This window comes from Carassius gibelio, chromosome B20, assembly GCF_023724105.1.
Source record: "Carassius gibelio isolate Cgi1373 ecotype wild population from Czech Republic chromosome B20, carGib1.2-hapl.c, whole genome shotgun sequence".
Taxonomy (NCBI): domain Eukaryota; kingdom Metazoa; phylum Chordata; class Actinopteri; order Cypriniformes; family Cyprinidae; genus Carassius; species Carassius gibelio.
This window is the reverse complement of record NC_068415.1, coordinates 16,365,010-16,434,754: the sequence shown is the minus strand read 5'-3', so window position 1 is coordinate 16,434,754 and position 69,745 is coordinate 16,365,010. Positions and strand designations below refer to the sequence as shown.

At 36.7% G+C, this 69,745-nt stretch overlaps 4 protein-coding genes across 6 annotated transcripts; 2 read left to right on the top strand and 2 right to left on the bottom strand.

Moving 5' to 3' along the window:
* The first annotated feature begins 24,996 nt into the window (after positions 1-24,996).
* On the top strand, positions 24,997-32,713 carry si:ch211-142k18.1 (uncharacterized). The gene is made up of 3 exons (XM_052585789.1): positions 24,997-25,174; positions 28,845-29,510; positions 31,880-32,713. The coding sequence occupies exons 2-3, from the start codon at positions 28,999-29,001 to the stop codon at positions 32,025-32,027; spliced, it is 660 nt and encodes a 219-aa protein (XP_052441749.1). The 5' UTR covers positions 24,997-25,174; positions 28,845-28,998; the 3' UTR covers positions 32,028-32,713.
* Positions 32,714-33,374: 661 nt separating this feature from the next.
* On the top strand, positions 33,375-45,694 carry chrna2b (cholinergic receptor, nicotinic, alpha 2b (neuronal)). 2 transcript variants are annotated; one of them, XM_052586267.1, is made up of 6 exons: positions 33,375-33,899; positions 38,912-39,063; positions 39,800-39,844; positions 40,047-40,156; positions 42,065-43,208; positions 44,179-45,694. In XM_052586267.1, exons 1-6 carry the CDS (start codon positions 33,815-33,817, stop codon positions 44,302-44,304), a joined length of 1,662 nt encoding a protein of 553 aa, XP_052442227.1. In that variant the 5' UTR covers positions 33,375-33,814; the 3' UTR covers positions 44,305-45,694. The 2 variants fall into 2 exon arrangements, with proteins under 2 accessions (XP_052442227.1, XP_052442226.1); XM_052586266.1 differs by having other exon boundaries at positions 33,375-33,908.
* On the bottom strand, positions 45,576-68,579 carry ptk2bb (protein tyrosine kinase 2 beta, b). The gene is made up of 31 exons (XM_052586265.1): positions 68,433-68,579; positions 65,886-66,118; positions 65,187-65,365; positions 64,999-65,086; positions 64,836-64,915; positions 64,514-64,576; positions 64,380-64,434; positions 54,872-55,012; positions 54,713-54,787; positions 54,504-54,605; positions 54,273-54,405; positions 53,933-53,972; positions 53,730-53,758; positions 53,569-53,616; positions 53,386-53,480; positions 53,127-53,208; positions 52,013-52,113; positions 51,434-51,549; positions 50,553-50,653; positions 50,266-50,355; positions 48,929-49,133; positions 48,589-48,697; positions 48,432-48,491; positions 47,745-47,867; positions 47,413-47,562; positions 47,292-47,324; positions 47,137-47,161; positions 46,953-46,999; positions 46,705-46,839; positions 46,537-46,617; positions 45,576-46,358 (listed from the first exon to the last, which is right to left on the bottom strand). The coding sequence occupies exons 2-31, from the start codon at positions 66,075-66,077 to the stop codon at positions 46,122-46,124; spliced, it is 3,015 nt and encodes a 1,004-aa protein (XP_052442225.1). The 5' UTR covers positions 66,078-66,118; positions 68,433-68,579; the 3' UTR covers positions 45,576-46,121.
* Positions 55,668-63,317, bottom strand: LOC127983886 (uncharacterized). 2 transcript variants are annotated; one of them, XR_008160510.1, is made up of 2 exons: positions 55,822-63,317; positions 55,668-55,733 (listed from the first exon to the last, which is right to left on the bottom strand). XR_008160510.1 is itself a non-coding variant. In XM_052586264.1 (2 exons), the coding sequence occupies exon 2, from the start codon at positions 62,278-62,280 to the stop codon at positions 56,188-56,190; it is 6,093 nt and encodes a 2,030-aa protein (XP_052442224.1). In that variant the 5' UTR covers positions 62,281-62,963; positions 63,052-63,317; the 3' UTR covers positions 55,668-56,187. The 2 variants fall into 2 exon arrangements, 1 of the variants encoding a protein (XP_052442224.1); XM_052586264.1 differs by having other exon boundaries at positions 55,668-62,963; positions 63,052-63,317.
* Positions 68,580-69,745: the final 1,166 nt, after the last annotated feature.

The following is a 69,745-nucleotide window of genomic DNA, read 5'->3' as shown; positions in this document are numbered from 1 at the left end:
AATGAACATTTTACTGTCACTTAAACTTGTGAACGTTACAGTATTTAAAGAATATAATTCAGTGTTCTTGGACAGTCACACCACATGACATTTTACAACCTGAAGTGATAACCCTGTCCTTCATGCACAACCACGATCGTCTGCTGGGGTCCTAAACCATACCATTTCATATTTTCTGCATCTTGGTTTCACCCCATAAAGTTTCAATTAAATACTGTGGAAAAACATGCATCATAAAAGAGTCATAAAAGAGCTGTACAGTATTTAAGTCATTGTATGTATTAATTGCATATTTCACATATGAATTAAAAAATAATGCACAGGACAACAAAAATTGGTAACACTTTATAATAACTGCACACTATTAATCATTAATTAAGCATTAGTAAACAGATAATTCATAATTTATAAAGCATTAATAGACAGTAATAATCAGTTTATAAATACAGATATAAATGCTTTATTCTTGATTTAAAAGCATATCTATAATGTGTAATTTCATACTTTATTCATGATCAATTTATCATTTCTCAATGAAGTATAGCATTATTTACAAACCAGTTATTTAGGAGTTGCCAGTAATTCATAAGATCACAAGAAATGTAGTAAATTAAGGTAGTTATAAAGCATTTAGTAGTGGTCAGTTAACTATTTATGTGAGCTCATCTAAAGTGAGGACTAGTTATGCCTTGTAAAGCATTTATAAAGGATATTTAAAGGCTCAGTTATCTTCTAAACAAAAAACAGAAACAAACAGCCTTTAAATCTCATTTGTAAAAGCTTTACAAGGCATAAATAGTCCTCACTTTAGATGAGCTCACAAAAATAGTTAACTAACAACTACATATGTTTTATATCTACCTGAATTAACCCTGAATTACAGTAAAAATACATGTTAATAAACCATTTATTAACACTATAAGTAACTATTACTATATGTCTGAAAATAAAGATGTATGAATGCACATTTAAATAGTTTATTAATCATTTACTTACAATTTCTAAGTGAGCTTATGAACCACTGACAACTCCTTAATACTGGTGTGTAAATAATGCTATACTTTAATCTAGAAATGATAAATTGATCATTAATAAAGTATGAAAAAACAATTATTAAATACATTATAGATATTTAAATCAGGTATAAAGCATTTATATCTGTATTTATAAACTGCTTATAAATGTCTGTTAATGCTTTATAAATGATGAATTAACTGTTTCCTAATGCTTAACTAATGATTGATAGCATGCAGTTATTATAAAGTGTTACCCAAAAATTAAAGACTCATGCCACTGATCCAAGTGCACCACAGGATATAGGAAGAGGAACAAATGCTTGAAGTCTTAATTTCTTCATTTCAATCTTGCATTTGAAGTGCATGATTAAAATAAAAAGCCACATCCTTCCTCTGATTGTATTTGACAGATCTAAAGAAGCTGCTTCTTAGGTTAATACGTTCTTTGCCTTTGGCAAGGTTACAGCTGCTCTTATTCAGTTAGATCTGGTGTGAATCCAGTGAAAAGCCAGTTAGGAATATGGATGGAACTATAAAGCAATCCATTGACGGGTGTCAACATCCCTCAAGCCTGTTTACAGGGCCATCCAGGTCTTTGATTGTTAGTAATGCCACAATGACTGAAAAGACAGCTTTAAACATTAAAAAAAGGAAACAGAAAACAAGAAAACTCAAAAACAAGCAGATGTTCAGAGGACACGAGGTTAAATGCCTTCAACTTGACAATACTGTTCTGGACAATGATTTGGGTCATACATCACTCTGGATGTGTATGCAGTATAAAATCTGTCCCCAGAACAGATGTCGTCTTTCTTCTTATCATTGGTTATTGCCTAGCAGAAACACTAATCAAGTTCATCGTTGTGCTAATTACACACTGCCACAAATGACTTTCACTTGATAAAAAGGTCACCAGTGGTTCTGCTAGAGCTCGCCACACATTTCCTAATGGATAATCGATTTTTCCACATCGTCCTAATCAAGCTTGGATTATTATATTAACATATAATGTCAGTGGAAAAGGTTCGGATGAGTAAAAGTTCTTAATTTAATAATACAGATTCAATTTAGATAGCATATATAGGTGTTTTATTTCTTTAGACCCCATTTTACATGAAACATAGTTTCTGGAAAGACACCATAGTTACTACAATTATTATTTCTAAGACTACCATGCAGTGTCTAAAAAGTATGCCATTTTTGTAGAATCAGTGTTACCGGGGTCCATTTTTGTAAGGATTTACAAAAAACAATGCTAAACTAATACAGTATATATTTTTATATTGTTTTTCAGTTCAAACTGTATATTGAACTTAAAATATAATGCAACATAATATTCAATTTTGTCAAACATTCAAATTCACACAATTTTTTGTCATATTTTAAGCTCCATAAAACTATTTAATATTGTATCAGCCCCAAATCACATTAGAGACTTTGTGCATGTTCAAATGGTTAATTTGATTTTAGATATAGATTTTTTTTATATAATAAATAACAACTGTTAATGCTTTAATAAAATGGTCAATTCTAGTTAATTATACAATTAACTGTATAATTAACTGGTAATTCAATAAGTAACAGTTACATAAGTATTATTGCATGACCCAGGAAAATATTAAATGTCTTATTGCAACACAATTCATCAATATTTTAAATAAATATTATCCTGGCCTGACAAAGTTAGAGTTTTTAGTAAAACTCCACCATATCCAAAGGTTTTTATAGAGCAAGAAATTGATTTATAACTGTGTGATTGCTGTGACGATTCTCAATCATAAACTCTGGACAAAAAAGAAAAAAAGCTTTACAGAATACTTTTCCTTCTATAGTGTGAAAACAGTAACTAAGAAACTCATGATGAAATAGTTATAAAATACTGTGTGAACAAAAATGAGAATAAATGTCTTACAAAATAATTTTAAGTAGCAGAGGGGAAAAGAACATGCCAAACAGTGTAAGGATTAGTGTCTATGAATGAACCCACATGAACTCCATTTTCTCCTGTCATCTGCGTATCTGACAGCTCACATTTCACCTTGCCAAAGTGTCCTCAGCAGGGAAATGTTTCTAGCTTCCATTCAATGCAGAGTGGATTCAATCCACGCCAGCATCTGTCTCGTTGACTGCTGCGATGTGCCCTGAGATGAAACGCATGCTAATCAATACTGCTGCATCCCGCATCTACTTAAAAATCTCAATTACCTCTAATTGTAATCACAGCAGTTTCGATGTCAGGACCCTGTCAAAACAGAGGACGCACGAGCCGCCGCAGGACCAGGCAGCTGACAGGAAACAGTTTCCACTGGGGTGCTTCTAATCATGTGCCTTGCCAGAAAAGAAAAGGCAAGAAAATCCACAGACATGGGTATTAAGTTGTAAAAAAAAAAAAAAAAAAAAAATTGCAGAACACTCCCTTTTACTTTGATACACAAGACATTGCAGGGAAATTGACACTGATAACCATAAATCTGGAACAGCACCTGAAAGCTGTGGCATGCGGCCTCGACCTGACAAACAGCCCTTGGAGCTCTTCTTATTTTCTTTTACCTTAAGTCAAAGGATTTATGAGATGATTTACGACCACTCAATCTCACCTTTACTTCTTTAGCGAATGATTCCTTTCTCCTCTGCCAGCCAATTTCACCCAAAAGTCTTCCTGCAGTCATATGTAATGAATAGCTTGAGCTGAGAAGAGAGGCGGCTACGGTCATTTTCTAAATATAAATCCAAGACACGCTTTTTAATGTAGATAATATAGACTAAAGTGTCAGTTAGGATTCTGCAGCATGCGTGTCTTCAGTCACAGTTTATACTCGGATCTCCTGAGGAACAACTGTTTCATTAACTTAAGTAAACAAAACTTGGATGGAAACCAAACAGTCTAACCAAGTTAAATCTTAATACCACACATTCAGATGTGGAGACCAGCAGAACAAAACGTGTACGTGATATTTTATAGTGGTCGACCGATGTTGGTTTTTTGAAAGCCGATATCTTGGCCGATATAAAGCCGATATAATTTTATTTATTTTAATTAATATTTACGAAAGTTGAAATCATTTGAAAATGGATAAAAAATTAATTTGTTAAATAAACATACTTGTACTTTAGATGACAAAATATTTTTCACAAATAAATAAATATTTAATAAAAAATATAAATATAATGAAAAAGGAAGTAAACATTGTAACCAACAGTGCACTTAGTATTTTGGGAAGTTTGTGAGCATTGGAAACAATTTTTAAATAAAGCCAAGGTAACACTCATTTAACATACAGCACACAGTGGAAAATGGCATGAATGTGGCAGTGGTCAAATGCATAAAGCGCAGCATAATTTGAAATCATGAGTTTAAAGTTTGTCGATTGTGTGTCTAAATGAAGCTAAACTCTCCTCCTATCCACATTCAATTCACACGTGACAGACCGACCCTCACACAGACAACATGCGATCATGCAGGATACAAATGCACACTTCACAAGGTCTCAGCTAGATTCGACATAGTTTGCGAGGTTCATTAGACATTTAAAGATTTGTTTAAATTATATAAATGCATATACTCCAAATTCGTGCTCTGCAATGTAACCCATCCACTGGCGCGTGTAAACATGAACAGAGTATTATTAAATTTTGAAAAGTCATCAGTTCTCTTTGAACTCCTCTTGCCCAAACAAAATTCGTCGATGAGTGCTTGCATGTGTTCGCTGGTTTTGGATTGTTGTTTAAAGGGGGGGTGAAATGCTCGTTTTCACTCAATATCCTGTTAATCTTGAGTACCTATAGAGTAGTACTGCATCCTTCATAACTCAAAAAGTCTTAAGTTTTACTATATTCATAAGAGAAAGATAGTCTGTACCGATTTTTCCGGGGAAAACACGACCGACTGGAGGCGTGACGTGTGGGCGGAGCTAAAGAATCACGAGCGCAAGTAGGCTTTTGCGTTGAGAGCGTTTGGAAGCTGTGACACCGTGAGGAAAAAAAACAACCAAAACAAACCATGGCTAACAGTCAGATTCAGCATTTATTTATGATCCAGAATCAGATCCCAAGGCTGAAACTGAACGAGAGCAGCAGCAGCAACGGCTCGAACCCGGGTCTCCGATGGGAGGCGGACGCACTAACAAGCAGGCAGAGATATTTGAAGCAGTTTTACTCACCGCCTGCGGTTCCAACACACGATCGTGACCCTCTTTTGTTGGGATTGCATCATCATTAAGAAATAAACGATACGCAAATCCGTCGTCAAACTGGGCCATGTTTGTAAAACAAGCATCTTCGAAATGCAGGGAACAAACACAAACACTTACACAACTCCGTTGATGCTCTGTAAAAATAAACTCCATCCACTGGTCCCTTAATGCTGTTTTTTTTTTTTTTGGTAATCTGTGCAGGGTTGTCTTGCCCTGGCAACCAAAAATACCCTTCTTTTGTGACATTTCGCGACGCTCTCGCTCTGATCAGTGAAGTCTGTTGTGCTCTCAGTGCTCTGCTATACGGGAGCGCGCGCTCTTCCGGGAGACGTGCCCGTAGGACCCATATAAGGAAATTCCGCTCCATCTAACGTCACACAGAGCCATACTCGGAAAAAAAACTTTCCGAAACTTGTGACAAACCGGAAGGAGTATTTTTGGAACAGAAATACTCCTTCAAACATACAACTTAATTTTTGAAACTTTTTCCATGTTTAGCATGGGAATCCAACTCTTCTAACAGTGTAAAAAACTCAGTATGCATGAAATAGCATTTCACCCCCCCCTTTAAACTTTATTAGTAAATTTGCGCCCCAAATGTTGTACTGTCTCATTGCCAGGCTCTTAAACTGTAGCTACTTGAAAATAATTTGCCATGAAAGAAGCTGGCTTATTATCCATTTGATCAAATTTAGTTCTCTACTGCAATAGACATGTGACTTTGCAAGGGTAAGTAGGCGATATTTAATTTTAAGTGCTTTATTTAATGCACTTAAATGCTAATAGTACAATTATAATGGAAGGAATTTACGAAGTTCTTTATTATTTGCGATGGTCAAGTGACTAAAATTAGAAAGCCCTCATTAATATATCTCTTCAAAGAAGCTCTTATAATATGTTGACTCACACATACAACAAAGTAATCAACCCAGATTTCATGGCACCAAAATTATTATGGATGTACAGCGCACAGAGTCAAGGTTAATGAACACTCCTGGGGATCCGTGGGGAAACAATGACTTGTTCACATACTGTGTGAACAATCTGAACTGAGCTATCCTCAGTCCTAAGTAAAGCAACTTCTGCATCATTCGTATAAACATATATGATTGTATGTAGTCAGTCATTTCACTGAGATAAACACATTCTGAACAGTGTTGTGAGTAAAATAATTGCAGAGTTATGAATGATTGCAAGTTCACAAGTGAGAAAGCAGAGTAAGCCACGGCTGCAAATATGAGATATGAGACTAATATGAAGGACAATGGCAGGGCCAAGGTTATCTTATTCATAATTAAATGTAATCTGTTTTCCTATTATTATTATTTTCATTCCGTGAACATCGCACAAGCCGCTAACTAATAAGAAGTGTGCATTTCTCACATTTCTTTTTTTTTTTTTTTTTTTTTTGCTAGAGGCACAGATTTGGTGTCACGTTATATGCTGTCCCCAGCACAGACCCTTTTTATATTCTATTATTTATATTCACTCTCCATTTCTGGTACATAATGACTTTTTTTTTTCAACTGGTTTAGCATTGAATAAATAAACCACATGGCATGCATGGCATTAGTCTGCATATCATGGGCATGAACTCCATTATTGAACATGGTTATCAATATCAGCTCTGGTCATTCTCTAGAAGTTGCTTTCTGGTCATATGTCAATTTCATTTCTTCATTTGTGAATTATGTAGGCCTAGGGGTCTGCATTGCATATGCATATTTCATTTGAGCAGCAATAAAGCCAGCTGGAGAGTTTCTAACCTGAGGTGTGTGGGTGATGACTTTGTATTGATGTTTGTGTAAAATAGACACTATAAATGATGCATTGCAATGTTAATGAAATTGGTTTTGCAGTCATGGTTAGCTGTGTGTCTCACAGCAATGTGTCTCTGATCCTTTGTTCAATATACACAGGAAAGTTTTTCAGCATATCTCACTTACCTATCAATATGGCACTATCGATACAAAACAAGGCTCATGGAGACGCTGTTTGATCATGGTCTTAAATACTAAAATAGATGCAGAAGAGAAAGCTGCTTTTATTTAAAAAAAAAAAAAAAAAGATGGAAGTTTTGACTCAAGTATCAGATGACTGTAACATACTCCCGTCAAAGAAATGATTTGTGAAACATGTGCCCATTGAGATTCAGTCACATTTTGAATTTGATGCTGTGATGTGAATGACCTTATTAGATAGCCCTCTATCTACTTATAAAAAGAGGATTAATTTATTAATCTAAAAAAACTCAATTTCTATAGTGAAAAGCTCTATACTTGGTTTTTATTTACTCAGCTCTGAAATATTCACTAATTTGAAGAATGATGATAATTGAATGAAATCTGAATATTTATTTGACAGCTTTTAAAAAAAAAATATATATATTTGTGTAATAGAAAAATCCTGTATCCTTGTCCCATCCATGTTTCTATGTTTCTTTACATGGTATGGTAATGTAATAAAGCACACATAACAATAATTTTCTGCAGTTCAAAGCATTTCCACTCAGGTAATGCATATTTTAAGTTGTCCGTTGTCACTAGCCAATCCAGTTGTAATTGCCCAATAACATGGGCGCTAATCGTATAGTTGCTTTAAAATGTGATTTGGCTAGAGAGTGTGAAAAAGTGTGGCATTGGAAGAGGCACACTTGATGGAAAATCCATCGCTCAACGAAGGTAATGAGGTGCCGAGGGTGATGAGGGCAGAGGTACACAGTGTAGATAGCCAAAGCATACTGCCCTGAGCACAGGCTCATGTCCCCTTTGATCTTTCTCTTTGATCATGGCACTTTTTAGAACCCACAAAAGCCAAAATGACCAAACATGACCAGTGTAATATTCTAACATTACACCATACAGACAACTAGGACAGGATGCTTTGATCTCTGCAAATCTACACTATCAGTAACACAAGTTTTACCTTGTGGAAGCAAAAAGGAGTGTCATTTCTGATATTATTATTCTCTCAGTACATGCAAACATGCATTAAAAAAGAAACGAAACTGTCAAGATCTCAAGAGACCCGTTTTTGCAGCCATATGGAGTTTCATTGTTCTCGCGACTTTTTATGATGAGAGATTCAACTTCAAAAGCATAGCAGACCTAAAATGCCTTGTATAAGCAGTGTGGCATTTTAATTTCATTATTCAAATTAATTCATGTCCAGAGGTTAAGATTTAATTTTAGAAGAATCTGGGAGTTCTGAGCAAAGCCTAATGGCTTAAAAAGACAGTGTGTGCCTGAAATTAAGATTTGCATCAATAAATATTCAAAAACATAAAATAAAACGTTATAAAATATAAAGTTACAAAGGCAATGATGGTTCCATGAAGAACTTTTAACAAACCTGGAACCTTTTCAACCCGTTTCACAAAAGATTATTTTTACTAGGGGAAAAATAATGTCACTGCGAACCCAAAATGGTTCTTTTGTTGCATCGCTATGGAAAACCACTTTTACAAGCTTAATATTTAATCTTTCAAAATATTTGCCGAAGAAAACACACAAAACAATAACGATAAAGACACAGAGGAACAAAATTGTTGGAATAACGTTATACATTTTTTTTTTCGAGCTAATGAATAATATGACAGAATCCTCCTGACAAAAGGGACAAGCATTAAAATGGCAGTTGACAAAATGTTTTTGCTTTTGTTCATGTATTTAATAAACAAAAATTATATTGGTATATGTTGGTGTGGACACAATTATTTTTATAGTTATGGTTCTTGGTGTAAAAGGGACTTTTAAGCATTTCCTATTAATTAACCTTGGCTCACAGAGAAAGAACTATAAAGAAACCTTGTGAACAAATGTCCATTCTCCCATCAATCCGATTCTGATGAAAAGACATTTGTCTCCTGTTGACTCCTGCTGTCCTATATTTGTCATCGCTCACTGAGCTCTTGAGTGAATTCCATTGCAGCACGAACCTGTCAGCAATCAAACCACCTCAAATCCTGACAACATGATTCCTCGCACCCCCTGCATCCTTTTAACACAGGGACAATTCTTCACTCTGTCACCCATCCGAGTCACCTAAATCTGGACTTAATTAGATCCTAATAGAGCCATTTCTCACATTATGTGGGAGAGCTTTCCCTAGGTAGAGCCTAATTAAGCGGACAGAAAAGTCATTGTTTTTAGAGGAAAGCCTATAAAAGCTAACTGCTTTAATGTAGTGTAGTCAATTTTAATTTAATATTTTCAACCCTATTGGAAAAAAAACAAAACTTACATTTCCACAGTAGTGTGTTATATGTATACATGTGAGTGACTTAAGAAACAATTGAATCCCCAGTGTAAGCAAACACAAAGAACATGCAATAAAAAATAATGCCTAAAAACAATGACTTTTGGACTTAAGCTGCATGGTTTTAAGTTGAGTTTCTTTTACTCTCTTTAACAGTAAAGGATGGATCTCATTTACAAAAGATTTATGATTTTCTTGACACACTCATTAGATTTCGTTGACTGATTCTGACACAAAGTGAGATAGAGTACTCTATAAAACCGTGTATCGGACTGACGCTCAAAAGATGAACAGTAAAAATTACTGCAAAACTCTCAAACTGCCCTTGAAATGTGATAATTGAAAATGGAGGTACCAGAAAGCATTGAATATTGTGGCTCTCACTGTTGGAAGAGGAGAGAATAATTTTAATTGCAGTTGTAAAAGTCATGTCACATGCAATCAGGGAGCTGATGGGTCAATATAAATCATCCTGGATTCCTCATTAATTTTCCCACGCAGGCACAGTAAAACATCTTCATTCTATCACTTTCTGTGATGAGGATGGATTAAAGGCATGCTTGGATGTGTGAAATCAATGGCACTTTAACAGCATGTAGCATGAAGCAATCAGCCAGTTTGCAACACAAATGACACAACATCTGCAGTACATCTGTAAAGCAGCCTCTCTGTGTCTTCACATTGTGTGTGCTGTTTGCTTGTGTCAATAAATCGATTTCAAAATTAAACTCAATTTCAGGTCAGGATTAATATATTCGAATGGTGAAATTCACAAGGTCCTTGATCCAGAATTAATCGACCTGTCAATCAATGAAGGCTGTTAACCAGTGGTCATGATGCACACTGTAAAGATTTTTACATTTAAGGAACTATTTTTACCTGAATTAAACCATAAAATGTACCTTTTCTGGTTTACATAATTTATTCAGCTATATTTATAGCTATATACATTGAACAAAATTATAAACAAAATTTTTGTTTTTGCCCCCATTTTTCATGAGCTGAACTCAAAGATCTAAAACTGTTTCTATGTACATAAGAGGCCTATTTCTCTCAAATATTGTTTTACAAATCTGTCTAAATCTGTGTTAGTGAGCACTTCTCCTTTGCCGAGATAATCCATCCACCTCACAGGTGTGCCATATCAAGATGCTGATTAGACAGCATGCTTATTGTACAGGTGTGCCTTAGGCTGGCCACAATAAAAGTCCATTCTAAAAAGTTTTACTATATCGGGGTGTCCGAAAACCAGTCAGTATCTGGTGTGACCACCATTTTCCTCACGCAGTGCAACACAACTTTACATAGAGTTGATCAGGTTGTTGATTGTGGCCTGTGGAATGTTGGTCCACTCCTATTCAATGGCTGTGCGAAGTTGCTGGATATTGGCAGGAACTGGAACACGCTGTTTTATATGCTGATCCAGAGTATCTCAAACATGCTCAATGGGTGACATGTCTGGTGAATATGCTGACCATGCAAGAACTGGGATGTTTTCAGCTTTAAGGAATTGTGTACAGATCCTTGCAACATGGGGCAGTGCATTGGGTGGTGCAATGGGCCTCAGTATATTGTCAAGGTATCGCTGTGCATTTAAAATGCCATCAAAAAAAGCACCTGTGTTCATTGTCCATAACATACACCTGCTCATACCATAACCCCACCACCACCATGGGCCACTCGATCCACAATGTTTACATCAGAAAACTGCTCACCAAGCGACATACATGCTGTCTGCCATCTGCCCTACACAGTGAAAACTTCAGGATTCATCCATGAAGAGAACACCTCTGCAAATGTAAGCATTTGTCCACTCAAGTCGGTTACGATCAGGGCCGGCGCGTGCCTATAGGCGAACTAGGCAGACGCCTAGGGTGGCAGCTCAGCCAGGGCGGCAAGAGAGAGAGAGAAGGAGAGAGAGAGAGAGAGAGCGAGAGAGAGAAGGCGAGAGAAAGAGAGAGAGAGAGAGAGAGAGAATTATGAATTTATTTGTTTGTTTCACATAGGTTACAATTATGGCACTTCAACAGATTTTTTAGTAGCTATAAAAAAAAAAAAAAACAACTTTATATTTCGAATAAAAATTCCCGCCCGGCAGCGCCCTAGTAGGTCTATATATGCATGCAAAATACTTTCATGTATATTCAAAAATTTCAAAACTAATAAAACTATCTGGTCATGAGTAATCGCCTCTGTGGAAGAGCGCTTTTCGCTGCTTAGAGACCATAGCGCCCATGGTATTTGGATTTTTATATGACATCGCATCTCTCAAAGAAAAGGAGAATACAATAGTTCTTCAGGATTGCTTAGGACTGGAAAAGGCCCTGACTCATGGAGACTCGCGGGATGTTGATGGGCATGAATTGTATGAAGAGCTGACTGCTTTGGGCAGACACCTGGTTGTTGGATCTAAACCACTGAATGCGCTTATATTCATCTGTGAAAAAGGGATGGAAAACAATTTTCCAAATGTTTTGTAGCATTGAGAGTGCTTCTCACTCTCCCCGTCACTGTGAGATCTGGAGAATGCAGTTTCTCAAAGCTTAAACTGATAAAAAATTATCTCCGAAGTACAAGTTAAACTCGAGGACGCAATCAAAGCGTTTGCCGATGCGAAAGCCCGACGCGCACGCTTCTGAAATTTAGGTGTGTGAATGTGTGTATCAGAAACCTCCAGTTTTGTGAGCTAAAGAGTTGTGTGCATATGTTTAGTTTTATTCTGTACACTATCTATTAGCATAAAACAGAAATTATACGCAGCTGTTGCATTGTGTCCCTTTTCACCTTTTTGCAGAATGAAAAAAAAAACTCTGAAAACATGCTTGCCCATTTTATTTTAGTGTAATTTCATAGATAAAAAAAAAGTTTTTTACATGCATCTTAAGGATCCCCAATTGTGAATGTGAGGTGGGGGCGGCACGATTGTGCTCTGCCTAGAGCGGCATTTGAGCTTTTGGTTACGTTTTTGGTTTGAGCCCTGGTTACGATGACAAACTTCAGTCAGGTCGAGACCCCGATGAGGACAATGAGCATGCAGATGAGCTTCCCTGAGACGGTTTCTTACAGTTTGTCCAGAAATTCTTTGGTTATCCAAACAGATTGTTGCAACTGCTGTCCGAGTGGCTGGTCTCAGACGATCTTGGAGGTGAAGATGCTGGATGTGGAGGTCCTAGGCTGATGTGGTTACACGTGGTCTGTGATTGTGAGGCCGGTTGGATGTACAGCCAAATTCTCTGAAAAACCTTTAGAGACGGCTTATGGTAGAAAAAAAATGAACATTCAATTCATGGAAAACAGCTCTGGTGGACATTCCTGCAGTCACCATGCCAATTGCACGCTCTCTTTAAAACTTGCGACATCAGTGGCATTGTGCTGTGTGATAAAACTGCACATTTTAGAGTGGGCTTTTATTGTGGCCAGCCTAAGGCACACCTGTGCAATAATCATGTTGTCTAATCAGCATCTTGATATGGCACACCTGTGAGGTGAATGGATTATCTCAGCAAAAGAGAAGTGCTCACTAACTCATATTTAGACAGAGTTGTAAACAATATTTGAAAGAAATGGGCTTTTTGTGTACATAGAAAAAGTCTTAGACCTTTGAGTTGAGCTCATGAAAAATGGGGGTAAAAACAAAAGTGTTGTGTTTATAATAATAATAAAATAAAAATTCCTCCGTGGGACTCGAGACCGGTGAGTGTAGCAGGTGTCACTCATTTCCCAATCACTCTTCCAGCCTCGCTCCGTTCCCACGGCTCCCAGCCCCACCCTACTCGTCACAATTATATATATAGACGAACACACACACAAAAAAAATAGTGTTTTGGCTTATACCCTAAACGTGGCTATTTCAACAAACTATAAAATCTGTGGGGTATTTTGAAATAAAACTTAACATACACCCTCTGGGGAATTCAGAAAACAATAAAAAAATATTGTATCAATGCATGCTATGGCACCTTTAACTTGTGTTCTGAAAATGAACAATTGCCTTACGGGATTAGAAAGACATGAGGGTGAGTAATTAATGACAGAATTTTCCTTTTTGGGTGAACTATCACTTTCATTCACATGTTAGCACATATTTTACATTTGTCACAAATAAGACAGCATGTTTGCCAGTTTGCATAAGTGATAGCTCTCTGTCAGGGCTGGATGCCAAACAGCAGTGGTCTAACGCTCATGAGCATCAGCCTGCCTACCCCATTAATCTTGGACTCCATTGTCTGGCAATAAAAAGGTGTGTCTGAACATAAAAGATCCCTTCTATCTATCAGTCTTAGTGCCACTCAATAAACGGCCACAGATTTAAACAATGTACAGCCTCGTGATAAAGCCTTGTTTGTAGAATGTCTTTCCAATCGGCAAGCCCAGATAACCATCTAAAGCTTTTTAGACCTGTGAGCTCTGTAAGGTTACCACAGCACACAATAAGATGGTGATAAATTTTAAACTTATCCTCTGTGACACATTTGTCTGATGTTAAGAGAGGTTTCTGGTGAAAATGGAACAAACAATCTGTTGATCCTATATACCGGAGGATATACAAGGAAAATCAATATAAAACTAAATGAGATCTACTGCATTATATTACACTTTTTTATGGCAGCAGTGTTACAGATTGGCTGGCTTTGGTGAGGATTGATTGTATTGATGTTCTAATAAACCAAAGCAATGAGTGATTGAACCCAGCTGTGCCAGTCAAAAAATGGTCATCCATCACCAACCAACAACTGAATAAAACATATTTTTGGCAGACCAATATCATAAAAAAAACATTACGGCATCCTGAACAAAATGTAAAATTCATAGTAGTAGTTTTCAGCATACATGTTTGGGACAGTTTCCTCTGCCAGAGTCCCGTATATCGGAGGAGCGGCAATCAGCCTAATGTACTTGAGTGTGTCCAGGGCACAAAGCCTTCTCACTGAAGTATTAGCTCAGCAATCTCCCAAAGTGAAACACCCCTCATTAACATGAACGACCAGAATCTATCATCATCAAGAGAACGTTCTTTGCAGACATTTCTAGAAAAACAGGTTAGGTTGAGTTCTCCTTCAGTCTAACTATATGATTGATATGTCTACTGTCCGTTTTAAATATTCTGCCGTCGGGTGCAAAGTAAAGGCATCTTGATATCCATTCTAATTTTGTTTATGCAAAATGGCTTTTAAGGAAATCAAATGAATCAAGAAATATCAAGCCCAGCTCTCTGTTTCAAAGAAATGTTGAAGGAGGTTAAAAATGTCCCCGTTTGATTCTTCCAGTTGAATTAAATGTGATATGACTATAGCTGTTTTAATGTGACAAGATCACTACCATCAGCTAATTTAGCGTCCAAGCACAGTAATGTGAGAAGCTTCCATAGACAGCACTGTTCTCTAATGAACCCACAATACCTTTCATTTAAGAGCAAGTGCAGTCTGATAATAGCTGAGCAGACCACACATGCCAAGGTGAACAAGGACACTGTCTGGACATTTACTCCATTGACACTGTACAGACAAACTGCTAAACACAGAAAGTAGAGGACAAGGTTTGTTTCCTGTGACAGCACTGTAGAATATACACTGGAGGTGAACTAGACTTGCATAAGCCTTGTAAGCCGGAATTTATTATAGCAGAAACAACACAGAACCATTCAAAATGTTGCCCATCTCTGATTCTGGGAATCCTTGTGGTTTTATGATAGAGTTGATCCACTGAGAGGAAACCATGAAGATGTTCTGTTCAAGCTGAGCAGTTGCTCCTCTGTGCTTATGAAATCAAAATTCTGAACAGTTGCCATGGCACTTTAAGTTATTATAGTATTTTTAAACTAAACTTATTTTAACACTACAAGTATAAGTAATTCAAAACGTGTATTTTTACTGGCTACTAAATGTATAATATAATATAATATAATATAATATAATATAATATAATATAATATAATATAATATAATATAATATAATATAATATAATATAATATAATATAATATAATTTGAACCTTTCTTTGCACACTGAACAAAACTGTTCCACAAGTGTTGATACTCATGTAAACATTTGCAGGAAGAGCTCAAGGACAAAAACAAGACAAATGTGTGTAAAATAAAACGACTGCTGATAACACAGCTGATAAAAGCATCACCATAATCCACAAGTAATCCACATGGCTCCAGTCCATCAATGGACATCTTGTGAAACTGCGTGTTTGTGTGGAAAACAAATCCATCCTTAAGGAATTTTAACCATTGCTTCCAGCCAAAATACCAGTCAATGACCCAGAAAGAGTCCAACCCCTGTTGCTCCCTTACATCAAAACCCAGCAACATAAATGTTTAGAACCGTTCTGGACTGTTTTCACTTGTAAACAATGCTGGATCTGTGCATATTTCTCTCTTGATTCAGATGAGATGACTTTTTTCACTGGAGAAAGCAATATTATAGATGGAGGACTAAAGATGTTTTTCATAATATAGCCTGGTTTTCACTGGTCATTTCACGTTACAAATGTTACACAGCATCTTTCACCTCCTCCACTGATTAAGGGAGGACATAAATCACTGCCTAATAAGTTTTAATTCTATTGGCAGACTTCTTTTTCTGCAATATGCATCCGTTTTATCATGTGAATAACATACTGCGGAATCCTGTCAGCAGCACTCTTCTGGATTTTCTGCCTTTACTGATCCAAAGATTTTGTTCCAAGTAAAAGGTTTAGCTTGGAGAACTCCTTCCAACAGCACATGGAGATTTTAAATGATTTTCTAGTCTTTTAAACATCTTTGATCCTGAACAGCGAGGGGCCAAGGGTAAACGCAATTAATTTGTGTTTACAAAATGAGATGGGATTACCTAACTGTTTGCGCAATCAAGCTCCCATTCAATTTTGCCCACAACATGCTTGTTTTCAATGGCACTGAATTTCAGGTTGAAGTGGTACCGTGGGCCTCTTCAGTCTGGGAATCTTAAGAGAGGAGAGATTGAAAGGAAAATAAATAAATAAAATTATTCTTAATGGATAGAGAGAAGCAGCCATGAAATCATGAACAGAAGCCAATCAGCCCATTCAATCTCTTGTGGTTTATGAGGCGTGCAGGTTTTTAGCACTCTGCGCAATGAAGTGGGACACAATTAGCATGCCAGCAATTAGATTTGAAGTTCTTACACTGCATTTAAGCAGCCAGCTCTTCTCTTTAAAGGATTTGGGGCTGCTGGTTTGCAGCATAATTTCTTTAAATTGTGTATCAAGTCAACGTACATGCTTGGTTTGGTCATATTTTCTGCTGCTTGTTAGCTGTCTCTGAGAACCTGTGTGTTTGATTTAGGACCGTCAATTTAATGTGTTCATTTAATTAAATGGATGAATTGCTGTGAACTGCAGGTTTATTTTCAATGATATGGAAATAAAACAAAAGCACATTTATAATGTTTGTTCAATGCTTTCGCACTGCTGTCATAACATAATGTTGTAGAATTATCTTACTTTAGGAGCATACATATGTGATTAATTTAGGCTAATTAATCAAAACTCAAATGATTAAAGCTGCAGTAGGTAACTTTTGTAAAAATATATTTTTTACATTTTTGTTAAACCTGTCATTATGTCCTGACAGTAGAATATGAGACAGATAATCTGTGAAAAAAATCAAGCTCCTCTGTCTCCTCCCAGTGGTCCTATTGCCATTTGCAGAAATTAATCTGCTTCCGGTAAGAAACAACCAATCAGAGCTGTGGTCCCTAACTTAGTTTTTGTTCAAAATGTATATAATAAGCATAGACAGTAAAAGAAATGGACACAGCGACCCGATTGGAACACTTCCGTTTCTGACGCGCAGACTCAAATGAAACCTGTCTGACAGATGTAAATGTTCTAGTAGCTGTGAGTGCAAACTGCCATCATTAATCTTGCTGAGACGGTGAGCTTGAGCGGGGAGTTCTTTGTCGTGAGTGAGCAGGAGTAAGTATTCTGACCAATTATTTTGTATAGTATTTTAAAATGTAACGCCAGTACGCCATATTAAGTTAATTGCCTTTGAGCTTATCATCCTGTCTGTACGGTAATGCGACAGAGAATCGCGTGGTTATGACGCAATCGTTAGCCTATTTTTTACAAAAACTGTTTCTACGGGGCCATAATGTAACATAGAAGGTAATGGAGCCCTTTATACATTGTCGTGTATCTTTAGAAATAGATAATGGACAAACGGAGTCTTTAAATGCCTCAGATTTAAAGTTATTCGCTGTCAAAGTGACGCCAAAATGAATGGGAGTCAATGGGAATGCTAACGCAAGTGAAGTTCTGCTACAAGATGGCAGCACGCAGCTGACTTCAACTTCCGGTCGACTTCCTTGCCGCCTGATAATAAGCGAGTACACTATGAATCCATTTTCCAAACCGTGTTTTTAGCTTGTCCTGAATCACTAGGGTGCACCTATAATAAGTGATTATATTCGGACTATTTTAGATTGCTTCGGGGGTACCGCGGCGGAGTAACCCAGTACCTTTGTGTCTGCATAGACATAAACAGAGAGAAGTAGTTCCGGCTATGATGTTCTTCCTCAAGACACAAGCAGTTCTGTTTATTAACCACTAGAGCGTCAAAAGTTACTGACTGCAGCTTTAAGTACTTAATCAAAGTATTTTATGTAATAAATTAAATTTAAAATGTGTTTATTAAGCTCATATTTAAAACATTTAAATATTTAAATATTTATTTATTCATTCATTATTCTTACACTTTATTTAAAATTAATTTAAATGTTTTCATACCATTGTGAATCTGAATCGCAGTTCACAGATGCTTATTTATTTAAGAGTACAGACTTTTAAAAAACAGCCTGTCTCAGTTTAATAAGACAAATGTGAATCATATCTGATTCAGGAATTTATTAGATCCTGTCTGGCTCATGTTCCACCCCCCGACCTCAGCATTAGAGGAGAGGATGCTGACTGGGATGCCCTTTGACTTTGACAGCCGGGGATGTGATACCCATATGTGTGCAAGGAACAATGCTGACCCACTGGATTTTTTACACACCAGAGCAGGCATATGAACTATTTTGGGGTGAGCTGTCTATTTATAATTGAGTCTTAAGAGACATGTTGTCGTCAGCTGATGGCATCAGCTGCATGAGGGATTCACTGTAGGACAAAACATCAAAAAATAGTTCACACAACAATGTAAATGTGCTGAAAATGTACTCTACCTCAGACCATTCAATATGTAGATGTTTTTTTCTTCATCTGAAGAAATTTGGAGAAATTTAGCATTACATCACTTGCTCACTAATGAATCCTCTGCAGTGAATGGGTGCCGTCATTGAGAGTCCAAACTGCTAATAAAAATCCAGTCAGTCAGTAAACATCTTGTGAAGAAAAAAGCTGCATGTTTATGAAAATTTTTAATTTTTAACTAAGATGCAAGTTCTCTTTCCATAAATATAAATGTATCCAGTACAAAAGTCATCTTGTCTCATTCAGGAGAGAAATATACATTGATCATGGATCGTTTAGAAGCCAAAACATTCCAAAACATTTCAGAACAAAATATATGGACTTTGATGTAAATAGAAGAACTTACACTGGAGGAAGTGTTATTATGGAGTATGGAATCTGCAGAGGATCTACTGGTGAAGCTAAATTTCTCCCAAATCTGTTGAATCTGTTCTGATGAAGAAATATCTACACCTTCTCTAAGTCTATTTTTTTATTCATTTTAATTCAGATCAATAGTTTTCTATAAATGTATTACTATATGTAATTATTATATTTTTTATTTTATATAATTAATTGAATCATGGGCACAGACTAAATTTAGAAGAAAATAAACATAAGTAATGGTTATAGATAGATTTGATGATACGGTTTCTAGATGGTGAGATATGATGAGTCATACATGCTCTGAGCAGTAAAGACCACCAGCCAATTTTAATTATTCACTGGGCGCTTGGCTGCTCAGTGGGCCAAATTATTATTTCCCAGACAGAGAACAGTGCTCCCAATTGAAATATATGTGGCTTTCAAATTGAATTTGGAGACTGACTAAATTAAATTCTTTTATCTACCTGTATTTTTCTTGTGTGTGTGTGTGTGTGTGTGTTTGTGTGTGTTTTCTATTGGCCAATTCCAAAAACCTTTCTGTTCTAAATGATGGTCAAAATGATCTCTTTTATTACAGAAAGATCAGGAACTGATACACTCATGATAGAATCAGAATCAAAGCTGCTCTGATGTACATCTGCTTGGCTAACTTTAGGGGTCATGACAATTGCATCCTGCAATGAATCTACAAATCAGAAAACATCTGGTTTGTGTACTCTGGTTCTGCTAGTTGCGCCCCTCTGAGGCAAATGGTAAGTAAATTCAATATAAAACTGATTTACACTGAGTTTTAACATTTTTAGAGAACAAGGGGGAGAAGGACTGGCTCCTAAATAAAAGAAACCAAGAAACATACAATGGAGTATGTCTGTATAAGAAGAATAAGCACCACAGTGCTTCACTTACAAGTGTATATGTATATATATTTATATATATATATACATATAGAGAGAGAGAGAGACATCATAGTAGTAACATCATAACTATATATAGAACATCATGTAAGTAACATAATAGGTTCATATCAGTGACAATAGTAACTGCTGGGTACTTCTTGGTACATATTTGTTGTGAGATTTTTGTGTTGTCATAAAAGATACTTGCAATATATATATATATATATATATATATGTGTGTGTGTGTGTGTGTGTGTGTATGTGTGTGCGTGTGTGTGTGTGTGTGTGTGTTTTATTTTTTTGCCTTGTTTTTTTTCTTCTTTTTTTGCCTTGTTTTTCTGTAAAAATACCTTTAAGCAACATAATTTAGGTCAAAGACACCCATCCACAATTAAAATTTAGTTTTTAAGCTTCACAGTAAATATATTCATGTTTAATGATATGGTTTATGCAACCTGATTTCATGAGACCAGCTCACTTTTTTTATTTGCTCTCCAGAGATGACTAGAAGGACACACTTGTGGAAAACGAATGTGTGACGTGGAAGTCATGACACCAGAGTTGTGTGGTCAGACAGGCAGGGTAGATCACCAGCAAACAATAACACAAAGGATAATCCAGGAGAGTAATCCAACGAACAGGCGTAAGGTCAGAGCAGGCAACAAACAATCAAAATATGGAAACAGTCCAAGATTAAACACACGTAGCCAATTTAAGGAAATAAGGGAACAAGGAAACTGGGAAAATGTTACAGGCTTACAATCAACAGCGATGTGAGAGTGTGTGTGTACCAGTCTTACAATGAGACTAATGAGGTTATTAGAGATAGGTGACAGCAAGTCTTTTTTGAATGATAAAAGTCAGGGATAAAGTGCCAACTGGTGGAGCTTATGGGCACTCCTGCTAGTGATCAGCCCCACCCCCAAGTAACGGCTTCCAAGTGAGTCCTGGAGGGAGGTGGAACAGACGGGACTGGAACAAAGAACACAGAAATGTTAACTGCATCTGTAACAGGACTGGCATCTTTGACCTTTACAGGGTGAGAAGAGAGTTCAGGGGTAGTCCTTTTGATCATGGCTGGACAGTCAGAGAGTGCAGATACAACCTTCTTTGTCATTACAGGACAATCAGAGGGTTTGAGACCAGCCTTTTTGTCTAGGAGAGGATGGTCACAGAGTTCATAGATTGTCCTCATGGGCATGACAGGGCTAGCTAGAAGTTCATTGATGGTCTCTTTGAATGTGACAGGACAAACTAAGAGTTCAGAAATGGTTTCCCTAGACCTAACAGGGCAGGCAGAAGTGACCTTCATGGCCAGGAAAGGACAGGCAGAAATTTCACAGTTCACTCGGGATCAGAAGCCCTCTCTTGGCTAAACCTAGGAACTGTGGTGGAGTGTGTAGCCCAAACGCATTGAATGGCCGTAGCCATTGCAGGCAGGACAGAGAGCATGGAGTGTATCTCTGTGACAGACGGTGCTAAAACTGCAGAGCTTGTGATGACAGCTGTGACGTGAAGAGATTCTGGATAATCAGCTGTGACATGACGAGACTCTGGATGATCAGCTGTGACGTATAAAGACTCTGGACGATCAGCTCTGACGTGACAAGACTCTGAAGGAACAGCTTAGACATGACGAGACTCCAACGTTTCAGCTGTGAGGTGATGAGACTCTTGAAGATCAGCTGTGACATGACAAGACTCTGGAGTATAAGCTCTGATGTGACAAGACTCTGGACGACCAGCTGTGACGTGACGAAACTCTAAAGGATCAGTTCTGACGTGACGAGACTCTAAAACAGTGACCCTGCAGAGTTTAGCTCCAACCCTGAAAAAAACTCAATTGTTTGTAGCCTAAGTAATCCTGAAGACCTTGACTAGCTTGTTCAGGTGGGTTTGATTAGGGTTAGAGCTAAACTCTTCAGGACAGCAGCACTCCAAGACCATGTTGCCTACCCCTAATCTAAAGGATCAGCTCGGATGTGACAAAACTCTGGATGATCAGCTGTAATGTGACAAGTCTCTAAAGGATCAGCACTGACATGACGAGACTCTGGAAGATCAGCTGTGACATGACGAGACTCAGGAAAAACAGCTTTAATGTGACTAGGCTCAGGAAAATCAGCTGTGACGTGACTTGACTCTGGACGATATTTGCCTTATAGTTTTTTTTATAGAAAGGCCTAGCTGAGCCACTGCATTCTGTCATGCCACTGCATGACCTAAACTGGACTTTTGACATTTATATTTATCTGCCACTGTGATTGAGTGCATTTACCGTGGGAGTAGTGGAGAAGGACCGCCACATGGCCGCCACACCACAGACTTCCACTGTCATGGTTAGTTCTACTGAGTCTCGTCTTGTCAGGGCCACCATTTCAGAGTCTGCTCATGTCAAGCCTGCCAAGCCAAAGCCTGCTCAAATCATTTCTGCTAGTCCAGGGCCTACTTATGTCAAGTCTGCAATGCCAAGGTTGGCTCACGTCATGCCTCCTAAGCCTGGACCTTATCACAAGATGGATGCCAGCCCAGAATCTCTCCAAAAGATGGCTGCCAACCCAAAGACTGTTCACAAAATGTCTGCCAGCCCAAAGACTGTCCCCAAAATGGCTGCTAATGCAGAGACAAATGACAGCAATTGATGATTAGTGTAGATTAGTCTGGACAAATTATTATGGGAAATGGAGTCCTGGGTAAATGCTAAAAGTCAGGGATGGAGTGTCCACTGGTGGAGCTGCAGCTCCAGCTGGTGATCGTGACAGAATCTCACATCAAAAATGTGTGTATTTTTATATCCTTCCAGGTTACACTAATAAACAGATACAGTTGAACTCAACAAGCTAAACAAACAAAATACAACCTGAAGCAACTTGAGTCACTATCTGTCAACACTTGGAGTAGGCTATAGTATCATCCAAACATGATGTATTTAGTTGTTTTGAGCTATGTTTATTACTGTTCACTGAAGGTTGACTATATTATAATTTCAACTTTTAGCCATTGTTTTTGCTTTATCTCTGCAGTCTTTGTAAGTCTGTTGAAAAAAAAAAATCACCACCTTTCATCAGATCTACCGATGATTAGTTACAGTTTCAAGCAGTTACAGTTTACAGTCAAGCTTTGAAGTGTGTGTTGGGGAAAAAAATGTTCCCGATGTTCTCCATCTATCAGGTGTCCTGTTTTTGAACTGCATTAACCCTGTTGAAAGAATGTTGTTTATATAATATAGTTTTTATTTGTTTAATTCTCTGCACTGAGAACATTACTGTATTTAATGACATTCATATGTATTTCTCGTCCAAATCTAAAGCACACTGGCAAGTTTACACAGTGAATAAACAGTGTACTTCTGAAACTGCCAGAACAACTTTGCAATCAGAGTGATGACAAAATATAAACCATGAGGAGAAGAAGAACATGATTCTGTCCTGATCCCATTCTTCATAGGCCCAGCGAGGTAGTTCATCAAAGGTAATCACTTATTCTAATGGACTTTCATATTTGTTTGTTCTTTTCTCTCTGTATAATACATGTGAGTGCAGATAGATGTGGCATGTCTGTCATTGTGTTTGACAGTAAACACCATTACACAGTCACTTGGGTATTTCAAATGATTTTTGATTTAGAAGTGAATTAAACTTACACAATATCATTCAAAGGTTTGCAGTTGTAAAATTAAAAAAAAAAAAAAATCTCTCTGAAAGAAGTGTCATGCTCTCCATGACTGCATCTATTTGTTCAAAATACAGTAAAAAAAATAATATTGTGAAATATTTTTATAATTTAAAATAGCAGCTTTTCATTTGAATAAAATGTCATTTATTCCTGTGATGACTAAGTTGAATTTTCAGCATCATAACTCCAGTCTTCAGTGTCACATAATCCTTCAGATATCATTATGAAATGCTGATTTTCTAATCAGACACCACCTATTCAAAACACCTAATAAGAAACACCTCTTATTATTATCAATTTTTGAAAAGAGTTGTGCTGTGTAATATTTTTGTAGAAACCATGATTATTATTCCAGGATTCTTTAATGAACAGAAAGTAAAAAATAAAAATAAAAAAGAGAGAGATGTTCAAAAGAACATTTATTTGAAATAGAAATCTTGTGCAACGTTTTAATTGTCCATTTCTAAAAGTCATTTTTGATCAGTTTAATGCATCTTTGTGGAAAAAAGATTTTAACTTCTTATTTCATATTTTATTCATAACTCAAAAGGCAAAAATGAAAAGAAAAAACATTAGAAACTGGTGTCATGAATGAACAGCTCTACTGATTCTACGGAGTGAAATCTATGGCAGGAATAATATTATAATACATCCACTAGACACTTTGGTCTCTAAAGAATTTCATCCAGTCTGTTTTCTTGTTTTTAATAAATAAGCTCTTAGGGTCCTGTCTCCAGTCCAAGCTGTGAGAGTGGAAGAATAAGATACAAGCTGGGAAAATGCATGGTGAGTTTTCAGGAGCTGCTTACTGGAATTTGCATTATGCCATTTTTACGTCATAAATAACATAAAAGTAAATATACAAGTAAAACAAACTGATTGGTTTTGTAAGTTTAATTTCAGGGTGGTATAGCATCTGACTAACACCTGAATAAGTGTTAAAGCCCTTCATTGTGGTTTTGTTCTTCATATCTTTTGATAGTTAATGATGGATTAAAAAAAAGCTCATGTGATGTTTTTATTGCTGGTTTTCACCAGCTATAAAAAAATGTTTTGTACATTTTAGAGCTTTGGTTTGCTTCAACAGCTTTCCTTCCCTTCATTCATTCATATCTTGTAGCATCTATTAAAATGAATGGCTGAGTGGAAATCTGGTATGGTCATGAAAAGACCCTTTTCTGCGAAACTCTTGTACATTATCAGACATCAGGGCACAGATGTGAACTAGATTACCCCACGCTCCCCCTAATATTCTTTTCCTGCTCTCTCTCTCTCTCTCTCTCTCTCTCTCTCTCTCTCTCCCTCACTCTCCTGAACACAAAAGAAAGAAATCATTGAGTTTCTCCCTTTTTATAAACACTCCCTCCCCTTCCAGTAGTCTCCAAATAGGGACACAGACTTTCAGGTTCCCAAACTTTGTTGGAAGAAGTGAAAAGAAGTCTAAGGCAGGCTGATTATGTGTGCTCCACTTCTCTGCCTCTGAAAGGCAAAGCAAATAACATTTTGACCAGACACATGGCTCTACCCTGTGACATGGCAGAAGATTCTGGTGAGTTCTGTCAGTTTTATTTTATTCATGTTTGTACTTTGCAAAACAAGACCTGTCTTGATCAATATGGCAGAGCTATTTAATGCCCTGATTTGAGTGCATGACTCATTACTTTAGTGACTGGTGTAAATATATCTTCTGACATTCATTTAATTATAGGAATATCACCTTACATTTCATAAATATGCGGCGATAATGTTTAAGACACACTACACTCAACCAACTTCACTTTCTTTTTTGCTGCACATGAAATTCTCTTTAATGTAAGTATGACTAAATTAAACCCAAAACTGGAACAGCGACTGTACTTTCCATTCAAAAAGACTTGTGGCCTATTTTCATAGTCTTCCAATATTACAAATGTGTTCTGAAGGTTGAGTTTCAGCATAAGAGTGAACATCTTATGCTCCAGACACTTGGCATGATTGCTGAAGGTTAATCGTGACTTTTTATCTGGAGTAGGCAGACTTTGTTATCATAAAAAGTGATACTGCATTTCCTTAGCTTTGAACTGGTTTGGCATGTATTTTTAGAAATGACACAATGCTTCTAAAAAGGTGCCTGAAGGAAATGTAAAGGTCAAAAGCGCTGTTTGAGTGGGCTTTTATAGTTCCAATAATATCATTTATGTGTCTAAAAGTTTTAATAGTTTTCTCCGTTGTAAAACATTACAAGCTCTGGATTGGCAGTGTGAGCAGTTGTGAGGGATCAAAACAGAGCGACTAATCAAATCAAGACTTTTGTGCCATTGTTCATTTACAATGTTGATCAGTAAATCTAAAAATATTGTTCGCATATGACAGCATTTTGCTCTGCTTGGTTAAGGAACAATATGCATCATTCCGAGACATGAAATAATTTTCAATATCTGTTTTTCTCATCTCAATACATTTGACACTTTCAGACTTAATTAAAAAATTAAACACCTTGCAAAAACATTTCAGTATTTAATTTTAACTGTGAAAAAAAAATTATAATAAAAGAGATTCATTCATTTTCTCAAAGTGCTTCAGGACTAAGTGAGAAATAAATCACTGCTTTCATCATTGCATGCACAGCAGAGCAGAAGTTCATTACAGGCTGTGTCGGTCTGTTGAGTTACAGATATTATCCTTACTCCATGAGGCACAAATGTCAATCAGCAAGCATGAACAACAAATTACTGCTGTAGAGAGGCAAAGATGCTCTTGATGGTACTCCTTTACTAAAATGGATGGGTCTTTACTAAAAGAGGTTGATTGTGATTTATAGGGATACCTACAGATTAGACAGGTAAAAAAAAAACTGAAGGCAACCCCACAGGTCAAACCTTTAAAAAAGATGACTGCAATTAACCAACAGATTTGATATTCTATTACACTAATGCAAAAAATATGAATGCATTAGCAGCAAAATGTATTTTTCATGCTGCCCAGAACATGCACAGGAAGATTTTTTTTAGGCAAAGCCTGCTGAACTACCGCAGAATCCAAAAGTGCTCACACTGTGGAAAAGAAAGCCGTCTTCCCTTGAAGACAGATATCGCATTTCACATTTCCAGATGTTGAGAGGAGTGTTGGGATACCCTGGAGTAAGACAGGACATTGAAAGTGGTTGTGTAAGTTGAGTTGATTCAGAGAGCAGGAGATAGAAAGAACAAAAAAACTTTTATGAAAACATCCTTTAAGGGATAGTACACCCAAAAATGTCTTTCCAAACCCGTAAGACCTCAAAATAAAGATATTTTTTTATTCTGAGAGCTCTTTGACCCTCCCATAGACAGCAAGGGTACTACCATGATCAAGGTCCAGAAAAGGTAGTAAGGACATCAGTAAAATAATCGTTGTGACATCAGTAGTTCAACAATAATTTTACGAAGCTACAAGAATACTTTTTGTGTGCAAAGGAAACAAAAATAACAACTTTGTTCAACAATTTTTCTCCTCCTCATTCAGTCTGCAGTGGCTTGCCTCAATTTTGGGGAGTATATTCTTGAAGCTTTGTACAATTACAGTTTGAATTACTGATGTTGCATGGACTATTTTACTGATGTGCTTACTATGTTCCTGGACCTTGATCGTGGTAGTACCCTTGCTGTCTATGGGAGGGTCTTGGAATGTATCAAAAAATTCTGAATTTGTGTTCTGAAGATAAACAAAGGTCTTACGGGTTTGGACGACTTGAGGATGAGTAATTAATGACCGAATTTACTTTTTTTTTGGGGGGGGGGGGGGGGGGGGGGACTATCCCTTTAAAGTAACCTATGTTGCAAAATTCATCATTGTTTTCTTTGCCCACTGAAAAATTCAATTCCTTCCCTTTGTTTTCAAGAAAACAACTTTTCTACAAATTGTTATGCGTAAAACTCAAATTCTCAAAAACTAAATTTTTCAGTTTACCTTTTGTCATATTAATTTTATTATTGAAGATAAAATTTATAAAACAATTTAAAGCAAAGGAACATCTAAGAATAATCTAAGATGATGCTTTTTCACGCCAAGGGCACTATGCAGAAACTGTAAAAAGGAAAGAGTCTCAACACTGTGTGATTGTATTATCTAAGATGGGGCTCACACTTTTTCTTTGAAAGAGTGTAAAGAGAGAGAGAGGGGTGAAGGGCACTCATCCTTGTACATGGAAGACTAAACAAACAGTCTCCCCTTCCAGAGAGGTCATGTGCTACACCTCAGGGCCCTCACATAAATGAATGTGCTCACTACACACACCAGCAGGAAGCCCCCCTCCACATGCTCCGGAAAACCCTGTAAAAGTCTACTGCTTCATTTAGCATTCACAGTACAGTTGGCAGACAGTATAGTTTCACAAATACAGCAACTTCTTTAATCCTCTGACCTCTCATTATCTTTCATATTTGACCGTAAGTTCCACGAAATTACTTAAAAAGCTATGTGTATTTTTCTAGATTTGTTTTATTCAGTTTGGTATCTAGAGAATGTATTCAGTGCATAACATAACATAACAACATTGTAACAATTTTACGCACACCCACAGAGTTCTCAAGTTTGGGGTCCATAAGTTTGTAAATATTTTTATTCATTAAGGACATACTAATTTGATTACACATGACAGTTAAGACTTTTACATTGTTACAAAATAAAATACAAATCTTACTATTCTTTAGTTTTTCTTTAACTCTGTATTCAAAAAAATTGTCACCATTTCCACAAAAATATTAAGCAGCACAAATGTTTTCTTTGGAAGCTGGTTTCTGTCGTGGGAAGAAAATAAGTAAATAAAGGCAATTCTGACTCTATTACTAATGATTCTTGTTTTATATCTGATAATTACAAAAATGTTCTTCTCATTCTAAGAATTTTTCTCAGAAATGCAAGTTATAATCTCACAATTCTGTGAAGAAAGGTCCCAATTGTTAAATATTCACACTGAATAGAAAAGTTGTGATATATAAACTAACACTTGCAAGAACAAATAATTCAAAACTGAGCAACTACCAGTTATATTTCTTACAAGTTATTTTAAATTGTAATAATATTTCACAATATTAATGTTTTACTGTATATTTATCAAATACATGTAGCCTTGGCGAGCCTGAGAGTCTTTCAAAAACATTACAGTCTTTTGAACAATACTGAATAGTTTCCATTGAAGAAAAGTTTTGGTCTGTTCTCAAAGCAAAACATTATTTAACCATCTGTTTATGTCTTCACAGATGAGGTCAGAGCTTTGCAACAGTGGTGATTGTGTGGAAAAGCTGCGTCCAGCTTTGAGGGGCTCAGGAGGGACCTCACGTTTGTCATTGCTTGAGTTCTCATCCATCACTCCGTCAAGTCCCAGGTCATAGAGGTTCCTCCCTCGTCTGGGTCATGATGAGGCTTCACTCTACTCTGGGCACTTGGCTCTTCACACTCCTAGTGATGCCAGTCTACTGCCAGAGTGGTGATGATGGAGAGTGGGGATCAGGTGACGTCTCTGGGACTGTGGTCACTGGCAACTCCTCCGCTCCAGTCTTTCATGCAGTCGGGGATGAGCCAGACAGGACCAGGCCAGTTTTTCAGAGCCTGTCAGAGACAGAAGGCGGCGACTGTTATGTCAACTTTCACACCAGCCAAGTCATGACAAGGCGGCTACGAGCTTTCAGAGAGGAAGTTGCTTATCTAAAGGCCATTCAGCATGGGAACCAGGCAGTGATGGAGAATCTGGTCCAGTATGTAGGAGCAGAGATGGGAGATCAACGCTACGAGGAGGTGATCCAAGAGAACATTGTTGGAACCAGAGAGGATCACGTGAGCTGTGAGAGTGTGGTGACAAAAGCAGCAGAGGAGTTGGAGAGTCAGCTGGAGGGAGACGCTCAAGCCACTTTGGCTGGTATTCAGAAGTGAGATGAGTTGAATCATAATAAGGCAGTCATATGCTCTCGTCTTCGAGGCAAAACTCCATGGTTTTTAACAATTTAAGATGCTTTAACAAACCTGCATGATAAAGAGGAGGGAGGAAAGTCTAACACGTGCAAAATATTTAGTATAAAATTGTACAATTTGCTGTTGACACATGAGAAATGATGATGGAAGATCATAGGTGAAAATGTCTATATTTTTTTAAGTACACTGGTATACTGTACATCCCAAATAAACAAATAAAACTACAGAATTGCATTAATTTGACCATAATTACAGTAAAAAAAAACATAATATTAGGAAATATTATTACAATTTAAAATAACTGTTTTCTATTTGAATATATTTTTAAATGAAATTTATTCCTGTAATGCAAAACTGAATTTTTATCGGTCATTACTCCAGTCTTCAGTGTCATGTGATCGTTCAGAAATCATTCTCATATGCTGAATTGCTTTATTATTAATGTTGACAATGTTGTGCTGCTTAAAATTTTTGTCAAAGCATTTTTTAGGATTCGTTGATGAACAGAAAATCTAAAATAATATAATTCATGTAAAATAGAATATATATATATACATATATATATATATACATATATATATATATACATATATATATATATATATATATATATATATATATATATATATATATATATATATATATATATATATATATATATATATATATAGATATATATCTATATATATAGATATATATCTATATATATAGATATATATCTATATATATATATATATATATATATATATAGATATATATATATATATATATATATATATATATATATAGATATATATATATATATATATATATATATATATACATATCTATATATATAGATATATCTATATATATATCTATCTATATATATATATATATATATATATATATATATATATATATATATATATATATATATATATATATATATATATATATATGTACAGTATGTATATGTAGTATAATTAGTTTAATTTATATAATTTATTTACTATATACATTTGTATATGTATTTTGTTTTTGTTTCCCAATATATAGAGAGTTCAGTTATAGACCTTAAAGGGATAGATCACCCAAAAATTAAAATTAACCCATACATTACTCACCCTCAAGGCATCCTATGTGTATATGACTTTCTTCTTTCAAACAAATCCAGTCTGAGTTATATAAAAAAAACTGTATTTGATCTTTCAATCTGTTTAATGCCACTAAACAGCTGTGTTGCATTGCATCAGTCCAAAAGAAGTGAAATAAAAAGCACCCATCCATTAAAAAAAAGTGTCTAACGTGGCTCCGGGGGGTGAACAATATCCTCCTGTAGCAAATCTTTGTGTTTTGTAAGAAAAATATCCATATTCAAAACATAATAATCACTTTAATGTAGCCTGCGCCAACAGTTGTACACAGAAGCAGCTCCAGACTGATGAGGTATGAGGTCAGCGCTGCGCATGCGCCGGTGAGTCTTGTGAAAACCAACATTTGTTACCAGGAGCAAAGGAAGCAAAGTTTCTTTACTTTAGCAAATGAAAACCAGTCTCCTCTTGGCTTATATAAAAATCCTCCAACATTCTTCTTTACAAATCCTCGTTTGGACTTCTAATTAGTGACCGTTGTTTTGTTTTGATCTCTACCCTGCAATTCCTTGTTCGTCACATCTGAGTGGCACATGAGCAAAGCTGACCTCATACATCAATCCCCCGGAATGCTTCCATTTACAACAGTGAGTACAAGCTAGATCAAAGTAATAATTATCTCTTAAATATGGTTGATTCTTTTTTTTAACAAAAACAAATTGATTCGCTACAGGAGGTCTTTGTTCACCCCCCCCCCCCCCCCCCCCCCCATGTGAGATGTGAGCCATGTGAGACACTTTTTTTGTTTTTTAATAGATGGGCACTTTTTATTTAACTTCTTTTGGACTGAAGCATGCAACACCCGCTGAGTGCCAGTAAACAGCTTGAAAGATCACAGACAATTTTTTTATATAATTCCGACTGGATTTGTCTGAAAGAAGAAAGATAAATTAATAAAAGTAAAATTCTAAAAGTAAATCCTAAACAAGAAATAAATGCTTATAAACACAGTGATGTAAAAAAAAGCTTGTAGCTCGTAGAGCCTCAGACTAACCACAATGACACGACTGATTCTGGTCTCTGGGTTTTCCATCACCAGTCTGGACAGTTGGAAGGAATGTGAATTTCAGCCCCTTTGAGGCCCCTACTTCAAGAAATACTATGCTGAGGCCCCTGTTCATTTCCTTCTTCTCCTCTCTCTTTCTCTCTCTCTCTATTTCTGATGTTGTGTCTACTTTATGTCTTTATCTAAGAATAAAAGAGGAGTCCCTTGCCTTTGAAGAAATGCTGCGTACCGCGACAGACATCGCCACTCGACTGGAGAGCTCCTCACGAACCCTGCATGTGGAGATGATCAAACAGCTGAGGAAGAACATGAGACAGCCACGCAAAACTAAATGATTCAGTGGGAAGCCCTCCAACCTGAAAAAAAAAAACTGATAAAAGTGATATACGGCATGTCACATCAATATTATCCACAATGTTTTAATAACAGTAAAACAACATTGTCCCCTTAAACAGTGGACCATTTGCATTTTTTTATATTTTATCTCACTTGCTTACTATGTTTTAAAAAGCACTATTGTCAGAGAATAGACTGAAATGCTATACTATATTTTTCTCTCTTGTACAATGTTCATTTATGAGCCATAATGAAAACATAATGGCTTTGTGTACAAGGAAATTGTAAAAATGATCTTGGCATTGAGGTGACTTCTTAAAAGAATATTCTCTTTCCAAGTACAGACAACCCTGTAGCTATGGTCTAGATGTCTTGGCGCTAGGGAGCAGATGGTGAAAAGACTGTATGAGGGTCTGGAAATCAGCAAGCATGAACTCTTATACGTTGGAGAGAGAGAGAGAAAGTTGGAAATGAAAAAAGAAAGAAAGAAAGAAGGAAAGAAAAACATGGCAGTGATGTCACCGAGACATAAAAACGTTACTTGGCAGCTTGAAGCCAGAATCTAAAAGAATGAGAAGAAAGAATCAGAAATCTTTGTGACTAAAGAATGTTATTTTAAAATATATTGTGATTACTCGGGTATGATTAAATATACTGTAAGTATAACTATTAAAATATAAGTGTATTACTCTTGTCAGTTGTGGTCACTTTTGCTATTTTTGAAGGGATTTATGTGTGCATGCTGGCAGCGTTCATGCATACAGATTGTGTGAAAGAATGAATTTCAGTGACAAACTAAATATAATACTGAGTGTTGAATATTTATTACTGTTGATGGGGGTTATAGTCATTCTTTAGGTGGCATTGCTGTATATGATTTTCACTAAAAGTATATATCAGGGTTTCCAATTTAAAAAATGTACAATTAGAGAAGGTATTTTTCCAAGCCATCCCTTTGCTAGAAATTGCTTGTTGAGAGTGTGAACTCTTTAAATTGATTAAAAATAAAAGCCCTACAAACGCCCCTTCAGCATTTATTCAGCAACCCTGACCTCTAGCGGAAATTAATTGCAATAACAAATCAATCACTTGATGCAATAATAAGATTGGCCCTGATTTGACAAGGACTGTGTCCATATGAGATCGGGAACGTATTCAATAAACGTGAATTAATTATGTTGTTTTTATTTGAAAAAGAAAATTCGTTCAGATTTGTTGAAAATAAACATCGGGCAATTTGGAATGTGGTCAAGCTCGTGAACTTGTGATGTGTTCGCTCCCTCCCTTTCTGTCTGACATGAAAGTGGGTAGGCGGACTGAGATAGAGATGCTCAGTCTGGAGTAAACCCTGGAAACAGCAGGAGCCAGGTCATGAGTGCATCTATACACTGTCTGGCACGAATGGAGTTACTCTGGGATATATCTAAAAATACTTCTTTTTTTGGATGCATATGGAGATAAATAGCCTAATACTTTTGCAGCACGGAATCTGATCTTCCGCTGAACAGGTGCGCAGAACTTAAACTCATCATCGTGCTTTTTCACGTAGAGAGAAATAAACTTAAGGGTTAAATAAATATGGATAAACACTGGATTTATGCTACTTAATTTGAAACATTTTTACGAAAAACCGATTTTTGCCAGCCCTTATAATACATGTGATAAAAAAAAAAAAAGACGAGAACCAGCAGAGGATGCAGAGTATGACACCACAACAGAAAACACAGAAGCCACTGAATTATACGGGAACTGTCGCGTGGAATGCAGATGAAAACATAGAAATGTAATGAAAGTAATCGGCTGTATGATGGAGCGCTTTCTTCAGAATCAGCGGTTCTTCCTGAGGATTTCACTTCTCTGCACTATCCTATGTGAGTCAAGTAAGTTCTGAATTTTTTATTTATTTATTTTTTTTTTACTTTTTTTTTTTTTATTTTTTACTTTTTTTCCACAAAAATTGCTTAAGAATAATCCAAACGTATTATATAATTGTAGCTATAAACTTATTTTGATTGCACATTTCCAAAAACCATGTCCACTTTTATGTGGTTAGCGGCTTTGATGCTAGTTTAACTTGAACCAGCTTTGGTCACCCTGAGCCAGAGCCTTAAAAATAAGACAACGTTTATTTGATTGTTTTACCTGTGTACTAGGCATTTCCAACGTGCATTGATTAATATGATCTGATTTGATTCATTGTCAATTAAGAATCTCCTTAAAATCTCAAAACATCCAGCTTAATCTGGTTTTCAACTGGTCACAATGAGAGACCAATTTATCTTAAACCAACAAACCACCATGAGCTGGTTTAAGATGCAAATGCTTTCACATATCCACAGTCAGAGATGTGTAAGCATTAGAATGGCACGCACGATTGCCAGTAAAATTAAGTGTCCTCTCCGCGGCCAAGCTGGCGCTTAAATCAAGGCAGATTTATTGCGCTTGCTCATCACTCTGCGTTTACGCTCGCACTCTCCACGAGCGCCGCTCGCTGTCAGCAGCCTCTGGACTCCTGATGAATGAATATCACTGCGGGCATCTGACGAGCTTGCAGGATGCACTTTACCGACGCTATTTGCATCGGATTTCCTTAAGGACATGCCGAGCCCTTGAAAGTTTCCAGAGTTTAACGGAGATACAAGAAGAAGAAGGTCGCCAGCCAATTTCAGGTCCGAGTCTTTGATCTAACAACCCACAAGTTTGTTTAGTGAAATCCGTCCACCTGCTCTGCTCCTCACAGACTGGAGAACAGATGCGCTGTTATCGCTGTTTGAGCGACTGCAGAACTGACGCAGACTTCACCGTTCCAAACTGGAGTTGAGAACGAGCCTCCGATGTTCTTTTACGTTACACACAAAAATTATCACGGTGATCACGGTTTAGTAGCCAATTGCAACTTGAGAAATATAACTGTAATTAATATGATTTAAAATGTAGACCTACACCTTTTAGTTATAGGATACATGTACCAAATTAAAGATTTTTAGAATAAAAATATAAAATAATATAAAACATAAAATGTAGGCTATATAAAATAATATTTTAAAGTCAAATTGTGGTGCAACAGTTATATTTACAGTATAAGTTCCCTGCACTCTGAATTAAATTACTGATGAAGACAATTAGACAGTCACCTTAAAAACTAAAATTAAAACATGTTAGCATTGTAAAATAAGGTTTATCAACCTTTAATCATTTTGTTTATTTTTAAAAAAAGATGAAAATACCAAGATAACACAGTTTACATTGTTTTAGTTAAAACTAAAACTCCACATTTGTGCCAAATAATTTTTAATTTTATGTTTTATTAAACATTTTATTAAGTGAAAAGTTTAATTAATAAATTAATAATAATAATAATAATAATTATTATTATTATTATTTATTGTGAAGAAATAGAAAACAAATTTTCTCTAATTAAACCATATTGCCTGTTGGTTAATGAACACTTTTTCCTTTATTCTCAGCTATACACACACACACACACACACACGCTCACTGGCAACTTTATTAGGTATACCTTGCTAGTACCGGGTCGGACCCCCTGTTGCCTTCTGATATGCCTCAGTTCTTTGTGGCATTGATTGAACAAGGTGTTAGAAACATTCTTTAGAAATTTTGGTCCATATTAACTTGATAGCATCACGCAGTTGCTGGAGATTTGTCGGCTGCACATCCTCGATGCAAATCTCTCGTTCCACCTCTTACCAAAGCTCTATTGGATTGAGATCTGGCGACTGTGGAGGCTGTTTGAGTAAAGTGAACTAATTTTCATGTTCAAGAAACTAGTCTGAGATTATTTGAGCTTTGTGACATGGTGCATTATCCTGCTGGAAGTAGCCATCAGAAGATGGGTACACTGTAGTCATAAAGACATGGAGAAGGTCAGCAACAATACTCAGGTAGACTGTGGTGTTTAAACCATTCTCTATTGGTACTAAGGGGCCCAAAGTGTGCCAAGAAAATATCACCCACACCATTACACCACCACCAGCAGCCTGAACCATTGAGACAAGGCAGGATGGATCCATGCTTTTCCATGATCCATGTTCTTTACACCAAATTCTGACCCTATCATCTGAAGGTCACAGCAGAAACTGAGACTCATCAGACCAGGCAACGTTTTTCCAATCTTCTAGTGTCCAATTTTGGTGAGCCTGTGTGAATTGTAGCCTCCGTTTTCTGTTCTTAGCTGACAGGAGCGGCACCCGCTGTGGTCTTCTGCTGCTGTAGCCCATCTACTTCAGAGTTCAACCTGTTGTGCATTCAGAGATGGTATTCTGCATACATTGGTTCTAATGAGTATTTATTTGAGTTACTGTTGCCTTTCTATCATCTCTAACCAGTCTGCCCATTCTCCTCTGACCTCTGACATCAACAAGGCATTTTCATCCACACAACTGCCGCTCACTGGATATTTTCTCTTTTTCAAGCCATTATCTGTAAACCCTAGAGATGGCTGTGCTCAAAAATCCCAGTAGACCAGCAGTTTTTGAAATACTCAGACCAGCCCGTCTGGCACCAACAACCATTCCATGTTCAAAGTCACTTAAAACCCCTTTCTTCTCCATTCTGATGCTCGGTTTGAACTTCACATCTAGATGCATAAATGCGTCTTCACCACATCTATATGCATAAATCCAATACCAAATTCCTAGCCTCAGAATAATAATAACTTCAAAATGCATCATGCTTTAAAAAGCAAGAAATGTGCCAGAGGTGAGAAAATATTTTCCTGACTGTAGTCGGTGCTGTGCTTGGCTTTCATACCATGTCCCACTGTACTAATGCCCTGTGGTGCAGACCCTAAATCTGATTTGATAATGACATGTTGTCACTTGCCCAGAGTGTGACTCATTGTGCCAGGATGACCCAAGGGAGATCAGTTCTCCACACAGCAAATGACTGCTCTCAGAGAGCAACTCCAGCCATGCTACAGCACTCAAATAGCAGGCCTGACACATACTATGTGCAAACACTGTCCTCAGGGTTCTGTGTTAATGCCTCCTCAGCTCAGAGATGAGACCGGAGTGGGCCATCTTAATGGTGTCTAGCCTCTGTCCTGCAAAGGTGTCAACCAGAGGTGCAGTGATTACAGAACATATCCTCTTGAAAAAAGAAGAGAATCAGTCATCATTCAGTTAGCCTCACTGGCCCACATATCATTAACATTTGTCGGCTTCACACATATCAGGTGTTTGAAGCAATGTTTTTGAAAGCATTTTTCCTCACTATATAGGTATGTCCAAATGAAAACTTAAATAGAAAACATATTATAAGTAGTATTCATTAAGATCAAAGTACTATATTCTTCATGTGGTTACTGCCTCATGATTTCAGACATACTACTCATTGAATCCATACTGTTTTTCATATACTACAGTATATGAAAAACAGTATGGCAAAAGAAAAGATGGCATAGGCCTGCTCTAACCCAAGCTCATGAACGTGCGTTTCAATGGGACAATTTTCTGTTTCTATTTGGCATACTATTTATATGCAAAAATGGACTTCGGCGTGCATATGATATGCAATAGGTAGGTTTAGGAGTGTGGGGTAGGTACGTATTTCATGTACGCCAGAAATGTGTATATAAACCCCAACAAAGTGCATATCATATGCATGCAAAAACTGCACACTATATGCATGTAAAACATGCGTATCATATGCACAGTCTCTGCATATGAATATCAGGTAAAATAAAATAAAATAAAATAAAATAAAACATGCAACTGATAGCATATGCATTTCCATGAGTTTGGGCTCACCAGTCAGTCAGTGAAAACAGGTCTAGATTTATTTATTTATTTATTTAATTTGGAAAATAAACTACTTTTAATAAAGACAAAATCTAAATTGACAATAATTAAAAAAAATATATAAAAAAAAATTTGATTTGATGGAATACTGTGTAATTTATTTATTTAATTTATCCACACATCTTTTTTTGTGCTCTTTAATTAAGTAAATAGACTGGCGTTCTGAATTACTCATAATATTTTTTAGTTGTTCACTGTTTGTGACAAACTTTCAGCTTTTTTTTTTTTTTTGTAATGGGAAATAAAAGTAAGAGTTATAGGCCTATGTTTTCAGTGAGTGTGATATTTCAAATTCAGCGATTTTTGGAAACATAACACTCTGCTCACGTGATATTGCTGAAGTTTAATTGTGTGGAATAGTTTTGCCTGGAAACATTTTTGAGCCATTACAATCAACAAATGAGAAGTGATGAAGTGATGATGCGTGTAATTATATATGATTAAAGAAATGAATGGAAGTTAATCCCCTGATGAAGTGCTTTAATACTATATGTTTTAGTTATTTAATATGCAAATAGTGTGGTCAGGAAGCCCTAGATAAATTAATAGGCTCTCCTTCCCATTAGTTCATTGAAGTATTTAATCTCTACCTCTGTAAATTCACACACTTGTTCAATAATTTGTCATGCTACACTCAAATCTATAAAAAACTTTCTAAATAAGCTGAGCTTGCGAAACTGCTTCTCTAGCAATCTGAATGTTTGGCACTTCAGCAATGAACCAAGCTCACTATAAGATGATGTAATGTACTTTATGACTGCAATTTAAAAGCACAATAGAACAACAATGTAATTTGCCTCCACTTTCTCATTATCATATATTTTATTGTGAAAGGAGCTTTATAGAAGTCGAAATAGACTGTATATATATATACTTTTCTTATTTTATATATATATATATTTATATATATATATATATATATATATATATATATGTGTGTGTGTGTGTGTGTGTGTGTGTGTGTGTGTGTGTGTGTGTGTTTTATTTTCTTTTGAAACATTTGATCAAATCTAGTACTAGTAGTATTAGCAGTTCGAATGTAATGTCTTCTTTTCCACTTGCAGTCTCTTGTTGTGAGAAGACTCATTCACACGCTGAAGATGAACTCTTCAAAAAGCTCTTTGATGGCTACAACAAGTGGTCAAGGCCTGTACCAAACACCTCTGATGTTGTCATTGTCAAGTTCGGTTTATCTATTGCCCAGCTGATTGATGTGGTAAGTTAAATGAACTATTTTCGATTTAAATATAGCTTAAGATGTAATATATTCCTGTGATGGCAAAGCTAAGTTTTCAGCATCATTATTCCAATATACAGTGTGTCACATTATCCTTCAGAAATCATTCTAATATGCTGATTTGCTCAATAAACATTTATTATTATTATTATTATTATTATTATAAATGTTGAAAATAGTTGTGCTGCTTAATATTTTTTGTGGCAATATCCTTAAATAATTTATTTTAAAATCTTGCTAACCACAAACCTTTGAATAGTAGTAAACATATTACAGTTTTTTATGCTCTTATTGTTATTGCTGTTATAAAACTAATACCTTGTCAGATTGCAAAAAAAAAAAAATGAACCTAAACCTCACATGCATCCAGAGTCTGTTTTGGCCCAAGGATATCTAAAGCTTAGTATTCTTACAATAACAATAAATAACAAATGCTAATTATAATTTTTACAATTTTGTTTACAGATATGGTGAAATATTCATTTCACAAGGCAGTAACGTCAACCTCCTACTGTATATTGCCATATTAAGAGCCCTAAAACCTTAGAATATTGATTCATTTAGGTTCATGCTCCTTTAAGGCTCCAAGTCCATCGGAAGATTAAAATGATAAGGTGTTTGTGATCTTTCTGAACCAAAAGCTTTCTGCTGGAGCAAACCCAGCATTCTGACTCATCTAATACTCACTGTCCTTCCTTCCTTTTCTCCTCCACAGGACGAGAAGAATCAGATGATGACAACAAATGTCTGGCTAAAGCAGGTATGTGCAGCAGGAAAGTTCATATGTGGAATGGAGAATTTGTTTTATGATCTGGCACCATAAATTAGAACAAAGTTGGCTAAATAGTAAAATGATTTAATGATAACAATCAAAATAAAATTGTCAAGTAAGTATTATGGTGGCAGTCATTTTGCAAAGATTTAGTTTTTAATTTTCTGAACATTTGTGGCCTCTCGCTCAGGAGTGGAATGACTATAAACTACGCTGGAAGCCGTCAGACTACGACAATGTGACTTCTATCAGGGTTCCGTCAGAACTAATCTGGGTCCCGGATATAGTTTTGTACAACAAGTGAGTAACAATTTATCTGAGCTAAGAACACTCATAAATCTCCACAAGTTAAATGCAATGAAATCAAGCCAGAGCGTAAGATGTTAACTGTGTAGTGCTGTGTAGACTGTTTTAAATGCCGAGTTGGTTCTCAGAAGCGCACAAGCATGACATGATCTATAACGTGTACTGTATGCAATTAGCCTGACTACGTCAGACTTCATACTTCCACTCAATTTCATTTCAGCGAAGTAGTAGAGTTTGGTATTACCAGGCTAGTATGCAATACCATGCCATTGGAATGCACTGAAATGAACTGAAATGAACTCACACACTTCTTTAGACTGACACCCACTGTTTGAATGTGGTGCTACACCAGCCTAGATACCAAGAACTCTAAAAAAGGCAGTTCATACACTGTTTAACTGCCGAATCATTATTAAAACAAATATGTCCTGTCTGAAAGACTTAAAATATCCAAGAAACTCCATGTAGAAGGCATCATTTAATGATGATGACAGCTTATAAATAATTAACCACTTATCGATATTATCTACCACTCACTCATACATTTATTTGTTAATTTGTTTATTTATTATTTTTTTTAATACTTCATTTATCCATTTACTTATCTTAAATGTACAGTATGTCATATTACTAAAATAACCCAATAATCAAAAACCTACAACCAAACTGTGTGCATGTGTAAAATGGTTTGGAAAGTAATAATAAGAATAATAGTTTGTTTATTTGGTTAGTTTTATTTTTTATAGGTAGGGTGTGGGTGATATACCAGTAGACATGTATAGACATATTTAGATTTTGGACTGTCATCTCTATGGTGGTTACACCTTCACATGACGTTGCTGTGCTATGTAAAATGTATCATTTGAATTTGCTTTTAAGTATTTAAAAACACTTTTATGTGTCAGAAGCCGTCTTTGCAAGTATCCTCCTAAACACAGTTATTCAGGTCTTAAGCGAAAGCAAACAGCTGAGAAAGAAAACACTTGTGTAACAGTATATTGGATTCGGGCAGCTCTGAAAGTGACAGCAGTCTAATATTCATGCTGTCTGTCATTCATGTGAATCAAACAGAAATGAGAAAAATCTCACTGCTTTGGACTAAATTACTTTTGTATCCATAATAAGAAGAAATATATTACACAATAAAGAATATGCAGTGTTTTTATTCGATTACGTTATTCAATGTATGTAGCATATTATGTATTTGATCTAACGTAGTACCCCCCCCCCCATAGCTTTTAAATAGTTTCTTGTTCTTATGCATAATGTCATGCATAATTTCTATTGTATATAATTTTCATATAATTACTTTATTTTAAGCAAAAATAACTAAATTTTTTGTGATATATATTTTTAGCGTGATATAAAATTACTCATATTGTGATATGAGATTTTTATCATATCGTCAACTCCTAAGGCTTCGTTAATATGTTTATTTATCTTGTGTACATAAAATTTTATATTAGGGGAAGTTGTGGCCTAGTGGTTAGACATTATGACTCCTATCCCTAAGGTTGTGGGTTTGAGTCTCGGGCCGGCAATTCCACAACTTAAGTGCCCTTGAGCAAGGCACCGAACCCCAAAACTGCTCCCCAGGCGCCGCAGGATTAATGGCTGCCCACTGCTCTGGGTGTGTGTTCACAGGGTGTTGTGTTCACTAGTCTGTGTGTGTACACTTTGGATGGGTTAAATGCAGAGCACTAATTCTGAGTATGGGTCACCATACTTGACTGTATGTCACTTTCACTGTAACAGCAAACATGCAAGTTTTATTTGCTTTGAAGCAAATATTAAAATGTGTGAAAATGTATTTTGCTGAATTGTATGATGCATGAAACCATTTCACTGCTTTTCCTCTAGTAAAGTGACATCTGATCAAATTAATGTTGTTGTCCCCTTCAGTGCAGATGGGGAGTTTGCGGTGACCCACATGACCAAAGCCCACCTCTTCCACACAGGTAAAGTGCTCTGGGTTCCACCTGCCATCTACAAGAGCTCATGCAGCATAGATGTCACCTTCTTCCCCTTTGACCAGCAGAACTGCAAGATGAAATTCGGTTCGTGGACTTACGACAAAGCCAAGATTGACTTAGAGCGCATCGAGAACACGGTCGACCTGAAAGATTACTGGGAGAGCGGCGAGTGGGCCATCATCAATGCTGTCGGCACCTACAACACCAAGAAGTACGACTGCTGCCATGAGATCTACCCAGACATCACCTACTTCTTCATAATCCGCCGTCTGCCGCTCTTCTACACCATAAACCTCATCATCCCCTGCCTGCTCATCTCCTGCCTGACCGTGCTGGTCTTTTACCTCCCGTCAGATTGTGGTGAGAAGATCACGCTGTGTATCTCGGTCCTCCTCTCGCTCACCGTCTTCCTGCTGCTCATCACAGAAATCATCCCCTCTACCTCGCTCGTGATCCCGCTCATTGGCGAATACCTTCTCTTCACTATGATCTTCGTCACCTTGTCCATCGTCATCACCGTCTTCGTGCTTAACGTCCACCACCGCTCGCCCAGCACTCATAAGATGCCCCACTGGGTTCACTCAGTCTTCTTGGATTTGATCCCACGGTGCTTGTTTATGCGTAGACCTGCACCGGACAGCCGTCGCAGGCAGAAACTCCTCCTCCTGCAGCGGCAGGGACAAGGAATGACATCACGGGTTCTTGGACCGGCAAACGCAACCCTCAGTACAGCAACTAGCTGGTTCAGAGGAGAGGATGAGTCCCGCAGACGCTTCTGTTATAAGGATTTAGAACTGGGAACGCTGTCCTCGGCGATCTCGCTTTCACTCCAGACCCCTTCGCCCTGCCCTCTCATCTCGACTCCACCTCCTCTACAGAAATTTGGCCCCTCCTCAAGACTGGAGTTGGGCCTGGCTTCCAGGCAGCTTGGTGGAAGAGTTAATGTCACAAAGCGGCCTGAAAACATGATGCCAGACACCCCAGGGTTCCCTCTGTCCCCCAGTGTCCTGCAAGCTCTGGAGGGGGTTCACTACATAGCAGACCACCTGAGAGCAGAAGATGCTGACTTCAGTGTGAGTTTCTTTTGATTAATTTTACACTACTATTCCAAAAGTTTAGTGTAATTTAAACTAAGCACACAGCATTTATTTGCATAGCATTTATTAGCGATAAGCACACAGCATTTATTTGATTTAAACGCAGTGAAAACTGCAATTTTCTCAAATAAATTCCCATTTAAAATATATTTCTATTTTAATATATTTTAAAATGTCATTTATTCCAGTGATGGCGAAATTCAATTTAAAGCATTGATCCAGTCTTCAGTGTCACATGATTCTTCAGAAATCATTCTTATATGCTCATCTTATGCTCAAGAAACACGTTTATTATCAAAGCTGAAAACAATTGTGCAGCTTAATATTTTTTTGTGGAAAATGATATTTCAGGAATCTTTGATGAATATAAGCTATTTGAAATAGAAATATTTTGTAACATTCTAAATGTACTTACTGACATTAAGTAACTGACATGAATTTAATTACTTTAAAAAAGAAAAACATACTGACTCCAAGCTTTTAAATAATATGATATACAATTTTAATTTAAATAATTGTATATTTAATATTTTTAGATTAATATTTGATTTAGATCTATCAAATTGCCTGTTCGAACAATTTTAAACCTTTGAGCAATGATTTTTCAAGCCAATGACAAAGTCTATGACAAACTTTTCTTAAAAACTAAGAAGAGTGCCACAAATTAAAGAAGTTTTTCAATGACAATTACGCTTGTATTTGAATGTATAACCATAGATATTATTGTGAAAATTAAAAGTGCCAACTGGAAAAGAGACACAGTGACTTCTGTAACTAACTGCACACTAAAGAGATGGAGACAAAATGGTTTGTGGGTATATATATTGGAATCCGTCTTGGTACCACCCTTCAGATATGGCTTAAACGGATAGTTTAAGGATAACTTTACTCTTTCTAGTTACATGTTGTTTTATAATCCACTCGATTCTCTTATCTCTTCACACAGGTAAAAGAGGACTGGAAGTATGTTGCTATGGTAATAGACAGAATCTTCCTATGGATGTTCATCATAGTTTGTTTGCTGGGCACAATCGGACTCTTTCTCCCGCCCTGGCTTGCAGGCATGATCTAGAAAACACACTAGTGAGTATTTTATATGAACAATAAGGACTTCTGATGTTTAGGCTTCCACAGGAAGAACCAGCATGGGGACACAACGACCCTTCCAGCAGGGAATATCAGGCATGAGATCGCGTGCTGAGATTTCCCCTGCATGGGGTCAGATGCATGTTTGACATCAGGAATGTGGCATCAAATACAGTACCTGACATTTGCTTTGGTCAGATATTGAGAGGAAAGCCACAAATTAAAGAAGCTTGTCTATGAAAACGCTTGTATTTGAATGTATAACCTTAAATAGTATTGTAAAAAAGAAACGTGCCAACTGGAAATTACTACACAGATTTAATTGAGTACACAAATAAAAGCACTGAGGTTGCGATTTCTCATGTCTTGTTACTCTTCATATCAAAGAGTGCACACTAAAGAGATGAGACAAAGTGGTTTGTGGGTATATATGTGTGTGTCGAGTCTGTCTTGGTACCAACCTCCTGATATAATTTATATGATATCATATAATTAAGAGGGATATTTTAACAAAAATAAAAATTAAACAAATTCTGTCATTTACAATACCGTACTTGTGTCTTTAAAGAATGTCTGTCTTCTGTAAAACATGAACAATATATTTTCAGATTTTATTTAATTTTTTTCATACAGTAGAAGTCACCAAAACCAATGTCTTTCAAAACCTCTTTTATGTCCCAAATAATAAAATAGATTTCATACAGGAATGTAATTGCATGAGGGAGACTAAATGATGACAGAATATTCATTTTGGAGGAAGTTTTCCCTTTAATAAAGACTTATATCTTATGTCTCTCTTGTTCTGCGGTGTATTTGGAAGTTTACAAGTGTCAACAACTTTTATTGTTGTTTGCAAGCAAAAAAAAAAAGCATATCTGTGCTTTATGTGAATCCCTTACATTGCTTTGGTCGATATAAACACATTTAATAAGATGAGATGTCCAGATGAATGTTATTACCATTTGTACAAGACTTTTCTCAAAAGAAAATCTAGAATCAAAGTAAACAAAAATGCTTTGGGGGCATTCCAGAAAGTAGGTTAAGTATAGTTAATGGATAAGTACATGCATAACCTTAACTTTACGTTCCAAAACTAGGTAGCTTTCAGGTTAAGTAGCTAGTTACTGTATAACAACAAATTCTCTGAACATAATCTTCTGTGGAGCTTATAATATAATATTTTAATTACAGAGGTATTCAGCACTTAGGTTCACTATTGATGAGGCTCCAGTGATAAAAAAAAGAACTATTAAAACATAAATCAACGTTTATTTTATTTTACTCAAATGTATTCCCATCACACACAATGTGAATATGCATTCAACATGTTTTTTTTTCTACAGAACATTTTTACAATGTATTTTTATTATAAAAATACCAAACATTACAACAAATGCTGAAGGAAACGGCAAGCACAATTTAGTTTTTGTTCATTGAATCTTACATACACCAATGTTTGTATTTTTATTTTTCACAGAATTAGAAATGCTGACTAAATATTAAAAGATAGATGCATTTTTGTAACATATTTCTTTGGGTTAATCAACTAGTTCTGGGTATATGTGACCGTAAGTTAACACTGGTTTCTGGAATACCCCTCTGGCTTGCCTGGTTTTCCCAATCATAAATGTTTACATGAAACACTTAACATGACAGCAGTACAACAGTTGCCTGAATTTCTATTGGCTGTTTCATGTACCACTCTAGTGTTGTTTTTGCCCTATTACTGCACTGCAGTCTTATACAGATGAATCAGTCTGTTTTGTACTCAAGCTGTGAGTCAGCATGTCTCAAGCTGCTCTTCTAGTCTGTCTGTGAATTTGGGTCCTCAGGTCTGGGTTTGGCCAAGTTTGAGCGCACTCGGGCCTGGTCTACAGCATCTAACAGGTTCTTGGCATCCATGGCCAAAGTGTGGGCCGCTGCCAGCATCTGTTTCTTGCACTCTTCCTTCAGAGAGGTGATGGCATTCTGCTGGGCCAGACGCATCTTACTGATGAGCTCAGCCAAGTCCTTATTCAACAACTTCTGAGTGCCTTCGATCTGACAGAAACATTTATACTCTTATTAAAATCTCAGTTGGAATGGAGAAGATTAAACTCACTTTTAACAGCACATTTCACTGCATTGCTTTGAACCAAGTATTTAAAGTTTTACAAAAACTCCCAGACATGATATGAAATCAGATTCCAGAAACGGTTTCAAACAGTACAAATACTACCTCTGTTTTACAGGAAACGTGCAGAGTTGGTAGTACATCATCCACGCTGTTGATCAGATTTCTTAACGACAGTCCAACAGCCTGTAGACAAAAACATTAAAATGACTATTAATGGAAATGTTCATCAAAAGCGGCATCAGATTTAAATCAATGCTTTTGTTTTGCCACCTTGACTGGAGAAATGTAATCAGTAGACGGCAGTGTGTTGATGTCGTTTTTCAGCTGCACTACCACTTTCACTACATCCATGACACATTGGTACACACTGTCCTCTGAGCGGTCCAGCTCGGCTGTAGGTGTAGGCTGAAGGCACATGAAACTGAATTATGTTTCCTATCATTGTTCCATGAAAGTAGAGCCAAATATTTGATATGTACACCCTGCATACAATTTATGCATGTTAAACTTGTCCTTACCTGCACTGTAGTTCTGGGTGGTTTTGAAGGAGGTAGACGGAGCTCAGCTTTAAGTGACACAGGATACAGTCAGTATAGCAGGAAAGGTTAATATGACACTAGAATAATGGTTATTTTTTAATAAAATGCGATTAATTCTTTAAAATGTTTTCTAATGATCACCTGTAGAATGCAGAAGACTTACCATAACTAATTGGCGGTTCAGGTGTCTGATAATAAATAAATAAAATAATTATTGGGGTTGTGTATGACCAGTACATTTTACAATTTAAAAAAAAATACATTCGATTTATAAAATGAAAATGTTACTGATGAAATGTATGTAATAAAAATACAAACCTCAATAGTTGTGTCTTCATGAACCTTTGGGTCCTGAGAAAGGACAGCAAGCTTGCAATGTATATTATAACAAATATTAAAGGCATACATAAGAGATTGGTAAATAATCTTTCCTTCTTACCAGAAGCTTCTCCTCCTTCTTTAACCATTTTGTGTCCTCCTCCATCTGTTCTTTCTGCATCATCAAAGTATCCTGCATACGCTCCTTCTCTTCCTGCCACAGCTGCTGAGCATCTTCCTTACTGGTCGGCCTGAAACTAAACTCACCCTCCTACCCCATGCACACACAGAAAATAGATAGCTTCTAATAAAATATTATTAATTATTAAAACAGTAAAAAGATGAATGTGAAAGCCAAATATTTTATGATAAAAAAAAAATGAAATAATGAAAATGCATAAAAAAATACATTAACAGTGAAAGCAGAACATTTGATAACAGGCCTAATTGTACCCCAAGACTGCGGCGACGGGGTGGGGATGTGGTCACGGAGAGGATGTTAGTTGAGTCAACAGGTGACTGGTAATCACACGGGCTGGCCAGGTCTGGTGAACTGGCACATAATGCCTCATTAAGCTGGTGAAAATCAAAGCAGAACATATCCAATTAATACTTAAACATACATACCGTATTTTCCGGACTATAAGTCGCACTTTTATTAATAGTTTGGCTGGTCCTGCAACTTATAGTCAGGTGCGACTTATTTATCAAAATTAATTTGACATGAACCAAGAGAAATGAACCAAGAGAAAACATTACCATCTACAGCCACGAGAGGGCGCCCTCTCACTGCTGTAGACGGTAATGTTTTCTCTTGTTTCTAAATAAATGTGACTTATAGTCCAGTGCGACTTATATTTGTTTTTTTCCTCATCATCACGTATTTTTGGACTGATGCGACTTATACTCAGGTGCGACTAAAAGTCCGAAAAATACAGTAATACTTAATGAATAAACATATACCTAAAACATAATGACTTGAATTAGTTATTACGTATATTCATATTTATTCAATTCTATTTAGAAAACATATTTATAAATGAATATACAATTAAATATCAGTATTCAAGGATTCTATATTTACAAAAACAATGTAGTGCTTAGTGTCTTGATATTTCAACAAAATGAACATGACCTAACCTGAAGATGTAGCCCGACACCAAGGGTATTTCCGAAGCGGCTAGTATTGACTCTGGAAGGCTGGAGGTGTAAACAAAACACACTGACCGTTAGGCCGAATGTGCTGCTGTAACTGAGTGAAAGAGCAAACAAACAGCATATGAAAGCTGACAGCTACTTTTGGTGGAGGTTCACTAATGGTAAGCTTGGGCTCCAGGATCCGGGTGCTACGGGCTTTGTCTCTCTCTCTCTCCACCTCTAACTCCTTCTCCATTTGGTGGACATCACTGTTAAAAACAACGTGTTGGTTCAAATTAATCATTTTGACCAAATAAATAACATTTCAGTCACTTCAATCCTCTCATTAGTAAAAAAAAAGATTCAATATTAAAAACATTGATTGCACCACTGTGTTACTTTTACCTCAGGATCATCAAATGACGGCAGGTAATTTTAGGCTTTTTTTATGAATGCACAAGATACAGAGCTATATTATTATAGGGCATGAAGGGAGAAACCTGATGTTGCAGGCTAGCTCGGTGAAGGTGGGTCTCTCGCGGGGGTCGTAGCTCCAGCAGCGGGTCATGAGAGAGTACAGGGCAGGAGGGCACTGCTCAGGTTTGGGCAGCCTGTTGCCCTGTTCCAGCTGGTTAATCACATCACGGTTGTCCAGCCAGTGGAACGGCTGTTTACCTCGGCTCATAATCTCCCACACGCACACAGCTGGACGAGAGCAACACGAGAGGATAAAATGGAAGTGAGGGGGAAATCACATGGAAGGTTCGATAGACTTTTGTGCATTTTACAACTCTGGTGTTTAGGAATATCATAATATCCCATAAAGATAAGTAAATGTTAAAAGGATAGTTCACCCAAAGATGAAAATTCTCATCATGTACTCGCTTTCAGGTCATTTCAAACTTGTTTGCATTTCTTTCTTTTTTTCTGAGGAACACAAAAGATCAAAGAGTTTCCCACTGACTTCCATTTTATTTCTTATGTCTATCTATCCCATTCTTCAAAATATCTTTCCACAGAAGAAAGAAAGTCATACGGGTTTGGAATGACATGAGGGTGAATAATAATTCAGTTGCTCTTTTCTGAAAAAAAAAGAAAGGCTAAAGCTTAAGTAACTGTGTTGGGATCATCTGTCCATGGTTTTCTCCTTGCTTCAGTACTGATGGTGCATCTGGAGGAGCAGCACTCTTATGTGAAGCCATCAATCAGAGAAACTGAGTCAAAGCAGCTGAGCTCCAGAAACAGAGGGCTCTCTGTCTGTCTAGTCCTGTTATTTAACCAGTGTTTTAGTGAGGGGCTTCAGAAATAAAGTCTCAAGCCCAGTATTAAGAATAATATTAACTGAAAGCAAATATAAATTGCAGTACAGAAGCTTTTACAGTTGTGTTATATATCAACAGAATTCTTGCACCAAGAAATTAGATTAAAATGAATTGGCAAATTGTGAAAAGTTGTGATGGAAATTAAAGTCAGTTATTGTAACACAATTTGTATAAATTAAGTTTAATAGTGGCCCTGGAGCACTGAATAATGTTTGTAAGCACAGTACGGTTAAGCATGCCAAAACTGGATATTGGATTCATAAAAATGAATTATGTGCCCTGTGAGAATTTTACGATGACTGATAAAGAGCCATGAAGGCAATTTTAGAAATACTGGTTTCTGAACACCTTTTCTGTCTTATATATATATATATATATATATATATATATATATATATATATATATGTGAATATTAATTAATCAAACAAGCGAGTGTCCGGCTAAATGAATGTAACAGTTTCATTGTTTGGTACAATAGACATGTCGACATGTCAACTTTCTTCTATTCACTCACCGAACATCCACACATCACTGGCTGCAGTGAAGCGTCTGAAGTTAATAGATTCAGGAGCCATCCATTTGATCGGTAAACGAGTCACAGATGCTGCAGACATAATGCAAGGTAATGAGAAATTGCTTGTTAAACGGAATATAAAAAAACCCTACAAAGAATATTTTAGAAGATTTTATAACGTAACAGAGGAGTTAAATGATTATAGTTGCAACAGAGAATGGAATGATGAAGCATAAAATGATTAAACAATTCATAACTTTAATGAGTTTTAAAACAGCTGAGGTAACCTTTGTAATATTCTTCTTCCTCTATGTATCTGGAAAGGCCAAAGTCACCCAGCTTCACCGACTCAGGTGTGGCAACAAGCACATTTCGTACAGCTATGTCTCTGTCAAGCAGATCACACCAACACACAACAAATGACAAATGAAAATGAAAATAAAAAACAATGAAAATATCCATTCATTATACCACTAGTGAAAATGATTCTGTTTTGTAGCTTTGTCCATAATAAATCATATTATCAGCATAAGAAAGTGAGTGAAAAGATGGTTCATTTTACATCATAATCTGAAAAAATCATAAAAACCTCATGGTCTCAGACATTTACGCCCACTGTAAGGACGTACTGTAGACAATTTCAGTGATTTCCAAGAATGCTTTGTTAAAAATTCAAAAACATTACTATACATACACAAACCATTATAACATATGAGGTCGGTAAGATTTTATTTATTAACAAATTACTATTTTTATTCTAAATAAATTTTTTATGTTACAAAATGTCAATGTAATGCTGTTCTTTAGAACTTTCTGTTCAAAGAATCCTTCAAAAATGTATCAGTGTCTCCACAAATATATTAAGCATCACAACTGCTTTCAACATTATAATAATAAGAAATGTTTCAGGAGCAGCAAATTAGCACATTAGAATGAGTTCTGAAGGATCATGTGATACTGAAGACTGGAGTAATGATGCTGATAATTCAGCTTTGCCATAATTGCATTTGAAAATATATTACAATACAAAACAGTTATTTCAATTGTAATAATATTTCACTATCAAATAAACAGCCTTGGTGTACATGTACTGTACCAATCCCAAACTTTTGAATTGTAGTATACACCAGATAATGAATAATATAAAAAATTGAAGTGCATGTCTCACCTGTGGACCATGTTCATTCCCTGCAGGTAAACAAGAGCTTTGCAGATCTGTAGGCTGAAGAGTACCAGAGTTACGCTGGTCAAACTCGGCTGATTTTTTGTCAAGTACTTCCCCAGCTGTAAAAACAAAACAAGTATTTTTTTGTATTAGCACAGCAAAAAAATAAAAAATAAAAAAAATTAACTGACTGCTCAGGCCAGTTATTCTGTACTTGACAAGACGCAGGGTTGTTGATTCATTCAGTACTGAACTTCCTGTGAGTTTGTAAACAGTTTATGACAGTTTTACAGATCCTGTAAATGTTAATAGAGCCATATCTATGGCATTCTCTTAATTGAGTTGGCTATATCAATCACAGCGGTTCTGGCCATTTGAATTACGCTATGGATTGAAAGGGAATTTTATAGATTTAATCTAAAAGTTATGTAAACCCCTCTATCTCATATAATATATTACCACCCTCCCCAAAATAATCACTCATAGTGACAACATTATTGGTCCTGTAATTTTGCAAAAGACGTGTTTTGGCATATAATACAAATAAGAGTGATAACATCCAGCATCTGGGCTGTTGTTTACCTCCCCGTGCTGACACAGCTCCATGACAATCCACACAGGGTCTTCCTCAATCACCCCAATCAGTCGCACTATGTGTGGATGGTCCAGGTTCTTCATGATGACTGAATTCAGATAAAAGATCAAAAACAGTTACTCATTATTATATTTGTATATTTTATTGTTTATTTTTGCTACATTTCAAATGTCTAACATACTGTAGATTGTTTCAAAACCGGTGACCCAGATTTTCTTAAAATATAAAAACTCAACATAAAAAAAGGTTTTAAATAAAGCTTCCAAATTAATTATGTGAAAACTATTTATTAGTATATTATTGCATCGTTTTTATGACTTTCTGCTACTGTGTCATTTACACAACAGCAAACAATTTTTCAGGTTTTACAAAAATTAATTCACAGAGACAACAGCAGTGGATCTCAGTCTTTTGAACCAACTGTCCACAACTATGTTTAATCCCATGACTTTAACCGTTGATTATTTATGAGTGTCATTTATTTGATAAGGATAAAAAATATAAAGTTTTTCTCACAATTTCTAAACACAATAAAATATATTAGCTGCACCTAGAACATCTAAAAAAAATGTATATTCTTTATAAAAATGACCATGGTGTTTTCAGATTTTATTCATTCATTTTTTCAAGTAGCCATCAACCTTTTAAATTTAGGCTTCCTCATATATCATATAATATAATGCTGTGTGAATCTTGATTTTCTGTGTGCGTAATTTCTAATCAAGCTGTAATTTTGTCAAATTATGCAATCATATTTATTTTGTTTATGTAAAATACACAAAATTGTATCTATAATTTTAGCCTTAGCAAGTGAAAGAAGTCCAAGAATACTGAAAATTTTATTTCCACCACAGAATGTTATTAAACCCAATACTTCATTTGAGATATGCTAGAAAAAAAAAGAAAAATTGACAGTTTGGTAAAAAAAAAAAAAAAAGACTCTCTGGTGATTGATGAGTATACACACACATTGTATAAAAAAAAAAATAATATGTTGTGATGATTTATAATCTAAAAGTCCACAATTCCAAAAGTGGCCATCGTTAAAGAAACATGGCTTTCAAAGGCTATAAAAACTACCCAGAAGTTTCATTTACATACCAGCTTCACCCATGAACTTCTCTCTGACATCAGGCGCACATTCCTTACAGGTCTTCACCGCAACACTAACCTTCTCCCCATTCTAACCAAGACAATTAAAAATAATCTATTAAAAAATGAAACTAATCATACTGTATTAGCTAAGTCACCAATGATGAGATTTGCTAATGTTATTGGAAGACATCCAACACTATTACGCTAAATCCATAATCCAGATCTGACCTGCAAAAACATTTTAGTTCTCACTAGTTCTTCTTGCCTTTTTCTGGTAAACTCCTTCATGAACCTCCCCAAAGAAGCCTTCACCCAGCATACGTTTCAGGATAATATCTTTTCTGGAAAGTCCAACCTTTGCTATTGTGAAACACATGAAGAGCACATCAGTACAAGCAATAATGAATAAGTGCATGATTTACTGAAACTGAACAATTCCCATACACACCAGGTGGTGGCGGCTTTTCATCTGGGATCTCACAGTATATATCAGAGTCTGAAAGATAGATTTGAAGTAATCACATTATCGTGAACTTGTTATCATAATACAGCAAATATCAAGCTGAGTGTCTGGATTGTAACTAAACTAAAGGAGAATCTGATACTCACTGCTGTATCTGAAGCTTTCTGTCTTCTTCCTAACAGCAGGAAAGAGCGAACAACAATAAGGACAGTGAAATAAAGCACAAATCCATTTCACGTTGTGAATTATTCCATAAGAGATCACTTTAGAGTTATAGCAATTAATATTCATTCTGTGTTGTAGTCCTGAGGAGAAGAAAACAGATATAGAGGAATGTTGATGTACTCACCCAGAGGGAATTTCAGGAAGAGAGTTGCGCAACTGTACACCTAAGACAGCAAAGATAAATCTCAGTTTGCAATAAAGAGAAATATGGCAATCCCCAAACCCACATGAATCACAAAAGACATGATTCAAAATGCACAACATTCAGAGGGGAGCTGCCATCAACTCTCAGCATTTCAGTAAAGGTCTAGTCATTTATCTCAGACTTCTTCCAGACGGCAAGAATTTAGAAAAGAAATAATGATCAATTCCCTGGAAGTAGTCCGCACAAGCTCCAACTCTTTTAAATGACTCTTTGTAAAATGACTATTGACATTCGCAGACATACATTAATTGAGGCTTACCTTTAGGAGATTTGCTCTTATTTGGACCAACTATCAAAGATGAGTCTGTGTGGTTAAGCAACCGACAGTAGCCATCGATCAGATCAGCCATGTTCTCCGCAATGGCCAAAGAAGCCACACTGATGGAAAGGGGCTAGGGATGGGAAAAAAGGCTTATGGTTAGTTTACCACAAGAGTGTCACTGTGCATATGAAGTTTAACAACCTAATACTGAAGTGAGAACATTCTCACCTGTTTGGCACCCTCAATTTCGATAAGTAATAATGTTCTGCCATCACTCTGTGTGTTATACTTGATACTCCGGATCTGTTTAAATTCAGCAAGGCGAACAGCCTGGGGAGAGTAAACGAGCATGAACTTGAAACAACATTTGGACAATGGCAACTGGCATGAAAATAAGGAATAAAAACTTGATTGGAATTAAGTATGAAGTTGCTCACAGTGGAGTCTGCTTTGGTACGCTGCCGAATGCCTTTGGGACCAATGACTAAATCCACAGCTAAACTCCAACCTTGCTGTGTAGATTAAGAGGGACTTTAGTCAATTCGATTTAGCACATTAAATCTTCCACTTTGAAAAAAAGAAAAAGGAGAACTTACCACTAGCTCACAAGGAAATATTTCCTCGTCAAAGTTGGAGAATTCCCCATAGGTCTCGAAGAACTTGATCATACACTCGTCCTCTTTAAGTAATGCATATTGCTGAAATGTTTGCTGGATGAGCTTCCTGAGTTGTTTGGGCTGTTAAAACCAAAATGTAACAGTTTAGAGGTAAAATTTCAGTGTGCTAAGCTCTTATAAGCTGCTACTTGTTTATTGTTTCAGTTTATTTTATCAGGGTCCTGATTTATTGTAGGGTTTATTTCGATTGGTTAGCTGCATATTATCCCATTTTTTCCCCTTTCATTAACAAAAAAAAAAAAAAAAAAAAAAAAAAAAAAAACTACATATGAACAAATCTAAATTTATGCTGAATTTAAATATCTTGGTAAGAGTTTGCAGTTGAAACGTCAAACACCAAAAACTGAACACAAACAACTTACTGCTTAACTTTTAACTTTGAAAATAGCCTGTTAAAGGAGGAGTTCATTTCCAGAATGAATATTTCCTGATAATTTACTCTCCCAAATGTCATCCAAGATGTTCATGTCTTTCTTTTAGTTTTTTTTTTGAGAAAAATATTCCAGGAATATAATGGACTTGAATGTAAGCCAATGGGTTGAAGGTCCAAACTGAAGATTCAGTGCAGCTTCAAATTGCTCTACAAGATCCCAGCTGAGGATTAAGGGTCTTATCCAGCAAAATGATCTGTCATTTTATTAAAGAAATAAAAATGTACAGACTTTTTGACCACAAATGCTGATTATAATTCCTCCAGGTACCAAACAGACACAAGTGGCTTTCTCATACTGATGGATTTATTGAATCCAGCTTAGTCAGGATCATAAACACACCGTGAAAACTAAAAGCACAGAACAAACAATAATTAACTTAAAGAAAGAAATCTAACAGATAAAACTATTTTGACAAATACAACATACAAAACATACCTCGTTGGCTGAGTACCGAGAGAGGAATTAGTTTAAGTCTTTTTCTTCTTCTTTTTGTTTATCTTATTTCTCTTATTAGCTTAATGACCACACTTTAGTCATGCATCTTTCTTTCTCTTGAGAGATCGCTTCTTTCTCTAGAGAGATCGCTTCTTCTTCTGCATTAACCTCTTCTCTGCATACGAAGCTCACTCTTAAGCTACAGCGCCCCTAGTGGCACTTAACGGTAATAATAATAAAATACAGAAAATGAATAGAAACGAAAATGTGGCAGTAACACTCCCACCAATCTCACAACTCTTACTGTGGGATTTCTATGACTTACACTCAGTCTGACAAACTGAACATGAAAATAAAAACAAACCCTTAGTCTGCTTCTAGCAAAACAATAACCTTATGAATAGGTCGTTCTAATGAGACTGTCTTAGTCACAAGTTTACTGTGCTTGTCATATGTCCTTTCACTAACCAAAAGTCGAACCTTTCTCACTTTGTTATCAGTTCCTGGATAGACATCAGTGACTTTGGCAAGCTTCCATTCATTACGTGGTGCCATGTCATCTTGTAGAAGCACTACATCATTTATCTTCAGATTCCTTCTGTGTACATTCCACTTCTGTCTTGGTTGCAAGTTGAGCAAATATTCTTTCCTCCAACGAATCCAAAACTCATTGGCTAAATATTGTACTCTTCTCCATCTTTTTTGAAGATACAAATCTTCTTTCATAAACTCTCCTGGAGGAGGTTGAACAATGGTTGACTTCATAGTGAGAATGTGATTGGGCGTTAATGGCTCAGGACCTGTTGGATCACTTAAATGCTCGATGGAAAGTGGCCTACTGTTGACAATCGCCATTACCTCATACAACAAGGTTCTCAAGGATGTACTGTCGAGTCTCTTTGCTGACTGGTCAAGGATGGCTGAAAGAACACTACGGATGGTCCTGATCTGTCTTTCCCATATTCCACCCATATGGCTTGCCGAAGGGGGAATCATGAGAAATTCACATCCAAGCGCTTTTACCTTCTCCTGATTCATTTCTTTCATGAGATCTGCGAGTTCTCTCTGGGCCCCAATGAAATTGGTTCCTCTATCACATCTCAGTTGACGCACATTTCCTCTTATTGCAATAAATGCTCGCAGAGCATTTAGAAATGCGTCTGTACTCAGGTCGTCTACTACTTCAATATGTATGGCTCGTGAACATAGACAGGTTAGTATGAGTCCATATCTCTTGAGCTCCTTTCGTCCATCTTTGACGTATATTGGTCCAAAGCAATCCATTCCAACATAAGTGAAAGGCGGGGTAGACTCAGTTCGTTCTACTGGCAAATCTCCCATACTTTGATGCTCCGTTTTCCTTCTGTATTTGCGACATCTGACACATTTGAAGATGTATGATGAAACTGCACGGCTGCTCCCAAGAATCCACCAACCATTTGCACGCAACTCATTCATAGTCATTCCACGACCTTGATGTTGAACCTTCGTGTGAAAATGTCTGATCAGCAAAGTTGAAATATGACTGTCCTTGGGAAGTATGGCAGGATGTTTTACATGCGGGTGTAGTACAGCTTGACCCAAACGTCCACCCACTCTGAGGATTCCTTTTTCGTCCAGAAACGGACTTAGTTTGTACAGATTATGATTTGTGGTCTTGGAAACTGTTTTCTTTGATTTTAGACTCTTTATCTCTTCTGCGAAAGCTTTCTCTTGAACTATTTTGATGACAAACAGTTCTGTTTCTTTTCTTTCTTCCAAAGTTGTACTTTCTTTGATCCTTTGTATATCACCCTTGTGTTCCTTGACCTTTCTTCTCAAGATTGCAAATGCTCTTATCAATCTGGACCATTCTGAAAACTTCTCAAATCTGCTGAAAATAGTTTGCTCTTCCTTTGCATTGATGGTATACACAGAGGCTTTGCGAAGTTCTGGATCATTTTCCCTGATCTCTCCCACCTTAACATCTCTATCAGGAATGTTCTTCTCCCAGAGAAATGTTGGCCCCTCAAACCATTCAGAGGACTTCAGTTGTTCTGCGGTTAAGCCTCGAGAAACGTAGTCTGCAGGGTTCTGCTCTGATGCGACATACGCCCATTGTTCTGGCTTTGTGCTTGACTTGATCCTTTGTATCCGATTCGCTACGAAGACTTGAAACCTTTTGGCATCATTATTTATGTAGCCGAGAACAACGGTGGAGTCGGTCCAGAAAAACTCAGCAATGTATGGGATTTCAAGTTCTGTCCTGAGTAGATCACTGACTCTAACTGCAACAACTGCTGCTGAGAGTTCGAGTCGAGGGATAGTTGTGACACTAGTAGGTGTGACTCTTGACTTGGCCATTACCAAGCAACAATGGACTTGATCTGATTGGTTAATGGCTCGCAGGTAAGTACAAGCACCATATCCATTGACACTGGCGTCTGCGAAGTGATGAAGCTCGTAGCTTTTAACCTGACCGAAATCTGTAGGAATGAAACATCTTTGAATCTGCATGTTAGCTAAACTTGGAAGGTCTTTAATCCAGGATTCCCAATGGGGTTTTAAGTGCTCTGGAAGCTCGTGGTCCCACCCAACCTTATCCTTGCACATTTGCTGAAGAATCTGCTTTCCCAAGAGGACGAACGGTGCAATAAACCCCAGGGGATCGTAAATGGAGGCGACAGTAGAAAGTACACCTCTTCTTGTAAGGGGGTTCAACTTGACTTGAACTCTGAATTTGAATGTGTCTGAAGTGACGCACCATTCAACTCCAAGAGCTCTTTCAATGCGTGGTAAACTTAAAGACAGGTCAAGGTCTTTCACTGTGGCACACTCTTCTTCTGGAATAGTGGACATAACTCTCTCACTATTACACACAAATTTGTGGAGTCTTAACTTTCCTTTGAAACAGAGCTCTCTTGAGTCTTTGATGAGCTGAATGGCTTCCCTTTCAGTAGGAACGCTTGCCAAACCGTCATCAACATAAAAGTTTCTCTGTATAAAGTGTATGGTGTTTTCTTTGAATTGACCTTGTCCTTGGGCAGCAAGGTGTTTTAGGCCAAAGTTGGCACAGCCTGGAGAAGACGCTGCTCCAAAAAGATGGACCTTCATACGGTAAACTGATGGTGATGCTTCCAAATCTCCCTTCTCCCACCAAAGAAACCTTAAGTAATCCTGATCTTCTTTTGTGACATGGAACTGGTGAAACATCCGCTCTATATCACACATGAATGCGACAGAACTTCTGCGGAAACGACAAAGAACACCAACCAATGTGTTTGTCAGGTCAGGACCGGTTAAGAGGTGGTCATTGAGAGAAGTATCCTGGTACTTGGCCGAGGCATCAAATACTACTCTGATTCTTCCGGGTTTGTGTGGGTGATAGACCCCATGATGTGGGATATACCATGCAGGAGTGTTATTCAACTCTTTGTCAGGGACTCTTTCAGCATCTCCTCTTGAGATGATGTCATCCATGAAGTTTGTGTAATCATTGTAATATGATTTGTCTTTCTTTAATCTCCTTTCAAGACACTTTAGGCGATGCATTGCACATATTCTGTTGTCTGGTAATGTGGGTCTTTCGTCACGAAACGGTAGTGGCATCTCATAGTGGCCGCTCTCATTTTGTGTGATGTTTTCTTTGAGTTTTGTGAGAAACTTTAAATCTTCTTGTGATACAGGGTTGCCCTCAATGGCTCTTTCAGAGAAGTCTCCTTCAAGTGCTTTGATAATGTCCGAAGGGGTGATGTCCTTTACTGTTGTCCTATTGACATAGTGGACTTTGTTCTGAAGCTTTAGAGAAGGCTTAAGCTCTGGGATGACTTTCTTGACAATAATGCGATGACTAATTCCAATTGCATCTCCATAGTTCAAGCAGTGATTGGTTTGTCCAACTATACTCCAACCAAGATCGGTGCGCTGAGCGTATGGCTCGCCTTCCTTGCCTGACACAATCTCTCTCGGCAGAAGAGCTTGTGAGCAGTTATATCCGATCAACAATCCTACCTCGCAATCTTGCAAAGGTGCGATTTCTGATTGAAGGTGTTCCAGATGTGGCCAAGCTTTAGCTGTTTCATTAGTTGGAATGTGAGCTTTGTTGGCTGGAATGAATTCTCGTGTGTATGTAGGAGGTAAAGTGATTATTTTGCTTGAGTAAAGGCCACGAACTTGAAGATTTTGAAGTCTGTCGGACTGAACAACTGTGGTCTGGGAAGACATAGTAGACAGTTCTAGTTTAACAGGTTCTTGGTTTGTCTCTAGTAACTTTGCAACTTCACTGAGAACAAAGGTTGTATCGCTTTGCGAATCCAGTAAGGCATACACAAGAACTTCTTTGTGTTTTGTGGAAGATGAAAGCCACACAGGAATGATTGCAGCTGTCTGTGTGTTATTTTCTTGACTTGCAACTCGGTTAGTCGTAGCCATGGAAGTGACTTGTTCTTGAACTCGGTCGCTTTGACTTGACCTTTCGTTGCTTGGATTTGGATTAGCTATTGGTTGCCTTTGTTCTCCTTTGTCCTTAACTCTATCTTCATGAAGACAAGTCGGATGCCCTTTACTGCACCTTTCACAAATATTGCGGTTGGTACAGCTCTTCGAATGATGGCCTGGTTTGAGACAACCAAAACATAGCCTTTCTGACTTAATAAAGCTGACTCTGTCTGACACAGCCTTTTCCAGAAAACTTCTGCATTTGTGTAAACTGTGCTTAGGTTTCTTACAGAATACACATACCAGTTGTATCTTTTCTTGTGAAGTCGTCATCAGGGTTTTAACTCCAATTTCTTTCTGTTTTGTAAGCTTCGGTTTGTCTGATTTGTTAGGCTCACATTGTTTAAGTGACTGTAAAGATGTAACAGGATTACAGGCTATCTTGGCTTCTCTCGATAGAAACTCAACAAACTGGCTGAAAGTGGGAAACTGATTTGTTTGTTCTTCAATTTCAATAACCTTGCGGTTCCAACTAGCAGCAAGCCAGTCTGGAAGTTTGGAAAGTATCTTTTGGTTCTCATTGCAGTCATTCAAGATCTCTAATGACTTGATGTGAGCTGTAGCAGCTTCACAACTGCGCAAGAAATCTGCAAAGTCTCTTAGTTCGAAACTGTCTCTTGAGGTAATTTTGGGCCATGCATGCAGTTTGTCTCTAAAGGCTTTCGAAATTGTGAATGGATTTCCATATCTTTCATCCAGAATCTTCCAGGCAGCAGCATATGCAGATTCGGTTCCAAGCAGGAAGTATCCTTCAACCGCTCTCTTAGCCGGTCCACTCACATATCTCCGAAGGTAGAATATTTTCTCCTTGTCTGGGATATTTTTTTGGTCTATCAGCGTTTGAAATGACAGCTTCCAGTCACTGTAACTTAAGGAATCCCCAGAAAACACAGTAGGTTCCGGAACAGGGATACGGCTAGCACTTAGTGCACTTGCTAGCACTTTAACAAGATCTGATGTACCATCACTTGTAGGAGTGGCTGCAGCTTGGGGTATAACTTGTTTAAGCAGAGATGGGAAGCTTACATGTTCAGCGTCTTTCATTTCTGTGTTAATCTTTGTTACATCAATCTTTTGCGCTTCTACTGCACTCATTTGGTCATAAACCTGCATCTTTGCTTGTGCTGCCTTTAGATCTTTGACCTTTTTCAGGTGCAGTACTTTTCTTTTCTTTTCATCAAGTGTTCTCTGCAGAGCTGCATACTCTGCTTCTTGTTGAGCCTTAAACTTTGCTTCTCTCTGCATTCTTAATCTAATTTCTTCTGTCTCTCTTTCTAAGCGCTTTTGTCTAATCAATGTTTCTTGTTCTACTGCCTTTTTCCTGACTTCAGCTTCTAGTCTTTCTATTTCTTGCTGTTCCGTTTCTTGTTCTTCTAATATTTTGAGAACAGCTTGACTCGCTGCTGCTTCTGCTGCGGCTTCTTGACGTTTTATAGAGGATCTATGTGAATGCTCATTTGAGTTCTTAGTGGTGTTGAAGGAGCTTGACTTATTGCTTACAGTTTGAAAGAGGGAGCCTGCTTCTGGCCAATCTGGTTCCTCTTTTCCTTCCAATCGGCTGGTTGCTTTATTCACGAGGAAACCTGAGATCTCCACACACAGATCTACTCTGCGACGTGACTCCTGATCCGGTGGGGTGAGCTTACGTAACTCTTCATAAACTTTTGTGACATCTGCACAAAGACCTCTAACATCACCAATAATATCTTCAAGTATGTCTTTATTCAAGGATTCTGTTTGAGAGAGGGGTAACTTGGATGCTTTTGCACGTGTTCTCCACTTTTCATAGTTGTAGTTAAATCTTTGCTGGAGTCCTTTAATTCTCTCATCCTGCATTTCTCTTCCCTTTTCTGTGAGTGTTTTCACTCTCTGACTTCTTCTAAGTTGTACTGATTCTTGCTGCTCACTAAGATTAGTACATTGGGTTTCTTCAGACTGCATCTGGGGTTCTGCACTATTTAGTGGTATATTTGGATCAGTCATTTTAACGTCTTGTCACTTGTCACTAAACAGCAAAATCTTTACGTTAACTAAAAGTCACCCCTGTACTGCAGGCAGTTAAAATATAAAGGCAGAATAAAATAAAAATGTAACACTGAATCTTAATGCAGTAATATGAATGTAACTTAAATTACTGTCAACTTAAATATACCCAAAACGTATTCAAATAAGAGTTATTCACATTTAAACTGTTCACATAAAATACAGAATTTTACAAATAGCCCAATAAAACAAAAGTACTGATGCTTAAACTTAGGTGCTTTAGAACTTACACTGTGGCTTAATAAAACAAAACTAGGAATAGCAAAACGTTACTTTCACTTTTCACAGTTTGATTAATCAACCATAAACTTGTGTTTTGTTTTCCTTGTTTAGACAAACCCTTAACTTATGAGTGTCCACACATCTTATGGTCTTATCTGAAAGTGTTGCTCTTCAAATCGTGTGCTTTGGTCCCGTGCGCGCTCCCTGCTCTGTTCACGTGCCGATCACGCTGTGGCAAGACTGCTGCTCCTTTGATCATGCCGCCTCGCCTCCACCCGCATGCAGATCAGTCCGAGTTTTCACTATAATTCCTCCAGGTACCAAACAGACACAAGTGGCTTTCTCATACTGATGGATTTATTGAATCCAGCTTAGTCAGGATCATAAACACACCGTGAAAACTAAAAGCACAGAACAAACAATAATTAACTTAAAGAAAGAAATCTAACAGATAAAACTATTTTGACAAATACAACATACAAAACATACCTCGTTGGCTGAGTACCGAGAGAGGAATTAGTTTAAGTCTTTTTCTTCTTCTTTTTGTTTATCTTATTTCTCTTATTAGCTTAATGACCACACTTTAGTCATGCATCTTTCTTTCTCTTGAGAGATCGCTTCTTTCTCTAGAGAGATCGCTTCTTCTTCTGCATTAACCTCTTCTCTGCATACGAAGCTCACTCTTAAGCTACAGCGCCCCTAGTGGCACTTAACGGTAATAATAATAAAATACAGAAAATGAATAGAAACGAAAATGTGGCAGTAACACTGATCTTTCATTAGCTAAGCAATGCACATCCACTTCTTCACACATTGCGTAATAATGCTGGAAACCTCAAACACGCGGTTAGTTCTTCAGTTCAAAAAGGTTGGATATGGCAAAAACTTGATCCCGTTATCTGCTCCAATTTATAAAAATGTGACCCTTAAGTCTTAAGTCAAAATTTTTCGAAATTGAGATGTATACATCATCTGAAAGCTGACTAAATAAGCTTTCCATTGATGTATGGTTTGTTATACAAATAGACAATATTTGCCGGAGATACAACTATTTGAAAATCTGGAATCTGAGGGTGCAAAAAATCGAAATATTGAGAAAATCGCCTTTAAAGTTGTCCAAATGAATTCTTAGCAATGCATATTACTAACAAAAAAGATATACTTACGGTAGGAAATTTATAAAATATCTTCGTGGAACATGATCTTTAATTAATATCCTAATGATTTTTGGCATAAAAGAAAATCGATAATTTTGACCCATACAATGTTTTTTTGGCTATTGCTAAAAATATACCCCAGCGACTTAAGACTGGTTTTGTGCTCCAGGGTCACAACTGTCCGACATCATTTTTTTTTTTTTTTGTAAATACCATTTGATTTTCTTTGCACTTCGTTTGTAAACACTGGTTTGGTACTTCTGCCTGTGTCACACATGTGTGATAAAGTAACATGAGGTCGAGCTAGTGCAAAATGAGCATTTGTGGTTAAAAATATATATATGTTTGTATCTTCTTATAAAATTGAAAAAAAAAAATTTGCTAGATATAAGACCCTTATTTCTTGGCTGGGATGATGTAGAGCAATTTGGACCTTCAACCTTCAATTGGCCACCACTGAAGACCACTATATGGGGTAAAATACAGGAATGTTTTCCTCAAAAACCTTCATTTCTTTTTTGACTGTACAGTAGAAAGAAAGACATGAACATTTTGGATCACATGGCGTTGAGTAAATTATCAGCACATTTCTCATTCTGGAAGTGCACTTCTCCTTTAATACAATAATGGCACCACAGAAAAGTGGAAAACAACTCTAACCTTCATACTGTCAATAAGTCCCTTAGGAAAGAACAGGTCCAGACCAACATCTTTTCTAAAGAAGAAAGCACCATATTAGCAAACACTTCACCTTTTTAAGATTACTTAAGTACAAATGAAAAATATGAACTTACTCTAGCAGGTCAAAGTTGGACTTTTTCTCTAGACCTTTGGCATTCATGTCTTTATAAAACCTCCTGAAAGACAGACAAACCATATACAGTATGTATGTGAAGCAGTGCTCTGAAATTACCTCACAATTCAATAATATTTTGTACACAGTAAAAAAACAGTGACGTGAATTATTTAATGATCAAACATTGCTCATTTTAGTCCTGTGAAAACTCTTTTTATAGCATTGGAAATATGTACTCAGTTGCTGGTCATGAAGTCCTGCAGTTACACTGGATAATCAGACAATATCAATAAAAGCAAAAGGACTATGCTTTTTGTTACCTGATCTCCAAACAGCCCAGCTGAAGTGCCATGCCGTCGCTAACTTTGCTAGCATGATGCTGCATGTAGTCACAACGCACCTGCCAGAAGAGTAACAGTATTTACATGAACTGACTTACAAAACATACCACTTACAACCAGGAAGAAAAATCTGTTTGCTTACCTGTTGATAGAAATACAAAAGGAACGTCCTGTCCTCTTTTAACCTCTTCATGAAATCAGTGGGAATGTAGCGAATCCTAAGATCATATCTGAAAATAAACACACACACACACACATTTATTAAAAGGTCAAATAATGGCCATCAAACTGGTGATACGAGTAAAGAGTGGCCATTTCATTCTCCCTCACTTCCATTCGGCCTCGGCGTGATGGCTCTCGTAGCGTTGCTCAACCTCTCCTACAGTCAGGTCTGGATGAAGCCAGTGGAGCTCTTCAGATTTGAGGTGTTTGAGCCTCAGCCCAAAGCATCCTGGGTTTTGCACATTTGGCCCCAAACGCCCACTGATCAGAATAGACTGGATGATTGTCTGATGGATAAGCAAAACACGTCAGACACGGTATTCCAACATCTGGCATAATATAACTAGAAATACCCTGACTATCAGTTTTTATAGTTATACAGTTTACCATTCAAACATTTGGGGAGAGTAAGATTTTTTACTTTTATTCAGCAAGGACGCATTTAAAATGACAGCAAAGGGCATTAATAATGTTACAAAAGATTCACTTAAATGATGTTCTTTTGAACTCAACACAAAAATATTAAGCGTCATTTCTGTGTTGATAATGTGCTGACACTGATAATAATTTGAAAAAGTTTAATGAGCACCAAATGCATATTAGAATGATTTCTGAAAGACTATGTGACATTGAAGACTGGAGTAATGACATCATAAGAATAAACCTCATTTTAAAATATATAAAAATTGACAAGAGTTCCTTTACATTTTAATAATATTTCACATTATGATATTAATTTTTGAAAATATATGCAGCCTAGATGAACATAAGACACTTCTTTCAAAAACAGCAGTAGTGTATGTATACCTTAATCTGCCATGAGCTGTCACATTTGACCAGTTTGAAGTTTTTGCTGAGATTGTTGCTGCTGCTGAAGCACACTTTGATGATTTTTACAGGAACGCCATCTCCAACAGGACCCAGGTCAGGGCTTTTGATGCCCCCATCCCAGTCCTGGGTGGGTACCTTCCAGGAAAGGGTGCTTGCATCACTCGCCATGTCTTCAAAGATATCCACACACCATTACACAGTCAGCTCATCTGGTAGTAAGGAAACACAAGAACAGGGTTTTTAGTTAATTGAAACATGTGTGGCATGTGCTAAGGCATTTCCCATTAATAGCAACATACATAATACTTGTATACACTAAAACGAAAAGCAGTCATTTTAAAAGCAAAAAAATGAATTTATGCATCACAACATTATAATTTATAGCATGAAACTAGATATTCATGTTGAGATTTGTTAAATGTTACTATTTAACAATTATTAGAGTTTTTAAAGATTAACTTTAAGTGAGCGTTAGATGATGGCAGGTCTAAACATAAAAATAAGGTAACTCAGCCTGACATATACTATATCTATATAGGCTATATATAGAATATCAATAGATATAATACATTTAAAAACTTTAAACTCATATAATGTGCATAGCTATTAAGACAACCTAAAACTTTACCAGATTTAAAAAGCCTTCACATACCATTTACCTACTTCAATGCATCCATTAGACCAAAGTTTACACTCTGTTTGCTCAAAGTGGCTGTGTTTCTGTGCTCAAATAATTATATCTCTCACACCCATGTGATTGTATTTACTGGAATGCAAAGCTGATACAGTATTGACTGGTTTGCAGTGTGGTGTCATATTGTTCAGATGCTGTCTGACATAAAATCTAAAGGCACAGCAAGACGCTATGAATGTATGCATGCACGTATGTGAGGGCATGTTTCTGTGAATGTATTCCCTTTTAGGGCCTGTCTTGCTGTGTTGTTTGCCTGAGGCAATGAATTCCTAGAAGTAAGGCTACATGCCTTTTTTTTAACTTACGCAAGCATCTACCTATATCTGTGCACAGACAACTGAAACAGTCTTGTTCAATGTCTGCATATGACAAAACCTTGGTGTTAAATAATTATAATCCCTTAATGTTACTATTTTAAATGTGTCACGAATGCCAGGAATAAATTTTATTTGGTTTTGGTTTTAAGTCTTCTTGTAAGTGACTAATCATTTGATTACACAGGGCTAAAGTTACAGTGTCACACTTGAGTAAAGATGGCTTTGTTTTTGAAGTTTGGTTAGTTAAAAAAAAATCACGTGTAACAACCAGAATGGCTTGACTATTTCTGAAATAGTTAATATAGCACAGAAAACAAGTACAGGTATGTGGGATTTGACCTCTAGAGGCTATAGTTTTTGCAAGCTAACACCAGCTCCGAGCTACAGAGCACATAGAGAATACAGGACCAGCTAGTCCTGTATTCCTACATATGAAAAAATATATTTACCTGGAGGAAGAAAAAAAAGTAATTCAATGTTAGAATCTAAAGCAACAAAGATTTTTATTAGTTTTATATGTCTTACATTTTTTATTAGACATTTATAAGTAATTAAATTGAATATAGTTCTATGCTTTTTTTGTTTAAAATGCCCTGACTGAGAGCAGGAAGCAAATAAATAAATAAAAACAGATAAACACATATCTGCTCTTGTGTTCTGTTATTCATATATTGTTTTATATGAGTTGATGTTCTTGTTGATTTTCCCTTGGGAATAAAGTACCCATGCACCTATATAATGCTTAGCTTTTAATGATATAATTGCATCCTCCTCGCCCAAATCAGGCCAAATAAAGTTTGCCTTGCAGTTATGGTTTATCCCTTATGAAACAAAAATATATTGCAGTATATTGGAAAAAATCATGTAATATATTAGGCATATATTCTTATATATATTTATTTTTTTCCAATATATTGCAATATATTGAAAGCGGCAATCATTTGTATATTTTGCAATATATTATATAATATATGTATCATCAATATATTATTAAATGTATTCAAATATATAAAATATTAGAAAATAAAAAGGGAAAATAATATATTTTAAGAAATATATTGGTACCCTAAATATATTTTCCTTTCGTAAGGGATCAAAGGGTGAAACTGACAACTTTTAACCCTTCTAAAGACGAAATAAACACTAAGTTAAGGCAGACCACACTATTAAATCCTAGATAGCAGGTTTCGTGGACAGTGTACTCACACGTTCAATGGAGACAGTGGAATGCGCGTGCACATAACTGTACCTGCGCAGACTTGCCCTCCCAAAAAACATATAGGCTAGCTTTACATGATGTATATAAAAACATGAAAGAGTTTTAATATACAATTGGCCTATGTCTTTTAAATTATTTTATATCCATGTATTACGACGATACATAGGCTACACTGCAAGTTTTATGATTTTAATTTATTAACAATTTGGTGTGACTGTTCTAGTAAAATAAAAGCCAGTGCGATGTTTCTCCCTCCGCCATCAACACTGTATTCATTTAAATTGCTCACTAACCTTGTGAAGTTGTCTTTTAGTTTTTTCCCGTTTCCACAAAGTTCTCCAGTCAAAGTCCAGCTCTCAGACTCAGGTACAGAGAGACTCTGCTAAAGCCACGCCCTTCGGCTTGAGGGCAGTTCCTGGTTTGACTCGAACGGTCACCAAAAACACGCTGTCATAGAGTAATTAATATTCACACATTTGATTAGAAACTCCATCTAGTTTGCAAAAGTCTTAACATGATGTAACAGATATTTCAAGGGAAATGCTCAAACCGTAGTAATAATAAAAAATAAAGTCTACTTCATTTTCCTTAATTTTAAACATTTCCGATATATATATATATATATATATTTGTCTACACTCACCTTCGTTTATTCGTTGTTGTTTTTTTAGACACGACTGACATCTAGTGGCCACCTATAGGAAGAACTATTTTAGACTGTCCTTCAGTTGTAGGGTGATGCAAAAAGTCAGTAGGCTAATTGGATCTGTCATAAACAATAATTCGGCTACTGTTACTTTATGATGTTTACATTGTTACCTAATCAAATAATCATAATTATTTATAATTATGATTATTGGTATGATTATTGGTATGATTATTGGTATGATTATTGGTTTGATTATTGGTATGATTATTGGTATGATTATTGGATTATTGATTATGGATTATTGGTATGATTAATATGATTATTGACTTCCCCTATATGGGGAAGTCGTGGCTTAATGGTTAGAGGGTTGGACTCCCAATCGAAAGGTTGTGAGTTCTAGCCTCGGGCCGGACGGAATTGTGGGTGGGGTTAGTGCATGAACAGCTCTCTCACCACCTTCAATACCATGACTTAGGTGCCCTTGAGCAAGGCATCGAACCCCAAAATGCTCCCCGGGCGCCTCCCCGGGCGCCGCAGCATAAATGGCTGCCCACTGCTCCGGGTGTGTGCTCACAGTGTGTGTGTGTGTTCACTGCTCTGTGTGTGTGCATTTCGGATGGGTTAAATGCAGAGCACAAATTCTGAGTATGGGTCACCATACTTGGCTGAATGTCACTTCACAATAATCAGTGATGTGCATTGCAATTTTAAGTGACACATTTGAGTAAGTGAGGGACAATGAGGTACAATGAATTTATTAGCTTTGATTGAAGTTAAATTAACAGTTTTTTCCTCAGTTAGATTCAGATGAATGATTGCTGCTGTTGTTCAGTGTTGTTATTGTTAAGTAAAACTAAAACTACCTTACTATTTGAAATACTTTGTTGAAAATATTATGTTGAAAAAAAAATCTAAAAATTAAAAATGTTGTCTTGGCAGGTTAGTGAAAAAAATAAA

Excerpts from the sequence above, each read along its gene's own strand:
- si:ch211-142k18.1 (XM_052585789.1), top strand. The coding sequence starts at position 28,999 with ATGATGAGGCTTCACTCTACTCTGGGCACTTGGCTCTTCACACTCCTA. Across the intron at positions 29,511-31,879 it reads ACTTTGGCTGGTATTCAGAA|AATAAAAGAGGAGTCCCTTG; the intron begins GTGAGATGAGTT and ends TCTTTATCTAAG.
- chrna2b (XM_052586266.1), top strand. The coding sequence starts at position 33,815 with ATGAAAGTAATCGGCTGTATGATGGAGCGCTTTCTTCAGAATCAGCGG. Across the intron at positions 39,845-40,046 it reads CAAATGTCTGGCTAAAGCAG|GAGTGGAATGACTATAAACT; the intron begins GTATGTGCAGCA and ends CCTCTCGCTCAG. Across the intron at positions 40,157-42,064 it reads GATATAGTTTTGTACAACAA|TGCAGATGGGGAGTTTGCGG; the intron begins GTGAGTAACAAT and ends TGTCCCCTTCAG.
- LOC127983886 (XM_052586264.1), bottom strand. The coding sequence starts at position 62,280 with ATGACTGATCCAAATATACCACTAAATAGTGCAGAACCCCAGATGCAG.
- ptk2bb (XM_052586265.1), bottom strand. The coding sequence starts at position 66,077 with ATGGCGAGTGATGCAAGCACCCTTTCCTGGAAGGTACCCACCCAGGAC. Across the intron at positions 53,209-53,385 it reads AAGGAGTTTACCAGAAAAAG|AATGGGGAGAAGGTTAGTGT; the intron begins GCAAGAAGAACT and ends TGTCTTGGTTAG. Across the intron at positions 46,618-46,704 it reads ATTACATTTCTCCAGTCAAG|GCTGTTGGACTGTCGTTAAG; the intron begins GTGGCAAAACAA and ends TTTTGTCTACAG.